Below are 72,089 nucleotides of genomic sequence, written 5' to 3' on the forward strand. Positions count from 1 at the left end.
GATTATCAGATGCTGTTTGTACCCTAGAATGCATATTTGATGCCGAGTTGATATTGACATTTAATTATATTTGTGTTTTTTATATAATTTTGCTGTTTTTTAAAACTTATTTCAGAAAACTTAGCTAATTAAACGGTTGTAAATCTATGGATCTCTATATCTCTCTATATGAAAGAAAGTGGTCGGATGACAGTTCGGGTCCTTACCCTCAATATATCTATCTGACTTTTTGTAAGCGCCTCGATAAATAGATGTGCCCGTATGGAAAATTTGTCGTTCAGACTTTGGGACCTCCCGGAGGGCAAAAACCTGACCGCGAGTACAATCAAAGAAGATATAAAACTATGTGTGTAGAAAATTTACTGTTATCGAATGTTAGGTTATAGAATGATGGAGCAATGAACTTGAGGGTTATAAATTATGGTCAATGATGCGATGTCTTTTTAAGTTACTTCGAATTTAACGTTGAAGTTTATAATTATTCTTGTACACGTATGATTTCCCTTATATGGTAATCAGACATATTTTATGTTTATTTTTTAAGAGTTTGTGGTTATATTTTGATTTTGTAGTGAGGGTTATGGTTTATGTTTTTGGGTTTTTGATTATTTTAGGCGTCGGAGTGCTAGGAGGGATGAGGGTGGTATATATATATATATATATATATATATATATATATATATATATATATATATATATATATATATATATATATATATATATATATATGTGTGTGTGTGTGTGTCTGCGAAAATAATAAGGGTGCCATTTTTTCAATACACGGGTAGGCGCCCAGAGTTCTTGAGCGGCTATCCTAGCACTAGGTATCCGTTATCCGTTAATCGGACGTCCTGAATAGAGGTATTTACTTTATTAATCGGTAAAACTGCAGCAGACGCAGCCGCCAGCTCCACGGCAAAATCCTGACCCGAAGCGTCATGGGCGCCCTTGTAAGCACAATGGCGTTTTCTTTGGTCTAAAAAAAAGCTATACACGACAGACACAAAGAGCAACAATAATCATTGACCATATCGTAAGCTGCGTAAAATTTGGTGCCCCGGGCTATCCTGTGAGCAATATGGCACCTACGTTAGTTTTAAAGAGCACCCTATAATATTGACACTATGTCACACGGCATTTGATTATTAAACCCAGCCAGGGACCATACACGGCGCCCAAGCGGTAGTGTAACTGGTGGTTCCAGAGAACGCCCTACTACGTCCCTGAAACTTGAGCGGTCGTTGAAGACCGTTTTACTCTGATGAAGAACGATTAACGTATCTTCTAGGCTTTCATACATCACACTTTAGCATTAGTATCGCATTGATGAAACCCTCTTTAATATTGTGTCAGGCTTTCTTTTTAAAAAATACGTGCGAAAATTGATTGACAACATAGAACATGAATTCAAGATTTTTTTATACGTATTTCTTAATGTGTTATTTAATTTAATAATTTTAAATATGTTAGATGAGATATAAAAATAATCTGTCCATAGGATAGATGAGGTATATGTTTCTTTAACTCTAGGCATATGGAGGTATATTAAGATACGTTCTACACCCTGTCTCCTTTGTTGTGAACACAAGGACACGCGTTTACAAGTAATTAAGTACAAAGCGTAATTTATAAGACGAACATCTACAATCGGGGTACAAAACACAAGACTAAATGAAACAAAGGCTTGTTAATAATAAAATATTTTATTACTATCTAAACAACACAGGTTATTTTAAATTTAAATACATAAGCTAGTACACAAACTACGATGCAATGGCTACAGAGTTTCTTCCAGGCATCTCTTTGCCCCCCCCCCCCCCAGAACGATATGAAACTTATATAACCAGCATTACACGGCTGTAACCCCAGCCTAACACGGCTGTAACCCCAGTCTTACACGGCTGTAACCCCAGCCTTACACGGCTGTAACCCCACACGGCTGTAACCCCAGCCTTACACGGCTGTAACCCCAGCCTTACACGGCTGTAACCCCAGCCTTACACTGCTGTAACCCCAGCCTTACACGGCTGTAACCCCAGCCTTACACGGCTGTAACCCCAGTCTTACACGGCTGTAACCCCAGCCTTACACGGCTGTAACCCCACACGGCTGTAACCCCAGCCTTACACGGCTGTAACCCCAGCCTTACACGGCTGTAACCCCAGCCTTACACGGCTGTAACCCCAGCCTTACACGGCTGTAACCCAGCCTTACACGGCTGTAACCCCAGTCTTACACAGCTGTAACCCCAGCCTTACACGGCTGTAACCCCAGCCTTACACAGCTGTAACCCCAGCCTTACACGGCTGTAACCCCAGCCTTACACGGCTGTAACCCCAGCCTTACACGGCTGTAACCCAGCCTTACACGGCTGTAACCCCAGCCTTACACGGCTGTAACCCCAGCCTTACACGGCTGTAACCCCACACGGCTGTAACCCCAGCCTTACACGGCTGTAACCCCACACGGCTGTAACCCCAGCCTTACACGGCTGTAACCCCACACAGCTGTAACCCCAGCCTTACACGGCTGTAACCCAGCCTTACACGGCTGTAACCCCAGTCTTACACGGCTGTAACCCCAGCCTTACACGGCTGTAACCCCACACGGCTGTAACCCCAGCCTTACACAGCTGTAACCCCAGCCTTACACGGTAACCCCAGCCTTACACGGCTGTAACCCCAGCCTTACACGGCTGTAACCCCAGCCTTACACGGCTGTAACCCCAGCCTTACACGGCTGTAACCCCAGCCTTACACGGCTGTAACCCCCTTACACGGCTGTAACCCCACACGGCTGTAACCCCAGCCTTACACGGCTGTAACCCCACACGGCTGTAACCCCAGCCTTACACGGCTGTAACCCCACACGGCTGTAACCCCAGCCTTACACGGCTGTAACCCCACACGGCTGTAACCCCAGCCTTACACGGCTGTAACCCCACACGGCTGTAACCCCAGCCTTACACGGCTGTAACCCAGCCTTACACGGCTGTAACCCCAGCCTTACACGGCTGTAACCCCACACGGCTGTAACCCCAGCCTTACACGGCTGTAACCCCAGCCTTACACGGCTGTAACCCCAGCCTTACACGGCTGTAACCCCACACGGCTGTAACCCCAGCCTTACACGGCTGTAACCCCACACGGCTGTAACCCCAGCCTTACACGGCTGTAACCCCACACGGCTGTAACCCCAGCCTTACACGGCTGTAACCCAGCCTTACACGGCTGTAACCCCAGTCTTACACGGCTGTAACCCCAGCCTTACACGGCTGTAACCCCAGCCTTACACGGCTGTAACCCCAGCCTTACACGGCTGTAACCCCAGCCTTACACGGCTGTAACCCCAGCCTTACACGGCTGTAACCCCACACGGCTGTAACCCCAGCCTTACACAGCTGTAACCCCAGCCTTACACGGCTGTAACCCCAGCCTTACACGGCTGTAACCCCAGCCTTACACGGCTGTAACCCCAGCCTTACACGGCTGTAACCCCAGCCTTACACGGCTGTAACTCTGATCTTACACGGCTGTAACCCCAGCCTTACACGGCTGTAACCCCAGCCTTACACAACTGTAACCCCAGCCTTACACGGCTATAACCCCAGCCTTACACGGCTGTAACCCCAGCCTTACACGGCTGTAACCCCAGCCTTACACGGCTGTAACCCCAGCCTTACACGGCTGTAACCCCACACGGCTGTAACCCCAGCCTTACACGGCTATAACCCCAGCCTTACACGGCTGTAACCCCACACGGCTGTAACCCCACACGGCTGTAACCCCAACACGGCTGTAACCCCAGCCTTACACGGCTGTAACCCCAGCCTTACACGGCTGTAACCCCACACGGCTGTAACCCCAACACGGCTGTAACCCCAGCCTTACACGGCTGTAACTCTGATCTTACACGGCTGTAACCCCAGCCGTACACGGCTGTAACCCACCACTTCACTGCTGTAGCTCACTACATTTCTCTTTACTTCTAGCTCTTGGTTTATTGTAATACTCTGTGATTTTTCGCAAAAAAAAAAAATGCTGCTGCATCAAGTCTATCAAAACATCGTTGTTTCAAAGGTCGCATCGTCCTGTGTGTATTAAATATTCATTGGGATGCAACACACCATAGCAGTATCCAAACAGCAATATTTTATTAAATAAATGCAAACTTTAATCACCAAAAGTTTTATACTTCAACACTCGTCACAACAACAACACAGCTACCATCTACAAACATCGTTTTATCAAATATGGCATTTAATTACTACAGGCTCACAAAATCGTGGTGTTGAATGTACATGAGAAAATAGTTACCAACAAGCGGTAAAACAAAAAATAATAAGAGAATAAGGCTACAGTGAGTAGCGTAACAATGCAGGAGCGGTAATTAGGACCGCGCCTAGTAACATCATCTATATATATATATATATATATATATATATATATATATATATATATATAGAGAGAGAGAGAGAGAGAGAGAGAGAGAGAGAGAGAGAGAGAGAGAGAGAGAGAGAAAGAGAGAGGTGTCACAGAAATAGATGAACTCTACTTTACCTGCTCCATGGACAGTCAGCTACCAACTAAAAATTCCGTTGTAAGAGGATAGTTTATGACAAATTAAGATACCTAAGTTCAATTAAAATAGAAGAGTTCATCTTTCTTCCAACAACAACGTGATAGAACTATATTATTTTGTCTTAGACTTATACAAAATTATGATTTACACGCATGCAATGCTGTGCACACACATACACTTTACACAGACTCATATACACACATAAAATAAGAATTAGCTTGAAAATAGTTTTACTGGAGCTAAATTAGCTCCAATACGGTTCAGTGTTAAAAATATAAAGCCTAGGCATGAGAAATAAAAAAAATTGTTTTACTCATTTTATTTAAGATTTTAATAAAATCAGCGATAGCACAATACAATGGAAAATGATGCAACAATAGTCAAGCATTATCATAGACACATTAGCGACCAATGATTTTATTAAAGTAAGCAAAATATTATTGTTATATTTTATTTTTTTTAATGCATGTAAATGCTTATGGTTATAAAGTTGTTTAACGTATTTTCTAAAATGAAGGCATGCGTGTTGTGAACGCACGGACACGCCTTGACGGGTGATCCTGTGTGTCGGGCATTATATAAGACTAAAAACCACAAACGGGTTACAAAACATCTACGCTGTCTGCACAAACACATGCTAGTCTAAATGCTAACAAACACGAATACACAAACTGCGATACAGTAGCTATTAAAAAGTACATGAAACTAATTTACATAACCTTGTAGAAGAACTGGACTGCACTGAGGCGACCATATACGTTCTCACACACCTTCTATCTACGTACGCAAACAAAAACAAACCGAAATATGATCATTTGCCTGACACAACTCAAGAAACGAGTTAATTAGTAGACAAGAAATAGTCAATCGGTGTAATGTAATCGCTGTCTGTATATCTCAAGTGTACCGGTTCTTGGATGATCTCTATGTAGTTACTATCATGGCTGGAGAGAGTGATGGGTTCCTCGTTCCTTTGTTCCAAAGTCTGGGCGGTTGGTTCCAGCGAAAACGTGTGGGCCATTGGTTCCAGTGAGAAGTGTTGAAGATGTAGCATCAGGTAATTGTGGCTGTCATTGGAGTTTACTGGCACCATTGAATAGTTGTCAGTTCGGCGAGCTAGTTCTAATATTTTTCCTCGTCTTCTGCGTACCACTGTTGGATTAGACAAAAAGTTAAAACTTCTATTCAATAAAAAGATATGCAAAGTAAAATATATTTAAAATATCAAACAACCCAGGCATATAAAACATTTTTTCGTAACGTTATAATTTACACATTTTTTTTTTACCTTCAGTAATTATCCCTGTGATACATAGAGCAATCAGACTTGCAGTTATAGATACTGTTATTGTCTGGACGAAAAGTTCTGAAAATAAGTTTCATACAAAGTTTAAATCATCTAATAAATAGATATACAAACTACATAAAACTTACGGTAGATATAACGCAAAGTATAGATATATTAAAATCTAGATTTATTGTAGCCGATATTGCATTGTTTAGTGTTGCTAAATTAAAGTTGGACAATATGTATTTGAGTTGTTCGTAAAATACGAAAAGTGCAAGACCAATTGTTCCTCTTTCTCAGTAACTCTTAACGTTAAATAACCTGACACATAAATGTGTACTTTAATTAGCTTTATGTATAAATTACTAAAACACGAAATTTAAAGAGGACCTATAAAGTCCTTAAGACCGGTAAACTTTGAACACATACTAGCAGTACATTGATTACCTGTGCAGATCACGCAATAAGCGGGCTCCAAGTGCTAAATAACCGATGCGGATATCTAGGCGAAAACTGCACACTACCACCAGTGCCGCACACTACCGCCAGTGCCGCACACTACCGCCAGTGCCGCACACTACCGCCAGTGCCGCACACTACCGCCAGTGCCGCACACTACCGCCAGTGCCGCACACTACCGCCAGTGCCGCACACTACCGCCAGTGCCGCACACTACCGCCAGTGCCGCACACTACCGCTAGTGCCGCACACTACCGCCAGTGCCGCAAACTTTGAACACATACTAGCAGTACATTGATTACCTGTGCAGATCACGCAATAAGCGGGCTCCAAGTGCTAAATAACCGATGCGGATATCTAGGCGAAAACTGCACACTACCACCAGTGCCGCACACTACCGCCAGTGCCGCACACTACCGCCAGTGCCGCACACTACCACCAGTGCCGCACACTACCGCCAGTGCCGCACACTACCGCTAGTGCCGCACACTACCGCCAGTGCCGCACACTACCGCCAGTGCCGCACACTACCGCCAGTGCCGCACACTACCGCCAGTGCCGCACACTACCGCCAGTGCCGCACACTACCGCCAGTGCCGCACACTACCGCCAGTGCCGCACACTACCGCCAGAGCCGCACATTACGGACTGTGTCGCCCCTCCGATATTTCATTTTTTTAATGGTGAAATCCTTGGAGTATTTTCAACAACTGAAAATTTAGTTTCATGCCGTTATAGATGAAACCCACAAACTTTCATTTGTATAAGGAGATTACTGTATTTAAATATTAAATGACTCGTACTATTATTATCCGGATATGTCACTCCTTGTTGAGTTAATGTTGTAACTTCAAATATTATTTTCTGAGTTGGACAAATATGAACTTCATAAACGGCTTTTATTCTACTTTTATTTGTTTCTATTTCCAAGATGATCCAGTGTTTCTGTCTGCCTTCCTTGAAAGGTCGCCATGTTTGATTGGAGTTATGCAGTTTTTTTCCATCCAAGTAGATAGGAAAAATTGGAAGAACATCTCCAATATAAACGACACAAAACTCTAACTGGATCTTGTCGTTCTCGTGTGCTTGTATCTCTACAGTTGAGTTTTGATAGGAGCACGGCTGTACGCCTGGAAAACAAAATAGTATGCATAATCTAGGTGTCTTTACCAGCGTTAAGCATATCACAGTCTTAAACCTAACATTATGCTGACCATAACACAACTTATAGAAAGGTGAAAGTGAATTGAAACTGATGAAATTAAAACATTATATGTAGCAAATATTCATTTAAAACTAAAACAAATACATTAACGTAGTCATATTTAAATGTGAATAATGAATTGACTTTGTTAAATATCCAAAATGTAGACTTACAATTTTTGACGATTATTTCCAAATTTTTAAAAAAGATAGCTTGGTTCAAATATTTTCCACTGCAGTGGTAGGTTCCCATGTCATAACAGCTGATGTTGTCCAAATGGTGAGTCAGCTCCCGTACATTGTGTGACGTGTGATTTATCGACCTCTTGTGACTGAGTGACAGAGTTGTTACGTCCTTTAAATCTTCATCAGTCAACAGGCATGATATTGTGACGTCTCTACCAGTCGACAGTAGAAGCTGCGAACCGTTTCCTGCAGGCGGTATGACGTCATTGATTTTTATCAGCACGCGCTCTTCAATATCTGGCGTGAAACATAGTGAGTTGTTACAATATTATAATACCCACAGTTTGGAAATTACCCAATATCATAAAGAACAAGTTTTACAATATATCAAATAAAATGTTAGCTTGTGTGTATGTATACTGGCATTGCAGGTTTTCGATTCACACATCAATTTCTATAGTTTAACAAAACAAGGTTAAGCTGATAAATACATTAGAATTGAATTACACATGTAATTCTATCTTTCACCAAACTTCAACAGGTTGCCACCAACTGTTACGTCCCTTACATGTCCCTTGATTGTGTGTATGTGTGTGTGTTGTGTGCTAAAATGAAAGGTACCTATTTTTGTGTATAGTTGAAGTCCTTGGTTGTGTGTGTTTACATGGAGCGAGAAGTGTTTACGTGAGGTGTGTCAGGTGACGTGTGAAAAAGCGTGTGCTAGTGTGTGAAGCATTTAGTTGTAGTGTGGCTGTGGACGTTAACTGTTGATAAGTATCGTGTATCGTTATTTTTGTAGTAAAGCTGTTTATAACTTACAAGCCGATCCGCGGTATACCATACGACGCTATTTAATTGTTTTATTTTCTACTTTCAGTAATTCATAATTTACGAATTCGACACTACCAATGCTGTGACTAAAATACTTAATTTAAAACTCATGTTCTTAATGTCCAAGATATTTACGTTTTTTTTTACCTAATTATGTTTTAATTATTAGTTCATAACGTTCAAGATATTTACCTTTGCACATCATTAAAGTAAATTTATAAATTAGACTCATGTTTTTGACGTTAAAGATTGTCACATTGTACGATCCAATGTCTAGACTTGTCACGTTCGTTAGCTCTATCTTCAACACTTGTTCATCATGGTCTCGTTTCTGAAACTTGATTAAAATTTTCTCAGAGCGTGTGGCACCTCCACTCATGTGGATCGTGTGGTTGTTGATGGTCACGTGACGGGCTAACGGTTGAGCTGAGTGAACACACAATTCAACCACAGCTGTGTAATACAACTCAACATAGTGTCGTCGTCTCGGTGGTCTCCCAGCACAGAACGCAGGCGGGTCTACAGCAGGCAGATAGGTCGTAAGCAGAAGTGAAAACAATTAGTAGCATAATATTCATGTGTAGCTCTATGAATGCATTTAGCTTATGTAGTATTGTACCCATTGATTTAAATGTAGTAACGATTCCTCGTCGTTTATATACAACAAAATTATAACCAACACAAAAAAAAGAACTTACATTTCTAATCTTATCGTGTTTTTTGTATATGATTTACACGGACAAAGTAAAGTAACTAACGTTTTTATACATTTTATCCTTTGATATATCTTCGTAATCTATGCTTAAAGAGACTGAAATCAGATACAATTTAAGCCTATGTTTCTACTGACCTAAGTTTTCTGTAAAAAAGATCGAGATGTTCTTGTCGTCTGCCAATAAAGTCAAATTACTGTCGAGGTAATCGCTTGTGAAATTACTTATTTCCACGGTGACGTTGTATTCAAAATCTAAGTATTTTGGTTGAATGTGGATCTTCACGTCAGAAAACTGCATGGAATGGTAGAGATTCGAACCCGAGACGATACAGACACTGAACCTCAGTGGGTTTCCTATAACAGCTTTTACTTTACCGGTAAAACTTTGATCACAGAATCTGATGGGACCTACAGAACCTATTTTGTATTAGCAATAAATACTCTAAGTAAACATAGTTTATATCTAAGTCATTTACAGCCTCACTAAATGCAGTGCCTTGTCATATTACGTTTAAATTGATGTCGTTAAAAACATAATTGGAAATATACATAATCAATCTATATGTGTATATATATATATATATATGTATATATATATATATATATATATATATATATATATATATATATATATATATATATATATATATATATATATATATATATAAATACATATATATATATATATAAAATTATAGATTTTATAAAAATGAGAGTCGGTACTTACACCATGTTAAGTTGAGGTCAATTGTTGCTACAAGCTCCTCCTCGAAGCCATAAGCTGCTCGACATTTGTACGTTCTCATGTGTCTCTCACACAACAGATCGACTTCTACGTGTTGCAATATGAGAATGTTCCTACCCTCTGAATTTAACTTGAAATAAGGTAGGTATTGTTTATTTCTTCCATACATAATTTTAAGATCTTTTGGGTAGCCTGTAGCATTGCAAGTTAAAACAAGTTCGCTGTTTTCGTTGCAGACTTGATAATTCAAATGTATGTTCTGTTCTGAGAAATTTTCACAAACGTTCTTACATTTTAGAACATAGATTACACTGTATAATAGTAATAAATACGGTGAACACAAGCGATAGCACGTTGCCTAAGACACTTAAGTACTTGTTTGTGAGGTAACACATTATCTTCCCCCCCCCCTCCCCCAAACTTCCGTCAATTTGGGTTAATGGTTAGGGTCAGCGTTCTTCAGCGTGAAAGGGAATGACTCTGAGGGATAATGTCGGGGAGGCGGAGGTAGCGAGGTTTGTGAGAGGTCATTAACGAGTGGGGGGGGGGGGTAATGACCTTGACACAGGTTGTGCATGGCAGATAACTAAAGAACCGAAGTAATATCTTAGAACTTATGAGATGAGTAGGAGAAAAGGTATCGGATCATATGTTAAAAACCACTGTGATCTGCAACAAATTCTGGCAGAGATTGCCAAAATTTGGATGATTAGCCAAGCAAGCACATATACCAACACAAAGTCAAAATAGTAAGACAACTGCAATTTTACTTCCATCGATAATCTGCTGAGGCTAAAAGACACACACACACATATATGCATATATATATATGCATATATATATATATATATATATATATATATATATATATATATATATATATATATATATATATATATATATATATATATATATATATATATATACATATATATATATATATATATATATTTATTTATTTATTTATTTATTTTATATATACATATGCTACTGAATGATGAATGTTTATTAATTTTGTGTTCATCGCTGTTTCTGCATGCGTGGATTAGGATGTACGTGTTTAGAAAAAAAGTGTGTTGGTGTGTGTGTTTGTAATTGTGTTCGTGTGGCTGTGTTTATTAGAATCTTTGTATCGAGGCCAGCGGATAGATGCATGTAAAATGAGTGTGTGTAATATTTTCTGAGTATTATTGTGTGTTTCTGTGTGTCTGATTATGTTTGTTATGTTGTCTTCGGAAAATGTCTTTCAAACATTATGTTAACATGATGTTAAAGATAAAATACACTGAGACACTTCAATATTCATTGGTACGTCATTAATTTATGAGTAAACGGTATGACTCAACAGAACCTTGGACTGTAACATGAAGAGACTCTTCAATGAGTTCTAATTATATACGAGAAGAGCTTGAAAAGTTATGTTGCAACTATCCCTCAGCTCTAACGTTATTTAAGTCAATCGGGTACCAATTAAAGCTAACTGAGGAATCATCAAGCATCGATTAACCAAAAAAAAAGAAAAGGAGTTGAAGCGCACAATAATATTTTTAGTTCGGTTACCTGTTCTGAAGTATGATTTGAATCAGCCAAGAGAAAAAAAGATTACGATTAGAACTTGAACTCGTCAATGAATTAGAGTTTTAAAAACAGGCGTTCATATAATTATATCTAGTAAACATCAAATGTGTTTGATCATGCACGCATTCTATATGAAGTCGTCAACTATGTATTAGCCATATCTCTCATTAAAGCTCAATGTTTATTCCAGACTTTTAACCCTGAGGGGCGGGGAGGGGGACACTTGACATTTGGGGGGGGGGATGTCTACATTTTCCGGGGGGGGGGGGGGATGGACACTAGTAAAAGTAAATGTACAATATATAAATACCATCTCGTTTGGGGGGGGGGGGCAGCAAGACTTCCTGGAAGAGACTCTGTTAAAGATGAAATGTATAAATATATAAAGGGTAAATTAAAAAAAAAAAACTTAATTAGTAAATTTTTCGGAAGAATTTATTTTTTCCTGGTGTCGTTTTCTTTTTAATAATAAAATAATACAGAAGAATAAAATTGTAAATTTTATGGTGTGCGATACAGTAGGCCAATAGTATAAACTATGCATATTCTTAACTGATAAATGGAGGATAAGTCTATGAATTAAATACTTACCGTGGTACTTTTTTTTTACTAAATGGACGTTTGAACGAATGTTTGCTCACAAATGACATATCTATAGCACCGCTATCCGCTCATGATAGTTGTGTTTTCATTTTTACATTAAATGACTTTGATAAACTGTGCCATATCGTGTAGTACAAATATAACATACATACTAACATGGTCCAACTATGATCATATGTGTCAAGACTTTACTCATCAGACAGACAGACAGACAGACTAACCTAGTTTAACTTTGATCCTGCGTGCTAAGACTTCCTTCTCTGTAACGGTCAGTACCAAGCTTAGGAACTGTAACTGTGAGACTTTTTTGATGTAAAGATGGACGTTATGGTACAACCCTCCAATGTGGGTCCAGTCGAAAATGTACTGGGGGTCATCTTTCCCTGGGGTCAGGGTTGTGTTTCCAATCCTTAGCTGGGGGTAGGGAGGGTGAGCCCTTTGTGTCACAACACAAAATGACACGTCTGCTGGTCTGGAAAAATCGGCGGTTAATGTCTGCTGATGGTCGTTTTGTCGACACAGCTGGGGAGGACCTGGAGTTAGAGATTTTATAAAATTATTAGCCTACCCGTAGCGTGTTGCTGCGATCTGGTAGACTACTGCTCACGAAATCAACGCATTTTGGGATGGTTTTGTCAACTAGCTACTAATCGGTATTATTTATAGGATTAATGTGGACTTTCTCGAGAACGGAATTATTTAGTGTTAACACTATGGTCACTATATTTCTTTAAACATATTTTATCGGATACGGGTTAGTCTACTCTACTGCTTGTATGCCACGGGGCATAATGTACACTCTAAGGAGTTACCAATTACACTACTACACTAACGTGTCGTTTTTTGTAGGATTCTCTTTAAAACAGATGTAGACACAATAGTGCTCCAATGGGAACCCGTGATGTTTCAGTACACCGACTGAAGCATCAGGTACACAACTACCAATCAATCAAGGGGTAACATTGACTATATTTGCAGGACGCCCAGTCAACAAAGTTTTTTTTTAGCTATCTGGTAAAAAATGTACAATTCACACACAAAAAACCAAAGAACAAATTTATATATAAATTTATATATAAATATACATATATATACATATATATATATATATATATATATATATATATATATATATATATATATATATATATATGTGTATATATATATATAATAGATATAATTTAATCAATTATTACCATTTAATTTTCCTTAACATAAATATAATTTTAATAAAAATAATGTATAAATTTAAACCAAACTCGCGTAGAAATATGTATTATTTTTAAAATTATTACAAGGTTAGTCAAAATAATATATATTTAGCCAGTTATGAGAGTAATGGAGTTTTACCTGAATAAAGAAACTGTCATACTCACAATGCCAGATCAATAGGTTCCTGTGAATATCATGTGACATTTGTCCTTTATGCCCTATTGTGCATGTGTATGTGCCCATATCACCACACGTGACGTTGTGTATGGTGTAAGTGGCAGTATGTGACTTTGTTACATTCAAGATGGCACCTGTGTAATTGTTTGCGTGTGTGACACTGAAGGTGTCACCAAGTCCAACTGAGATGGTGATCGTGTCACCATCTATATAGCGTGTATTTGTACAGGTGAAGGTAGCCGTGTCACCCTCTAGCATCAGATAGCTGTCACGTACACTATCAGCATAATCAATATTGTTTACTGTAAACATCGTTTCTTTTAACCTGTCTTCTAAATAAAATATGAAACTGTACTTTTTAAATTTCGTTTTACCACCCACAAAAAGCATAGTATGTTACAGTGAAGTAATTAAAGTAAATATGAGAAGATTTTAATAATATATTATATGAAATATATCATTAGAATAAGAAATGAAAATAAATGCACGAAAAACATACTATCTAGACATGTAAATGACAGGTTAAACTACTTACATATACACATTCGCGCCATTTTAGTATGCATCTATAATAATAGTTTCGCTGTCTGTCTATCTATCTATCTATCTATCTGTCTGACAAGAACGCTCTAGAGAAAACACAAGGAAAATAAAAACATGCATAGTAATTCGAAAAACGAAGTATGACGTCGACACATTTAGCGCACAGAGTAGAAAATAATCTCAAGCCGGATAGTGCACACATTGATATGACGTCATTGATTATCGAGTAAACATTCAATACAAAGGCAATTTGGTCTAATCTAAGTGGTTTAATGTGTCTAATCTAAAAAGTGGTTTTCTTGCAATTTCTTTAATGCAATTCTTCGCGTAGTGGCTATGCGCGACACCAGTGTTTCTTTCAGACTTTTTCCTCCACGGAGAGGGTACTTGAAATTTTCGGAGGCGGGGGTAGAATTTTCGGGGAGGGGGCGGACACTAGGAAAAAGTATATAATTATATTTCGTTGAATGGGACGGTAGACATGTTTTTTAGGGGGGTGGGGGGGGGGTGGGGGGTGTGTGGGGGGGTGGGGTGGTTTTAATTTAGACTTTTTCCTCCCCGGAGAGGGGTGGGGGTACTTGAAATTTTCGGTGGCGGGGGTAGAATTTTCGGGGAGGGGGCGGGGGAGGGGGCGGACACTGGAAAAATTATATAATTATATTTCGTTGAATGGGACGGTAGACATGTTTTTTTTTTTGGGGGGGGGGGGGTGGGGGGTGGTGTGTGTGGGGGGGGTGGTGTGTGTGGGGGGTGGGGTGGGGGTGGGGTGGTTTTAGTTTAGACTTTTTCCTCCCCGGAGAGGGGTGGGGGGTACTTGAAATTTTCGGGGGCGGGGGTAGAATTTTCGGGGAGGGGGCGGACACTGGAAAAAGTATATAATTATATTTCGTTGAATGGGACGGTATACATGTTTTTTGGGGTGTGGGGGGTGGGGTGTGTGGGGGGTGGGGGGTGTGGGGGTGGTGTGTGTGTGGGTGGGGGGTGGTGTGTGTGGGGTGGGTGGGGGGTGTGGGGGTGTGTGTGGGGGGGTGGTTTTAGTTTAGAGAAAAGAGACAGCACTATCAGCCTAGCGCCCGGTGTATCCTTCCTCAACGGGCCATTTTTCTCGTTATTAGATATTATCCATGTGTGAACTCTACTGCAGCACTAAACTTTACTGCTTGTTTTTTTTGTATCATTTGCTACATTTTTTTTTTCTTTATTTATTGGAATGGATTGTTAAATAAATTACTTCCCAGGCAACTATTAACCAACATAGTTTCTTCCCATGAAAAAAAAAATTAAAAATTCAGTACATACTTTTTCCGACGATGGCGACCAATTTACACACCCAAATCATCACGATGTACACAGATGTTAGATTTGATGTGTATCGTCGACGTGTTCTAACATCACCACCACACATAGTCATCTTCAGTGTAGAATGTTAGCTGTGTGAGGCAACAATGATAAAAAACAAACCTCTAGTCATCTTAATACTGGTTTCATTTACGCAAATTGCGAAATCAAGTTTAATAGTATTGTACCTCAATGAGCTCATTAATTGTATACTCCTTTTGATTTGGTTTTCCGGAAAAATATTGTAAGCGACCTTTGACAAAGTTTTTCGATTTCCGCTGTTAAAAGATGTGTCACAAAAACTACTAATGAAATCAGACGAAGGTTTAAGTGTTAAACCTTCGTCTGATTTCATTATTATAAGCTTTTATTTGCTTCACAAATACCGTTCCTTTTAATGTTTGTGGGTTGTGGATAATATTTTATCTTTATTTAGGCCCTGTTATATGCCGAGATTGTGTTAAAGATTTGTGCGTCTTCATTGACAAATAAAGAATACATATTGCTTAATCTTTCTTATACATAAGTTTTATTATTGAATTTAATATTTACTTAACTTAATTCAATAGTAAACAGTGATAAAAGGATTATGTACTAGCGATCATTCTAACGGCTAAGCAAAGAACTGATTTGTTTACGGCTGAGTGATTATTTGCCTTAGTGTCGACAGTGGACCCATTTTTTCATGACGGATTTATTTCCAAGCGGTTAAAAATTATTTTTACTAAATTTATATTCTCTTACAGAAACTGAATTGTAAGCCTGATGTAGTTTCTACTTTGGACTATGTAACTAATTTGATACAACAGCCACTATTGAAAAAAATAGTTCATAAAGATTAAATATATCGGCATGCATGGAGAACTAGTCTTAATTATACAATTCAGGAAAACTATCGATTTCGTTATTCAGGTAACATCTTTCCCCATTCGTGCCCAAGACACATTAGGCAGACGCTGGTTGTACTTAGAGATATTCAACTAATTTGAACCCGAATTCGAACTCGAGACTTTCGGGTTAGATGCCTAGCTCTCTATCGCTAGGCCACGCCATCGCATATTCAGTTGTAGAGTAGAGTAACATAGCTCAACCGTCCCTTATCATCGTATAACTCTTATGATTCTGAATATTCTGAAGCATTGGTGTCGTGGTTCTACTTCTCTACAGTAACACACTACACACTACATATCAAAGGACTTCCTGAATGTGTATAGCCTTAGTTGTCCGGGTTACGACCTTTTCTTCAACTCTTATTCAAGATCAGCTAATGAAGAAGCATATTTCTCATTTCACTTATGTTTTCTATACACACAAGGGAAAAAATCAACGTATATTTTATTTTCTTCCATGCTCAATGCGACTGCTGTGGGTACTCAGGGCTAAAATGTGGGTACTCAGGGCTAAATCTGTGGGTACTCAGTGTTGAAGCTGTGGAAACTCAGGCCTGAAGCTGTGGGTACTCAGTGTCATTGCTCGAGTTCGAATCCGGGTTCAAGTTAGTAGAATGTCCCTGAGTCAATCCAGCTCTGTTGGGTACATAACTCAAGTCAGTAAAAGCATAAGCGGCTGGGCAAAAAGCACTGACTACGCTATCGCTTCATATGACTCTGTCTCTCTGAAGTAGATGAAATCTACATGGGCAAAAACGGGAAACGATCATGATGATTTATTAACAAAGATTATGTTTTTAGTCTCAATTATTTGTATAGATAGCATGTACATTTTTATTTCGTTTTCATCTTCACGCTCTAAGAATGTTTTGGAAAATAACATAATAAAAATATGTTACTTCTGGGGGCGAAGAAGCAAGGATAAACTGAATGGAAAGCTCCTGTGTGTGACTTATGACGTTGTGGTAATTCTGACTAACTACCTATAACTAATTAAAACGACTAAAAAAATGTTAAAATTTACTTAATCGAACTGTGTACCAGAACTGTTCTTGGAGGGAGGATGACGAAGGGAAGGGAATATATACAGCAGTTGAAATTAGCATTTTCAACAATCTTTATTGTTAAGTTTTATTGACACAAGACTTGCTTTAATATAATTCATGACAATACCTACCACTGTAATTAACTATTCACTAGTGCATCACTAATTATTTTTACGCAGACCAATTTAAAAGATACGCCTAATATAAGCCCACACACATATGAGTAATTTTTTTTTAATAAAGATTGTCTGCATTTTGTTTTTTTTATGCTTTGAATATAGTTTTAATTTAACTTTCAATTATGTTTCTTGTATTTAAAAAAATCATTTTTCGAGTGTTTTTTTTTAAGTTGTTTCTCTTATTTAATAAAAAAAAATTACAGTCCCAATATTTTTGTAGTAACGGTTCTTCTTATTCATCATTGTTTAAACATGAATTACACATTTGTTTATTCTTTTTAAACCCCGTAGATCTAATATTATTAAGATATTTTGTTTCTTCTTTATGAAACTAAAAAAAAAACATGTTGGGGGAGTAAATACGGATGAGACTAGTGCCGAATACACTATCCATTTGTATAAAATAATTACAGAAGAAGGTGAAATTGACTTCATCAGCGCATGGATCGATATTACCATACGTGTAACTTAAATGTTAAATATACATTAATTGTGCCAGCTTAATACATTTTAATTGTCCGTTTTTTCTTTAAAAAAATATTTTGTAAAAATTGATAAAACAAAATTAATTTAATGAATCATTTCTATAATATTAATTCCATATTTTTAAAGTATATTTAAAAGGTAGGCCCTACATCACATTAAAGCAGTAAAGAAGATAATAATTATAGCATCAAATATAAAGCACAATAAAAATGACTAGTTAGCAGTGGAAAGGATATTTTTTTTAATACAACAAAAAGGAAGTACAAAACATTAATAATAATATATATTCATGATTAAAATGTGTTAACACTACAAATATTTCAGTTATATAATATTATCGTTACATTAATAGATGGGGTTGTCACACGAGTCCTGTAATTATATAATCAAATATAAAGAACAATAAAAATAACTAGTTAAGAGAGGAAAGTTTATTTTTTTTCAATACACATCAAAGGAAGTACAAAAGAATTAAAGTAAAAGTAAGACACTCAACATAATTATACTAATGTAAAATGTGAAACAATACGACAAATATTTTAGTTAAATAATATTATCGTTATATTAATAGATGGAGTTGTCACACAAACCAATGGTCAAACCAAAACAATCATACAGGGCTTCGTGCCAGGGGTGAAGTGAAGGACAGAGCAAGCACGCAATGGAGGGATGACATCAACGTTTGGACTAGTCCGTTAAAGAACTTCCCAGTGCACCAGAGTGTCAGGACAGATGGCAAAAACAACTAAAAGAAACCATCGACCCAAGGGGATAAGGGATGACTAATTTTTTTGATTCCTTTCTATTTGTGTGTGTGTAAAATTTAACAACAACAGCGATCGTCAAAATAAGACACAAAATAAATGGAATGAGTACATTGACAAGAACATTGAAAGAAAAGAAAATATAAGCATTACATTTTTGTTGAAAATAATAACAAGGTTCGACTAAGAAAGAAATCATAAATGTTACACCACTGACAGTGCATAGAAATATTATACTTCGTCGATACGTCATGATGATTAATTTTCTCAATGGGAACCAAACCGCTATGAATCGTACTAAACAAATCAATACCGTTATCCAGCATGAAAAAAATGAAAAAAAAACAAATGGCAAACATAAATAAACGCATCGAAAATCCAATTCAACTTTAGGTAATCGCTGAAAAAAAGGGCAATAACCGTAGTAGAAGTTTAAAGATCAGGGCCATCCCGTCAGAGCCAGCAAGAGCCAACACAAACAAGGTCCCTGGGTTTTTGGCTCTTAGAGTCCATAAAGTGACGATGATCAAAATGTTGCCAGGTACACCGATGGAAGTAAGGACGATGGCGGAGGTGTTTAACATTTCATCAAAGAACCTGTCAGTATTGTGATCTCTGTATAAAGGGAGATGTGATTTATGGTTTCATTGCTTAGAATTTGGCATCATAAATAGAGTTTTTCACAGCTAAATTATTTTAGAATGCAATATATGAAACAATCTTGATGTATGGTAGTATAATCTGAATGGAAGTAGATTCCATTAACTTAAAAAGACTGGTGAAAAGACTTAATAATAACTTAATGATTTAATTACAATTTAATATTTGTTCGTAAAATTTGGTATTATTTATGTATGCACAAGGTAGGTTATATTGATCAAAAATTGTAATTCCTTCTTTATAAAACATATTACAATTAAGGTTATTTATCAACCTGATAAATAAGAAATTAATATATATTATGTACTAATCACTGTATTGATTTTCTTTTATTCTAAGGTAGTATGATGCAAATTTGATTACTAAATTAATTATATAATATTAATTTATACAAAAATATGTAAACTACTCTCTGCAATATAAAATTGATATTTAAGATAGCTTTATATAGCTTATATTTTTTATATAACTGTTCATAAAACAATAACATAAAAAGTAATTGTGTAATCTCATTTGTTTACAATCACTATCTTGATTATTTTAAAGTAAATTAAAACAATTAAAAATATATTGTTAAATAAAAAAACGCAAATTTATTCTGATTACTGCATGAACGCAATGTTCTTTGCACATCTTCATGTTTTTACTTTACTTTATTTAAAGTTGCTGAAAATAATAGGTAAACAAACAAGAAATTAAAAAAAATAACTTCTGTTTAAAAAAATCTTCGAAGCAGCACATCTGATGTTGGTCTTTCTGAGGGATCTAAAAGAAATGTTTGTCCAAGTATTTCTCTTAATGCTTTTGACGTATTATTGGGCAGATCATACACTGGTCCTTTCTTTTCTGCATACCAAAAAACAACACGTGCCTCTGAAAATCCGGGAAATGGTGGTCTTCCTGTAGCCATTTCAACAACTGTACAGCCAACACTCCTTAAAGAAAAAAATATAGGAATAATGTTATTTGTATATACACATATATAATGGTTACTTCGTTGTAAAAAAAGTAAAACTCATCAATTATGTGTTAAGAATAAATTTAATATTTAAATGTTGATAACTATTCTTTAGTCAGTATTTTAATTTCATACATTATTTGAATGTGAATCAACATTTATTTGGGTAATGCAAGCTATAATACTATTTGAATGTTTTAAAGAAAACTTAATAAAAAAAAACTATATTCATAGAAGCACTCAAAATTACGTATTAGTTTACCTTTGTGAAATACATAAATTATGCTGTATATTAATAATCTAGATAAATTAACTGTCTTATACTCACTTAAACTATCATATAAAAATTCAAATAATTACCAAATGTCAGCTTTTATAGTGTAAGTTGCATTGTTTTCATCAATTAAAATAACCTCAGGCGCCATGAAGTTATGTGTGCCTAATTGTGTTCGTGGGGCAGTTGAATTTAGTATTTTTGAAATCCCAAAATCCGCCAGCTTCACTGTGTTTTCATCTTTAAGTAGTATGTTCTGTCCTGAATTGTATAAATTATATATATATATATATATATATATATATATATATATATATATATATATATATATATATATATATATATATATATATATATATATAGGCCTACATGGTGACAGGACAAATTATCTAAGGACAAATTATCTCCCGGACAAAAGATACCCGGACATAATATATCTTGACAAATAATATAATGGACAAACGATCTCAGACAAAATATCTCAGACACAAAATCTCACAAAAAAATTGTAATAGTGTGTAAGCTGATTTTAGTTGTTTTGAACTTTTTTTTTTTTGGATTGTCAAAATGGTTTGTCTACTTTTTGCGCATAATAATTGTGAATAAAATGAATTTGTTAAACTTAACAAAGAATCTAAAGATTTATTTAACTTAGTTTTTATAATAGCATTTGATTTGAAAAAGTAGAAATTAAAACAAACGTACTCCTGTAACCTGAAAGGTATAATATTTAAAAATTCAAACAAATAATTTGTGTGCATTGTCTTTACCTTTAATATCTCTATGGATAATCTGGGGATCAAAATTATGAAGATATGAAACTGCTTCAAGTATTTGCTTGGTATATGGAAAAATTTGGGTTTCATTAAGTTTGCCTTTTTCCTTTACATACCCCGACAAAGAGCCCTGAAATATAATTATTTACACAAAATAGACGTACGGCTAGCAATATATGTTCATCTTTTCTATTGTACTGTATATTAAATTCGGTTAAAAATAAACACATAGGAGCCTAAATATAAATATAAATACATAAGTCATATATATATATATATATATATATATATATATATATATATATATATACATATACATATATATATATGTGTGTGTGTGTGTGTGTGTGTGTTAGAAATAACAAATCTGAGCTGTTGTTGGTTGTATCGATTCCAAAATAAAATGATAAACTTCATTTAATTTAAACAGAAAAGCCCAGTAAGTGTATTGGTGTTTTATTACGAACATGTATAAAAACTTTGTACTCCCACAGTTATTTTTTTTTTTTAAATATTACTTACTAGCGGCATATATTCGAAAAATAAATTCAGTTTACTGTCTTTTATTTCATATCCAAAAAACTGTATAATGCTTTTGTGCTGCAACTTGAGTGTTACAATGACCTCTGTAAAATCTTTTGACTGTACAGATACATAAGTCATTTAGAAACATGCATACAATTGTTTAAAAATAGTGCAATTATTACAAACACAACAACCGATTATAATTAGGTGTGTAGTAATGGCGGTAAGGTAGGAATAGTTCAGGAAAAAAAGAGCAAGGAATAATTATGATTGATGATCATAAATTAGAAACGAAAGTGGGTTTGATCACCCACGATCTTTTTCGTTAATTATGCTTTAACATTAAGGTCTTGGCTGGCACTTCCAGGACAATCGGGCTATCGCTATCACCATCATCATCACCTTTACCATCACCATTACGATCACCATCACCGTCACCATCATCAACACCAACACCATCACCACCACCATCACCTTACCCATACCCATACCCATACCCATACCCATGACTAAAAACTCGTGAAGGCAAATAAATGCCTACACTATCCATTGTCTGTCCTTTGCTTTTATTTATCGTCATGGCAAAAGCAAGTCTCAATGGAAACTGTTTCCTTTTTAACGTGAAGGGAAGGTTGGAGTCACTGGGTGAAAGAATAACTCTTGGTATGAACACTCTCGAACCTTTAAGCGACCCGATCATTATTTCGCAGTCTATGACCTTTGACATTAGCTGCTTGACGACCATTCTTGTGCCATTGCAAAGGCCTCTGGAGGAATCAAGGTTTCTGAGCAACATAACAACCGACCCAACTTTCAAATTAAGTCTATAAGGTGGTATACCTCCAGGTGTTAGACTGTGCAAAACTCCAATGTATAGTTTGCTGCCTCCTCTGCATTTGCACTGTCTTGCTGAAGAGAATCGATACTCTGATAGCATTTTAATTCCGATTGAACTTTTATTAGAATCATTTCATTTAGTTCGATATATTCCTGGTTTTTTGGTGTTAGGATGACCCGGTTAGCAATGCTTTCATCACCTGGTACGATGACCCTAGGAAAGACGGCATCTACAATACACCTGTTTTCGATGCAGACTGGTGGAACTTCAATGATGTCTTCCTCTAATTGCGGCTTTTGTAGTTTTCCATCACCAAGTTTTAAAGCTATTTTGAAAAATTCCGGGTTTGTAACAGATCGTTCTGGTCATTAGCACGCATGTTTTGGTCTAATTTTAAGAACTGAATGTGATTCCAACATTTGCTGTTCTTCATGCATTAGGAAACTATTTCAGTTCTACTGCCATGAGAACAACAGGGAGAATTTGTCGAAAATCGCCTTTGAATAGAAAAACAACACCTCCAAACGGTTTCCTAGGAGGAACGTGTGTGTTTTCAGCTAAAAGCTCTTTAAAAAGTGCGTCAACTGCATCAACTCCATATGCTGGGACCATTGAAGCTTCTTCTCAGATCATCGCTTTGGCCTTTTTAAGCTCGTTCGCCGTATTTGTCCCGTGTCGCACATTACATGTGGATGTTTCATTTATTGTACCAGGCAGCTTAAAACGGCTGTGTGATGTTATGCCTCCCTCAAGTAAAGTTGCTGCTAAGCCCGTAAAGGCACATGGCATTTTTGCTGCATACGTAATGCATGATTGTGTTGTATAGAAACGTTTTACCACTTCCTCCTGGTCCATCAATAAAGAAGAAACGGTTGGGTAAGTCAGGGTTTTCAATGGCTGTCCTGATTATGTCGAAAGCCTTTCTTTGTCTAGAGTTAAGCTTGCAAATGTTTTCTTCAAACAATGTCCCTTTAGTCACTAGATCAAATTTTGTCCCAGGATGAACAGGCTCTGCATTTCTGTCGGCTGGGAGTTCTAGGCAAAAATCTGCCAATGACTTTCTATAAGTCAGAAAGACAGATTCAATACCTTTCAGTGTTAAAAATAAAGCTCGATCTCCAGCAGGAAATTGTCTTTAAAAATCTTCTATCAGTGATTTTGAATGTCTGTCAATAATGCTGCTGCATCTGAAGGCTCACACATGAGAAAAATAAAAGCAAACACTGGCATATGATGGATTGCAGCTTCTGTTAGGCATGCATCCCATTTGGAGTCAACATCGGTCAAACCCCTTGCAATGCATGCTTCCTGTAAGGTTGCAAATGGGGTAGGATTTCTTTCAACCTTTCTGAGGTCAGTGTAAGATGTGGCACCTTTAACATTGAGAAGAAGAATACGGAGAAACCATTTTTTTCTCTATCTGTGGCACTTACTAAATACACTCTTCCAGTTGTTTTTTCGTGTCCCCTAAGACGCGGTTTCCATTTGGATTTTTTGTAATCCCAGGTATAGTTGTATAGTGTTTGGGGATTTCAATATATAAATAATCTCGGGCATTTGGATCTTCCTAATTGAGCTTAAACCAAGCCAGAAGCTTGGACTTTGTGGCTTTCTGTTGCACAGCTTTAGCCTCCTAGCCTGGAATAAAACATATTGATTGTTTGTCCTCAAGGTGGACATTTAACCTTTCCACATGATGAGTTTGGTGGTGCATTTTGTATTCCCTGAGCCTCCAACATGCTTCAGCTGTATATCTCTACATTTAAGTGGGCTTTATATTTTAGAGTCAGTTATGGGTTGTATGGCACCACCCATCTGGTGTCCAATTTGTTTCCACCACTTTCAACAAAATGTTCATTGTCACGGCGTTGATATTGCGGATACCCACTGATATTGCTTTTGGTCTCTGCACAGAAAGCTTTTGGGTATTCTTTGCTGCATTTTCCATTTTCCATGCATGTTGATTTTGGATTTAGCGGACCACATGGGCCGATGTATCATACTGGTTTCCACTATTTCGTGTAGACGTGGGTGTGAAGCTTTATCTGGGATTCCTGCACTCTTTCTTTTTCCCAGGCTTTGTCTTCCGGCACCATAAACATCAGTATGTGCGCGTGTGGTAGACCCCGTTTCTAAAATTCGATAACGTAAAGCAGGGGTCTCCAAACTACGGCCCGCGAGTCGGATGCGGCCCGCAAGGTCCTCTCATCCAGCCCGCGGAGATCTTTTTGTCCACGGAAAAATGTCTGTTACAGGTGGCTGATGAGCTTTGCCCAGAAAAATCAAAACAATTTGAAAATGTAGCGTTGGGTCAAATACCTTTGCCCACCCTTTTGCAGACATTGGTGAAAACATCGTGATTATATATAATAGCGAAAAATGCAAGCAAGTTTCACAAATTTTAAATTGCAATAGATGAATCGCTGGACAGCTGTTTCACCTCTCAACTGCTTGTGTTCATAAGAGGTGTGGATGAAGACATGAACATAACACAAGAGCTGGCTTCCCTACATAACATATATGGCACTGTTACCGGAGAGGATATATTCATTGAATTAAAGAAAACATTTGCTGATTGTAACTTGGACTGGACTAACCTCAGTTACCTGACTGTTGATGGGGAAAAGTAAGTTAGTGGCACAAAGAAAGGATTGATTGGACAAGCGAATGAGAAAAATATTCGACAACCAATGTTCCTGTACTCTATTATTCATCAGCAAGCTTTGTGTGCTAAATATATGGACATTACCAGTGTGCTGAATCCTGAGGTGAAGATGGCGAATTTAATAAGGTCACATGGACTCAACATAGATATAGAAAATAGAATACGTGAAGAATAATTTGAGAGCAAACTTGGAACTCGAGTGTTTCTTTCAGATTTTTCGCTGGGGGGGGGGGGGGCACTTGAAATTTGTATATATTTCTATATAAATTAAATTTTGTTGGGGGGGGGGGGGGGCTTGAAGAAGATATGCCTTGAAGAAACTCTGGCCCCCAAACTGATATTTGATTGTCAATGCGGCCCTCGGGCTGAAAAGTTTGGAGACCCCTGACGTAAAGCATTGCTCTAACACGTCCAAATTTATGGAATTTAGTTAAATCATTCAGCAGCTATTTCAGTTTAATTACGAAAACTCTAGCTACCAAATCAGGCCTATCACATGGCTGCTTGCCTGCTAGTAAATTTTCCTTTATTTCTCTCCATTTGGGGTTGCAGGTTACTGTCACAAACAAATCAGGTTTATCAATTTTTCTTACAATGGCCATAGCATCCTGATAGTTCTGGGTCATAGTTTTGGGACTGCCTTGAAACGTTGAAGGCAGAATGATTTTTTTTTCCTGGAAATCTGGTAACATCATCCTGGTTCTGGTTGTTGACAAATCGGTGAAGCACATCGTATACGGCCCTGAGCATTTCATTTTTTTCAAAAGTCATCAAGTTATTACATTCCCGTGATAACGGGTTTATTTCACACAAAAAGGTTTTGGAGATTCACCATAACTTCAATCATACATCTATTGTTTGCAGGATTAGACATTCTCTCTTTTAAAGCTTGAGCCGATTCCAAAATATACTATTGGAAAAATTTTGGTGATTCGCCTTCACATGGGTATAGTGCAGATGTAGCGTGGTATTTTTGCCCATGGATTCTGTAGCAATACGGACCTGAACGTCTAGTCAATTCTTCATCCACTTGTGCTCCCATCGAGACAAAGGCTATTGCACTATTGTACGATCTGATGTTTTCCATACAATTTTTCCAATTGGGATCCGATCCACTCATACAATTTGAAATGTAAGGGTGCATTTTTATTTTTGGTAATAAATGGTCCCTTTATGGACCATTGCAAAAACACTTTTTCCGAACGACCCCCCCCCCCCTTGATGTTTTGTAAGGTGATAGGAGAACGCCGGAAGTGTCATAAAAAACTCGGCATATCTGGAAAAACTTCGTAAATTTGTAAAAACTGAGAAGACGTGTTTACATATATAATCTTTGTATTTTATGAGAAAAACATATGGTCATTTCAACACGGATTTTAGGGCACTTATATTCTTCACATCTGGCTAATTTTTTTGTATGCTCCGGTGACCTACTTATGTCTAATTTTTTATAGTTTAATTGTATTAATATTAAAATGGCCTTGAGCTATCTCTTGTTAGACTAAAAATTTTCCATCACACTCATGTAATAGTATTCACAACTGAGTTCGTTTTTCTCGTGTTTATCTCCACCCCCAATGGTCCTTCACATTGATGTCAACATCCCATAATTTTAGGTTGATATAAAAAGGATTAATTTTCCACACACGAGAGAGCGCACACGACATCCTGAGAGAAGCCTGGCCCATATTAGTTTCAATTTATATTTAACCCTAGACATTAGATTTCGAATCTACGAAGATATTTTTGTTTCTAGTAATCTTTTATAGTTTCGTATAATTAATCAGTCTAGAACCACCCTAAAAGAATCCGGGTGTTACGTGATATTTACAACTTGTAGAGTTACATAATACTCCTAGGTAAATGGCTAGGTCGAGCTGAACAACAGTCGATTTGACTCAAAGCCGTCGACGAGGGCTAAAAAATTACCGCGAGTGAAATTCTCTTTTTTATAAGATATATATATATATATATACATTGGTGAACAACCCCCCTAATACTTTGTGGGGTCGTAGACTGACACTAGAGGGTAACATAAAATTTCAATCTCGTCGGAAAAACAACCTTTTACTGTCGTTAGATGTGTCCAGCTACTGTATTATCTTATATAAACAATTGTTTGTGAAAAGGTAAACAAACTACGCCATTTGGTTTTTGTACATCGGAGGTAACTTATTACAGCAATATTTTAAAAGTAATTTTTATACTATTTTAAAGAAAAAACAAAAAATTACAAAAATTACAAAGTAAACCATTCAATAAAATAGATATGTCGTTATCATTTATAGCATATATTGTACTGAAATTGTAAAAGTAATCGCGATAATAAATGTATTATATTTTTTAAAATTTTATACATTTAAGGAAGCCTTAGCAGTTCTAATAACCTTGCGAGTAATACGTTTGTAATAACTCCATTTGCATGACATGTAATTACTCAATACTCTTTAAACTTAAGCCTCAACCACTCCACATAATACCTAATCACCAATTAATTAATCATTCAAATTCTCAATTTCTTTATTTTAAATCCTAAGCAAAGCTAGGCAGTATGAATAGTAAATTATAATTTAAAAAGTGCATATTTTTGTATTCCATCTAACGCCAGTGGAAATATATATTTTTTTTATTTACTTACTATATTTTTGTCAGTGAGAAAAACTTCTTTGACTACAAGCTTTGTATCAGATACGAGATCTTCACTGTCCACCATATGGACCATTCCAAACGCGCCTTGTCCAATACACGTGTGACTTTTCTTCCAGTTTTTTGGCACATACGGTGATAGATATTTATCTGTAAGTAGTAAAAAAAAAAGTATGTGTATGCTTATGACACATGATTAAATTTAACGAGTAAGCCCTATAAATGTATAATTTTTTTGGGTTGTCTTTTATTAGTGTGGTTTCTCATCATAATTTAATTGATATATTCAAATTCGATAAAATGATATTGCGTATACACGAATCTACAATGAAATTTTTTATTTCACTTACCTAAACTTGAAGTCAAACACAGAGAAGACTTATTTACGTGCCATAATATACAAGAAATAATAGTTTGAGATTTAAAAGCATATTGTGATTTTCGTGTTTCAAGTATTTCAATTAGTGATACATTTCTTTTTAATATAAGTGGATCGTCATCCGCTATTTTTTGTAGAAGACGAAGAGCGTTTTCTACATATATATGATTGTTATTGTTAATAATTTTGATACAGGCAAGCATCAATGCAGTACATCCTGTTTCTGTAATAGAATTCAGATTACACCCTCTTTCAATTAACAGTTGCACAGTTTTTACATTTTCATTTTTGGAGGCTAGCATCAATGCATTATGTCCTTTTCTTGTAACAATATTTACATCACATCCGCTTCGAATCAACGTCTCTATTGCCTCTTTAAAACCATGCTGTGAGGCTAGCATTAATGCAGTATATCCGTTTTCGTTAACATTGTTAACAGCACATCCGCTTCGAATTAACGTCGAAATTGATTTTTTATCACCTCTCACAGTGGCTAGCATCAATGCAGTAAATCCTGTGTTGTCAGCAGCATTTAGATTACATTTCCTTTCAATTAACAGCTCAATTGTTTTTTCATATCCAAGCTCAATGGCTACCATTAGTGTAGTCCGTCCGTCTTTGCCAACAATATTCACATCACATCCATTTCGAATTAACGTCTCCATCGCTTTTTCATGCTTATTTTCTGAGGCTTGCATCAATGCCGTAGATCCATCTGCTGTAACCTTATTAACATCACATCCACTTCTAATTAACATCTCAATCACCTTTGCATGCCCTTCCTTTGAGGCTCGCATCAGTGCATTATGTCCTTCTCTGTTAACAATATTCACATCACATCCGCTTCGAATTAACTTCTCAATTGTTTTTTCATCACCACTTTCAATTGCTAGCATCAATGCAGTATATCCTATGTTGCCACCAACATCTAGATTACACCCTCTATCAATTAACAGCCCAATTGCTATTTCATATCCACGCCAAGAGGCATACATTAGTGGAGACCATCCGTTTTTGTCAACAATATTCACATCACATCCGCTTCGAATTAACGTTTCCGTCGCTTTTTCGTGACGATTCTCTAAGGCTAGCATCAATGCAGTAGATCCATGTGCTGCAACCTGATTAACATCACTTCCGCTTCTAACTAACATCTCTATTGCCTTCTCATGCCCATTCTCTGAGGCTAGCATCAATGCAGTATATCCATTTGATGTAACCTTATTAACATCACATCCACTTCTAATTAACATCTCAATCACTTTTGTATGCCCCTTCTCTGAGGCTAGCATCAATGCAGTAGATCCATCTGCTTTTACTTTATTAACATCACATCCGCTTCTAATTAACCTCTCAATCACCTTTTCATATCCATTCTCTGAGGCTAGCATCAATGCAGTATGTCCTGTGTAGTCACCAGCATCTAGATTACACCCTCTTTGAATCAAGAGCTCAAATGCTATTTCATAGTTACACATAATGGCTACCATTAGTGGAGTACCACTGTTTTTGGCAACGATGTTCACATCACATCCGCTTCGAATTAACTTTTCCATCGCTTCTGGATTATTCTGCGAGGCTAGCGTTAATGCAGTAGATCCATCTGCTGCAACCTTATTAACATCACTTCCACTCCTAATTAACATCTCAATCACCTTTCCATGCCCTTTGTTTGAGGCTAGCATCAATGCATTATGACCTTTTCTGTTAACCATATTCACATCACATCCGCTTCGAATTAACATCTCAATCACCTTTTCATGCCCTTTTTTTGAGGCTAGCATCAATGCAGTATATCCTTTGTTGTCACCAGCATTAAGATTACATCCTCTTTCAATTAACAGCTTAATTGTTATTTCATATCCATGTCTAGAGGCAAACAATAGTGGATTGCATCCGTCTTCGCTAACAATATTCACATTACATCCGCTTCGAATTAACGTCTCTATCGCTTTTTCGTGACAATTCTTTGAGGCTAGCATCAATGCAGTATATCCATATGATGTAATCTTATTAACATCACATCCGCTTCTAATTAACACCTCAATCACCTTATCATGACCTTTCTTTGAGGCTAGCATCAATGCAGTATATCCATCTGCTGCAACCTTATTAACATCACATCCGCTTCTAATTAACACCTCAATCACCTTATCATGACCTTTCTTTGAGGCTAGCATCAATGCAGAGTATCCATCTGCTGCAACCTTATTAACATCACATCCGCTTCTAATTAACATCTCAATCACCTTTTCATGTCCATACTCTGATGCTAGCATCAATGCAGTATTTCCACAATAGTCCCTAGCATTTAGATTACGCCCCCTTTCAATTAACAGCTCAATTGCTCTTTCATATCCATGCAGAGAGGCAGATATTAGTGAATTCGATAAGAATGTGTCAAAAATATCCACATCACATCCACTTTTAATTAACATCTCCATCGCTTTTTCTTGCTTATACTCTAAGGCTATCGAGAATGCAGTATATCTATTTTTTGCAACCTTATTAACATCACATCCGCTTCTAATTAACACCTCAATCACCTTATCATGCTTCTCTTTTGTGGCTAGCATCAATGCAGTATAACCTGTGTTGTCACAAGCATTTAGATTACATCCTCTTTCAATTAACAGCTTAATTGCTAATTCAAATTCATACGAAGAGGCATACATTAGTGGAGTCCGTCCGTCTTTGTCAACAACATTCACATCACTTCCGCTTTGAATTAACGTCTCCATCACTTTTTCATGACCATGCCTAGAGGCTATCATCAATGCAGTAGATCCAAGTGCTGTAACCTTATTAACAACACATCCGCTTCTAATTAACATCTCAATCACCTTTTCATGCCCCTTCTCTGAGGCTAGCATCAATGCAGTATATCCTGTGTTGTCACAAGCATTTAGATTACATCCTCTTTCAATTAACAGCTTAATTGCTATTTCATCTCCATGTCTAGAGGCATACAATAGTGTCGACCATCCGTCTTTGTCAACAATATTCACATCACAGCCGCTTCGAATTAACGTTTCCGTCGCTTTTTCGTGACCATTCTCTGAGGCTAGCATCAATGCAGTAGATCCATCTGCTTTTACCTTATTTGCATCACACCCGCCTTGAATTAGCAGTTTTATAATTTGATCATGTCCATTGCTAGCGGCAAGCATTAATGCAGTCCACCCGTCTTTATGAACACTATTAACCTTACAGCCGCTTTGAACTAACATTTGTACAGCTGCATCATGTCCATTACTCGCAGCAAGCATTAATGCCGTCAATGTATTCATGTTAACAGCATTAAGATCACAACCACTCTGAATTAACAGTTCTAGTGCATTGACATGTCCCGTTTTAGCGGCAAGCATTAATGCCGTCCATCCAGCTTTTCCAATAATACTAACATCACATCCGCTTTCAGTTAACATTTCTATTGCTTTACTATATTCCATTCTAAAGGGCAATTATTAATTCTGATACATTAGCTTCAACATCTTTTAGAAGAGCAATGTTGTTTATTACGTAGAGTATAACTGCACGAAGAAGCTAGTCCAAATAAGAGAGCACAAACTGCAAACTGATCATCTTTGCTTGCCGTTGTTCGGAATCATTTATTTTGTTTTTTTTAAATTAAAATGCAGCCGTTGTCGCAGATGGTACTCTCTGTTTCTCTCTCTCTCTCTCTCTCTCTCTCTCTCTCTCTCTCTCTCACTCTATCTCATACTGTGATTCCATGCTCAAGCTTTAGCCCTTAAGTGAAGTGAGGCAGATTAATACATGGATAATTAAGAATCGAGCATTTTTAGTGCATCTTAGCAGTCACTACTCTCGCAGTTTTAGTCAGACTTTTGCTTTGGTTTGTGGGAGATCACTATGTGGACATTATGGTCTCGAGCCAGCACTTCTTTTATTCTAGGTAAAACATTTTAAAAGGATATATAATAAATGTATACGAGTAAAAAATGTTAAGCGCTAGATTACATTATTATTAAGAAATTGATGTAGTAAAAATGGAACTCCAACAATTGGTGAAATGAAAAAAAATCACAATGATTTACGTATGGGAATCATAGTCTATCACATAATATAGGAAGGACATCCTATCTCACTAAGTAAAATGTCATATTAAACATGTAGCCTATGCATACGTTTAGTTATAACAATCTCAAACGTAAAAAAACCCATTAATTTTAAATAGTTCTATCACTATTTAGTGTAACTTTATTAAAAGTAGTTTTAATCATAACAGATACTAGAAATTAAAAAAAAACAACAATACATACAATTAAGTGACATCGAGATTACACTCTAGAAATATATTTTATCTAACACTAAATATGTGAACTAGATGTTTTATAAATTTGTATGTAACAATCAAATACATTTTTTGTTGTTTTCGTATTGTCAATATCGATATTTCAAAGCTGATTATTGCAAAGCTTGATATCTAATACCAAAGTCACTATTGCGACACGGTGGCTCGGCTCATGTATAAACTTGAACACACTTGAAGGGGTGCCACCGCTAAAAACGCTTGCGAACTTGGTCCATATCTCCTGATTATACGTTACTCTCCAGACGAAACCAACCATGCATGACTTTTATATTGATTTTAGACTAGCTTGTTATTGATACTAGTTTGACTTTGATGTGTAACAGAAATCATTAGGTCTAATAAAAAGATTATAAAAATGTATTAACCCATATTATCCCAAGGTCTCAAATTTTAATAATTTTTTGATGTGGTTTAGCTTTTGGGCACTGAATGAAGGAATGACTATGGATTTTTTTAAAAATCAATACTTTACTTTTTAAAATATCGATTTTTTAAAAAACGTCCCATAAATGGGACGCTAGCAACGAACGGCCCCATGTACATTTATTGAAAAAAAAATCATTTATCACGAAATATGGCTAATCACGCGAAAATTAAGCTGTATACTGATTTTGTATTGTTAGACCAATGATTACATTGTTTAGGACAGCTAAAAATAATGATAATGAGCAATTGGGTTAGCCATACCATGGTCTAAAATGCAAAAATTTAGTTCAAAAGTCTAGTTTTCTTTCAATCTAGCATCCATCAAAGTGAACAACACTTGGAAATAAGTAAAGCTGTGACTAGAACATCTAATTATACACACATGATCATAAATATTGTTATTATTCATCGAAACTGTAATATAATTAAATATAAATAATTGATTTTTTGGGGGGCGTACTTGAAATTTTCAGGGGGGGGGGGGGACTTAAATTTCAGGGGAAGGGTGGACATTGGTAAAAGCATGTTTTGTATATAAATTCCATTTTGTTCTGGGGGCAGAACCCCCCCCCCCTCTCCGAAATGATGCCTGAAAGAAACTCTACCCTCAGTGAATTTGCAAAAGACCATCCGGTCCAGTCCCAGATGTCATCTAGCCATCTTCTCTTTTGTTACCCTCGCTATTCCCCCCCCCCCCCGCCCCCTCACAGGCGTACATTAGGACATCAGACATTATGTCTAGGGCACTGATCTGTTTCTGGGGGCTTGTGTTGAGTGTTCATAGTTCATGGCTCTCATCCATGTATGCACCTCACTATGCGAACAGCTCCCAATCTAACACCAGGAATCTCCTTAAAAAATTAACAAAGTAAAACTGGTATCGGGAACCTTTGGATGGGAATATTATTGGGGCATGACACTAGTACACAGCTAATTCACATTTCTGCTATATGTTGCTTGAGCTCTTATATGAAGAGAGTTAACCAACCCCCTTGACTGAATCATTTCACCTCAATAGTGGCCATTGTTATTATTCTGGTTTGTTATGATTTTAATATCACGCGCTAGTAAATTTACAGCAATACTAAATTAGTTTGTATTCAATGGTATTAAATACTTCAGTAAGCGTAATTCTGAAAACTTAAAAATAAAATGTAAGTTTTTCAATATTTGCAATTTTTTAATACAATAATATATAAGAAAATATAGCTCAAGGTCATAATTAAATCTATAAATACTACTTAACACCCTAAAGTCAACCGTAAAACAAAGTCAACAATTGTTTCACCATAATTAACCATTTAACATAAATATTTGCATCTATGTTTCTCGCTAGTGTCCAATAAATGTGACGTTTGTGTAACAATCTGCATAAATATAGGTCAAGGTCATAATTAAATATCTATAAATATTACTTAACACCCCAAAGTCAGCAGTTAACATAGTCAACAATTGTTTCACCATAAATAACCATTTAACATAAACATTTGCATATGTGTTTCTCGCTAGTGTCAAATAAATGTGACGTTTGTGTAACAATCTACATGGGGCCATTCGTTGCTAGCGTCCCACTTATGGGACGCTTGTTGTACACTTGATATAACGAAGTAGTAAAAAAAAAATGTTATTCTTAAATTTTTATCAGATAGAAATATGGTACTGCTACAAGTTTCAAATTTGCACTTAAAATGTTAATATTTTAGAAGATATGCATTTTCCTGTGCGCATGTTTTCTTTTTTCCGCCATTTTGACAAGTCCTGCAAATCCGGCATTATAACATTTTTCTAAAGTAATTTTTTTCACAAAACACACACAAATTCAATAGTCTAACCATTTTCAAATACAATGAAACATAATTTGTGTTTTAACTAGTTTTTAACAAATTTTAGCAATTTTTTTACAAGCATCCCATAAGTGGGACGCTAGCAGAATATGGGTTAAAAATTTTGTATGGGTATGATTTTGTGAATAAATCGTGGTGCTATTATACAAAGATTACATGGAATTATGACCTGCTATGAAAGAAAGCGATGTTTAATGTAGATTCATGCTGCTGTGAAGACACAGTAAGTGTAGTATAAGTCTCGGTCGTTAAAGTTTTATGGAGACTGTTCTAAGGGTACTGAACATTTTCTTTTACGTGACTGAAGAAAGACTAGGTATAAAATGCTGGTAGATGATTATTATAATGTCTGACCTAAGACTTTGAAGAAGAAAACACTGATAAAGAAAATTAAAAGGAAAAAGCACTCTTTATGTGACTCAATATTTAAAAATAATTGTATCAAATATATACTCATGAATAAAGCTTGGGACTGAATACAGTCTTAAAAGGGAGAATTGCTTATAATGAAGAATGTATTTGAAAAATTAAAGTGAATACGTATAATGGTCGTTAATTTCATATGCTGAAAATGGTAGAAATGTATTCTTTTGTTATACATTTATTTTCAAATAAACATACTAGTAAACTGCCGTGTTATTGCGCATATATCGTTTATTTTAATTATACAAATCTACACACACAATTAATTATTTCAAAAGAAATGATTATCGTGTGATTATTCATCAGAAAGAACAATATAAACACTTCTTGATTTTTCAAAACATGCTCAAACTTAATACTAATGTTACATTTTACTAAATAACTTAGTTTTTAATAAATATCTAATTAATGAAGCATATTATTTTCGAGATAAAAACAAATCCAACACACGCCATGAACTGCATAGAATTTCACAATCTCTCGATATGAAAACACATGTAGGTAAACATTTTATACATATTTCCAATAATAAAAACTTTCGGAAAGTTCTTCACATTAGTGTTTGCAATATGTTTCGCATAACTTGTGTGTCTTCATTCAATTGTGCGATTGTGTGCTACTTACAACGCTACTTCGTGTAACCTAAGTAGGCCAACATCTAGCGTTGAGTGTTTCAACCGTATCTATTTATTTCGCGTGGCCCAGGCCGTTTGTCACCGTTCAACGCACAAACTGTCTATCATTCTATAAGGTAGCATATAGTTAGGGGTCATCCATTTATGACGTCCACACGCGGGGGGGGGTCTGAAAAAACTGACTTTTGTGAACGCATATGGAGTTGTATAAGGAAACAAAAAGTGGATTTTTGTGGAGGGGGGGGGGGGGGTCCAAAATCCAAAAAAAGGACGTCATAAATGGATGACCCTTTATATTTAATGCGCTTGATGGTCAAGCGGAAAAGATAAAGATACTGTTATAAATGGTCAAACTGAGTAATACATTTAATAATGTTTTAGATCCAATAGTGCATGAGGCACATACATGTTTAAATAATTTTTTTACTATGTATAGTTATGCTTGTCTATATGTATATGTGTCTCTCTGTCAGTTTGTCCTCCTGTCCGTCTTCTCTTGTGTATCAGTTTTAACAAATATAATTTCCCCCCTCGACCATAGTGTAAATGCACTTTTCCCCCACTTTTTTTACTTTTTACGGTACGGTACGGTACAGTACAGTACGGTACGGTACAGTACGGTACAGTACAGTACAGTACAGTACAGTACAGTACAGTACAGTACAGTACAGTACAGTACAGTACAGTACAGTACAGTACAGTACAGTACAGTACAGTACAGTACAGTACAGTACAGTACAGTACAGTACAGTACAGTACAGTACAGTACAGTACAGTACAGTACAGTACAGTACAGTACAGTACAGTACAGTACAGTACAGTACAGTACAGTACAGTACAGTACAGTACAGTACAGTACAGTACAGTACAGTACAGTACAGTACAGTACAGTACAGTACAGTACAGTACAGTACAGTACAGTACAGTACAGTACAGTACAGTACAGTACAGTACAGTACAGTACAGTACAGTACAGTACAGTACAGTACAGTACAGTACAGTACAGTACAGTACAGTACAGTACAGTACAGTACAGTACAGTACAGTACAGTACAGTACAGTACAGTACAGTACAGTACAGTACAGTACAGTACAGTACAGTACAGTACAGTACAGTACAGTACAGTACAGTACAGTACAGTACAGTACAGTACAGTACAGTACAGTACAAGAAAAGAAAAGAAAAGAAAAGAAAAGAAAAGAAAAGAAAAGAAAAGAAAAGAAAGGAAAGGAAAGGAAAAGAAAGGATAGGAACAGAAAGGATAGGAAAAGAAAGGATAGGAAAAGAAAATATAGGAAAAGAAAGGATAGGATAAACGCTATACTAACATTATTTAATGCAATTTTTTTCCCCGAATCACTATTTTCATGGATAGTTTTAAACACATGCATTCAGACTTACCCTTAAGTTCTCCAAATAATCTGAAATATAATTTAAGAAGACTATTGATGTTTAAACTAGTCTTACACAAAAGAGCACCATATTGGTATAAACCAGGGGTCTCCAAACTACGGCCCGCGGGCCGGATGCGGCCCGCGAAGTCCTCTCATCCGGCCCGCGTAAATCTTTTTCTCCAAGGAAAAATCGTTTGAGGTGATGGCTGAAAAGTTTGCCCAGAAAAATCGTAGGCATACCTGGAAGAAACTGGCCCCCGAACTGAAATTTGATAGTTAATGCGGCCCTCGGATTGAAAAGTTTGGAGACCCCTGGTATAAACAGTACAAAAGGCGTTTGAATGCTTTTTGTTTGATATATTCTATTGAGCTATTGATTATTTTAAACAATAAAATTAATGTTGTGATACATTATCCCGAGTCTTTTAGCCACTGAACACCAAATCACCATATTAGATTTGCGCCTAAAATTAGAGCTATTTTAGGCGCAATTCTAATTGTTTAGCCGTGCTTTCAAACACTATATTGCTTTCTATAAACAATCAGTGTTTCTTTTAAGCAGTTTACCTGGGAAACAGCCACTGTGTCATTGTGTTACGTAATAATATTAGACAGAAAGACAGACGGACAGACAGACAGACAGGAACAGTGTACGGGGTTGGGAGATTGCTATTGGAATAGCTAGTGGTAGGTTTTAGTCTAATGCGTATTCTGTAGTGGGGTTATTACGCAGGGCGTAAATCAAGAAGAATCAGTAATTAATGATACGTTTACACTATTTAAAATAAATCACACAGTTTAGAACTGATTCCGCTGGATAACTATGATCAATTCGCTCAACTGCCTAAATAAATAGTTCGTTATAATTTAAGTTATGCATTGTACTGAAATTGTAAAAATTAATTTTGAAAATGAATTTAATATAATATTTGATTTATACTTTTAAGAAAGCCTTTGAAGCTCTAATAACCTAGCGAGTAATAAGTTTGCGAATACTCCAACTATGGTTGCATGACTTAAAATTACTCAGACTGTTTAAGCTTAGGCTCTCAATCACCAATTAATCAATCATTCAATTTCCCAAAAGGTTTTTTGAAAACTCAAGCAAAGGTAGGCTTAGTATATATATATATATATATATATATATATATATATATATATATATATATATATATATATATATATATATATATATATATATATATATATATATATATAATGTATATATTTAGATATAATATATATTTTTTTAATGGGGGGGGGGTGACTCCATTAAGTGTTAAGTGCCGCGCCGTGTGACACCCAATCTCGCTACCCCACAGTGAAGAGGGACCATTACAGCATTTTTTAAACGTTGTGTCAATGTGTCTAGACTTAATTATTTATTTATTTTTATTCGGAACGTTTCCCATACTACAATTTTAATAGGCGTTTCGAATTTGAAAACAAATTTGACGTATTGTTCAAAATGTTAATGGCTCATTATATTATTATAACCGTGCTAATATTAATATCAATCTGCCTTTAGTAATGGTTTTCCTAGTCCATGGGGCGCCTCATTCGAGTCGGCTCAAGTGGCGACTGCCACACCCGCCGTCCTCTATTGACGCCCATGAGTCCACCCAACTCTGATGGGTACTTAACTCAGGTTAGGGAAAGTAAAGGCGGCGGGACATAGTGCTGACCAGAGGAGTGAGAGCGTTTCAACTACCATTATTTTCCTCTCTAACCATTCAGTAAAAAAGTTCATATACTTACTACATCTTAACAGTAAAACGATATGTTCCCTAACACTTTCCTACACAAGGACGATCATTCCCTTTCACTATATCTCCTATAAAAACTATACCTATCCTCACAATTTCCCACCCAAATCCGTTCATTTTCTAACACTGTCCGTCCTATATCTCACACAAAAGAATTTCATATATTTTCTATCTGTACACAAACACACCCCACAAAAATACGTTCCTAACCATACACCACTACAAATCATAAAGACGTACAGTCTACTGTACTGCCCCACCCCTAAATAAGACAGACGTTACTGTTACAATGTTAGAATGTTATAATTATTTTTAAGGAAATACAAACTTAAGCCAGTGACATACGAATGACATTGGGTGCCCTTAACTTCACTCAACCATAGCCGAGAAGTTTATTTTTACGTTCTTAATAGCAGTATTGATTTTATTGATATTTCTAACAGACCATGATTCAAATAACAATCGCATATTGTCTACGTGTTTAGCAGTCAGTTGTATGTTTCTTTGTGATTTATTGTACATTAGCGTAATTAATTAGTGTAATGTTTTGACTATATCATGTGAGCTCAAGTCGGCTTATTTTAAGGTAAACATACTTTATAAAAGACCGACTGACAGACAGATATACAGATATACAGACATACAGACATACAGACAAACAGACATACAGACATACAGACATACAGACATACAGACATACAGACATACAGACATACAGACATACAGATATACAGATATACAGACATACAGACATACAGACATACAGACATACAGACATACAGACATACAGACATACCGACATACAGACAAACAGACATACAGACATACAGACATACAGACATACAGACATACAGACATACAGACATAAAGACATACAGACAAACAGACATACAGACATACAGACATACAGACATAGAGACATACAGACATACAGACATACAGACATACATACATACAGACATACAGTCATACAGTCATACAGACATAAAGACATACAGACATACAGACATACAGACATACATACAGACAGACAGACAGACAGACAGACAGACAGACAGACAGACAGACAGACAGACAGACAGACAGACAGACAGACAGACAGGCAGGCAGGCAGGCAGGCAGGCAGGCAGACAGACAGACAGACAGACCGACAGACAGACAGACAGACAGACAGACAGGCAGGCAGGCAGGCAGGCAGGCAGGCAGGCTGGCTGGCTGGCTGGCTGGCTGGCGCATTGCAGAGTAATTAATTGTAGGAGTTGATATGTGTAAATAAAGAAAATAATTGTTATGTGAATTTTTATTTGCGTTAGTTATTGTTGATTTCGCTAGAACTTCTGTCAGGCTTATCAGAAGGGTCGATCCATTAAAACACAACATGAAGCACATTACAACGTAGAGTATACAATACCCCCCCCCCCCCCCACACACACACACATACACCCTGTGATGTAGCTAGGATTTTCGGGCCGTTATGCGAAAATCAGTGGGCCCATTCGATAACAACTTATTTGAACACAATTTTAATTAATTTATTTTTAAAAAATTAGGCTTCCAATTAAGTCAAATTTTATGTGAGATTTTTGTTTTTGTTTTCATGTCTTGACATACATGCCAACTTTGAAACGTATATGTGCTCGAAATTTAACTCGGGCGTTTCGTTCTAGACCGACAGGAAGCAAATTGATTAAAGGCTTGTAAAAAAATCATAAAAACGTTTTAGTAACAAGCGTGTATGTAATAATGCACTAAAAAGTAGAAAATAAATTATACACTACTATTTAAATGACTATAAAGTTATAAACTATATAGTTATTAAAATAGCATCGTATTTATTTTGGTCCTAGGTGCTTTGACAACAGGTGCTTTGACCATAGTGGGTTTGACCATAGGGGGTTGGACCACAGCGGAGCTTTGACCATAGGTGGTTTGACCATAGGGGCTTTGTCCACAGAGGGGTTTTGACCACAGATTGGCTTTGACCATATGGGGGTTGACCACACCGGAGCTTTATAAATATAGTTTAAAATAGAAATTATAAACTGTTATTTGATTTAAACTTATGATACTATTAATACGATTTCATACACGTTTCACGAGAGTTAATTATTAGAAATTTACTAAAAACACGTAAAGAACGATATTTTAGTCTCCACATAAAGGCTGGTGCTAGGCCTCATAGATTTATTATAAATATAAATGAAACACAAATAATGCGACATATATTCACAACAAAATAATGTAGGTGTAGGCCTACTTAAAATTACACAGCATATATAAAGGATAAAAAAAACATGCCAACAATATAGTCAAATAAAAAATTCGTGTATGGTTTACTACATGACAGATGAATTAACATATTATTACATCATGTCGCAATTTAAAATATAATTACACAACTTTAAAAATTAATCCTTACCATGGACGAAGTGCTTGTTATCAAACGCCAGCATCGGACAAACCACCTCTAGTCAAAGAACCTATGTGGACAAAACACATTTAGGAAAAGCCGGACAAAACTCTAGTGATCAAACACCCGTTGACAAACTACCTGTGATCAAAGACCCTCTGCTGAGAAAACACCTGTGGTCAAACCCCCTATGGTCAAAGGCCTTATGGTCAAAGCCCCGCTGTGGCCAAAACCCCTATGGTCAAACCCCCTATGGTCAAACATTAAGTATCACATAAGCTATATGTTTCTTTCAAAAACCCATACACATTTTACATCAACCGTAATTCGTTAAGAGATACACATTTTAAACGGTATGGAAAACAAAATTATTGATTGTTAATTTAACGATTTTATTAAAGAGTAAAAACGAATAAAAATATATACATAATATTACACCCAACACAAATCCTATCTAATAAATGCACGATACATTGATAAATATCTAGTGATGTATAAACATTGATATATATTTGTGTATGTATATATATATATATATATATATATATATATATATATATATATATATATATATATATATATATATATATATATATATATAAAGAGAGAGAGAGGGGGAGAATGTAGCATTTATCAATACCATACATTAGATTTTTTTAAAGTTAAAAAGAGCCCCACATCCGTGAAAAAAGTACGATAGTGTTGCATTCAATAATATTTTGTGAAAATAAGTATTTGGTGTTGTGTGGATGTATACTTTAATCCAAAAAAAATTACCACTAGTGTAAGTAAATATATTAAAATTTAAAATATTTAAATTTTATTTTTACAAAAATGGATAGATGGCAGATAATTTAATAATAATAAACATATTAATTAATATAATTTTTAAAATTGTTACATTTTACAATGTAGTACACTTTGAAGTTTAATAGATAGAACATATTTAGAATAAAGTTGTTTATTTTGTTTGTCAGTTCTTTTTATCCACTGCCCGTCACCCCTGCTGGGGAATGGGTCGCCAACTAAAGATCACCAAAGTTCTCTGTCCTGCTGGGGTATGGGCCGCCAAACAAAGATCACCAAAGTCCTCTGTCACAAAAAGCTAAAAAATCATTAAAAAAAATCATCTTACCTCAGCCAACATGCTTTTGTCTTTTAAAAACACTAAAATAGTTTAGTAAAGAAACTATTATTTATTGTGTTTTTGTACTTGTTTTTAATTTTAAGTAATTAATTTTGGTTTGGCCTACTTTCCTTTGACAGCATAATTCAGTAAATCTAGATAAATTTATTGTACACTAAAATTAGTAGAACTGTCAAGCGTATCCTATTGAAAATCGATAATCTTATTGTTAAAGCTATAGCCGACAGAAAATTTAGATTTATAATGCGTTAAACTTGAATGGACAACATGGTCTTCCAGATTTGTTGTGAGAATAAGTAAATAAAGTATTTGTTCTGAACTTTTATAGATAAAGGGATGTTTCTACAAATGAATATATCAATAAATTAATTATTGTTTACATAAATATGTGAACTTTACAGTTCTACACATAGTACAGATTTTCTGATCAAGCTGTACAGACAAACAAAAAATATAAAATATATAAACATCTGACTTTTTAACTAATTGGAAATATTTTTTGTTTAGAGGATGGAATATCAATTGTTGATTCTAGAGTTGAAACTGAGGCAGTGAAAGATCTTAAGAATCAATTAGCTTAGCAGAATATTCTTATTAAAAGTAAGTAAATTGATTAGGCCTATGTACAACTATATAATTGGTTTAGCATGAAGTAATATTTGGTTATTTAAAAATACTGTGGAAATGAAAGAGACAAGTGTGTATAATTTTATGGCTAACCTTTAGACCTAAGACAACAAGTTGAGGCTGCTAAAAAACATGCCAATCAATACAAGACTATTGCTGACAGTGTGGAGCAGAATCTGAAGGATCAGGCCAAGGTAATGGATTCATTAGTTAGATTTTTACAGTTTAACTTTGATGGCAAAATATCAGAGCAAAATCTTGTTCAACCTGATAATTTAACATTTTGGTTGGCGGCCCATACCCCAACAGGACAGATGACTTTGGTGATCCTTAGTTGGCGACCCATACCCCAGAAGGACAGAGGCCACCAACCAAAGATCACCAAAGTCCTCTGTCCTGCTTTGATATGGGTCGCCAACCAAAGATCTCTAGATTACTCTGTCCTGCTGCGGTATGGGTCGCCAACCAAAGATCATTAAAGTCCTCTGTCCTGACACCAGGTCAAGTCTATTTTTAGCTTTAAGGTCTCCATGAATTTATTTTTATGGTCGACCTATTTTGCGCTTTCATTGAGGATTCTACCTTAATGCCTGCTTATTGATATTCATTATTTGCAAAATGTGTGCAATATACAACCCCATCATCTTTGCCTAATTCCTTCTTCAGTGACAAGTTGTTCTGTCGTTTCCCATAAGTAAACCTTGGTAATGATATTGGGTTTTATACATGGTAAGTCGTAAAATTAATGATAGATCTTGTGATAAATTATAAATTACAGATAATTTGTATAGAATTTCAATACAAAAATACGACTAGTGCTAAAACATGCATGATGAAACTCTCAATTTATCCAATGTTATCAGTTAAGCTGAGAGCGATAAGCTTGTATATATCTATTGGCTTATCGCATTATCAGTACCAGTGTAATTTTTATTTTTACATGTTATCTTTTTCATGAAAAGAACCCTGAATTGTTTTATCAATATAAAGTATATAATGAAATTAAAGACATGATTGAGGTCCATCAAAATAATTGCAGCATCGAAAAACAATTCTGAATCGATACCGTCGACAAAAATCCCAAAAAAAGAGTAAAATACGTAAGGAAAGTATAGTATCATAGACACAACGACAACAACTATCATTAGGTAATTTAACATCATTTCTGTCTGTTTGCGTCTGCTATAAACGGTGTCTTTGAACACACATCCCTTTCTCTTTTTGTAGAAGACAAGTTTAACGACCACGGCTGTGGTTGAAAAAAGAGATAAACTAAAAGGAATTATAATGTAAAAAAGCACATATATCCAATTTGCTAAAGTAATAGGAAGTACATTAAATTGCACACATAATAGAATTACGGTTGAAATTACAAAAACTGCACCACAGACAAGGCATACATTTATGCAACTACGACGATATGACAAGATGATTGCTTTTTTAAATGGAAACCAAACTGCTAAGAATCTATCGAAACAAATTAACACAGTCAGCCAGAAAGAAAAAGTTGAAAAGAACCTAATCATGATAAGTATTACATTTAAAACATCGACATCGACTGAAGTGTCAAAGAACATTGTAAAAATCCAAGACAGTAGTTTAAATATCAGAGCCATCCCGTCAGAGCCAGCAAGAGCCAACACAAACAAGGTCCCTGGGTTTTTGGCTCTTAGAGTCCATAAAGTGACGATGATCAAAATGTTGGCAGGTACACCGATGGCAGCAAGGATGAAGGTAGATATTCCAAGCCGGTCTCTATACAGAACATTTGGTTCCCTGTACCATGAAAAGAAAACAATAATATAAAATGCGAGGTGAATCGATTAAGGAGTAAAGTATTATTAGGGCATGGGAACTAAAAATTGCTATTTTATTTTGGTTTAAATTTACAATAAAGGTTTAAGTGCCTTCTGAAATATTAACTACACTTTAGTATTTGACTATATTTTAGTGTTATGCGTAATAAACTAATACGGCTCGACATTTTTTTTTTGTTGAATAAAATTTTTAATCTTATAAATGAGACTACTCATGCCATAGGCCTACTCATGAAAAGGTAATAACCAGATGAATCACACAAAACAGCAATTACATTAAGTGTGACAATTCAATGTTTAAGCTTGAGTCTTAACAAAAACAACAACAGTTGGTGTAACAAACTCGGGCAGATGAGGCTCGTTAGCTGGGGACAGCCACTCTTCTAGGAGAGACAACTCCAAAAATTAAAACAGCTGCTGCCTTGTAGTTTGTTCTTGGTTGGACAAAGGCTATGGAAGCAAATCCAAAAAGAAAAGCAGGCTGAAATCGGAGTGAATGGCCTCAATGGCGCATAAACAGTTGACACGTAACGCTTAATTGAGTTGGAGGCGTGGTCGAGTCGGCAAAAAGCTCATGGTTGATAAATTCGAACAAAGTCACGAGTTCAAACCCACTGGCAGATAAATCTGATCCCCTTCAACACTAATAATTAAGAACGAAGAAGAAGAAAAAAAGGTGTAACAAAGCCATCATTAGAACTACAGTAACAAAAACAACACTGTAACAACACAACAATGTTTACAATGTGTCATTGCGTGTAGAGATGTCTCCAATCTGAAGTACCATCTCGGCAGTGTCTTTGTAAATTGTTCTATTAAAAAAATCTCCAATCAATTCTTCGGAGTTCTGTTACTGTAATCTCTCTTTGTACTAAAATGTAGGAAATCAATATTGCATTTTAAGCGTTTGCAGTAACAGTCGTTTGAGTAAAATAAGGTAATCATTAACAAAATTAACAAAATATTAACAAAATTAAAACAATGACTCCATCTATTACATTACATTGTTTTATTTTTTAATGTTCTTTTCGTTTTTTAACACTGTTTCTCTAGTATCTATATTTAAATTTTTATGACATTGCCTTTACAAAACTATATATAATTTAAGAAAATTCTTATGTAGGCATTACGTGTGTGTGTGTATGTATGTGTGTGTGTATGTGTGTGTGTGTGTGTAAATTGTGTTTTTAACAAAATAGTTATAAATTAACGCGATAAATTCCTCTTAGTGCACTTATTAAGCAACTAAACCATGGGCACCATAAAAACAAATTCGGTAGAACTAGTGTTATAGGACTATGTGATAAAACAAATCAGGTTAGTTATGGATAGTTCAAACAGAAAGAAGAAAAATTACAAGAATCTGAGGTCAAAGAGAAAGGAGAAAATGAACATGGGAAGGATGTGAAAGACGTGAGTAAGGTAGATTTGTTGGAAAAGTTAGGAACCAATGAAATGCGAGATGATGACTGGTCACGTGAGATGGTCAGCTGACCATCGACGCGTCAGTAATTAGCAGTTGGTCATTAGAGCTTTTAGAGAACAGTCGTGTGTTAGAAAGCAGTTGAACATAAATATTGTTAGGAAATAGTTGAGTTGGACTTGGGGATTAGTTAGGGTATGGTTGAGTTGGACTTGAGGATTAGTTAGGGTATGGTTGAGTTGGGCTATGGGATTAGTTAGGGTATGGTTGAGTTGGACTTGTAGATTAGTTAGGGTATGGTTGAGTTGGACTTGAGGATTAGTTAGGGTATGGTTGAGTTGGACTTGAGGATTAGTTAGGGTATGGTTGAGTTGGACTTGAGGATTAGTTAGGGTATGGTTGAGTTGGACTATGGAATTAGTTAGGGTATGGTTGGGTTGGACTTGTGGATTAGTTAGGGTATGGTTGAGTTGGACTTGTAGATTAGTTAGGGTATGGTTGAGTTGGACTTGAGGATTAGTTAGGGTATGGTTGAGTTGGACTTGTGGATTAGTTAGGGTATGGTTAAGTTGGACTTGAGGATTAGTTAGGGTATGGTTGAGTTGGACTTGAGGATTAGTTAGGGTATGGTTAAGTTGGACTTGTGGATTAGTTAGGGTATGGTTGAGTTGGACTATGGGATTCGTTAGGGTATGGTTGAGTTGGACTTGGGGATTAGTTAGGGTATGGTTGAGTTGGACATGGGGATTAGTTAGGGTAAGGTTGAGTTGAACTTGGGGATTAGTTAGGGTATGGTTGAGATAGTAGAAGTAGTGTGTAGTACAGTAAAGTTAGGGGCTAGGACTTGATCTGTGTAACGAAACGAACTCTAATATTAAATCTGTGCATTGGACTTGTGTTAGTTATTAAGTTATTATTAATTCCACAAAAAACTTTTGTCAGGCTTAGCAGAAGGGTAGATAAATTTACCACATTTTTAGTATAGATTACGGCGTACGGTATATTATACCCCCCCCCCCCCCCCCCGCACCGCCCCCTCAGACTACAACACGTGACATTAACAAGGCGAATGTTGTCTGTAACACTGGACATTAAATATAAAACGTGCTCGATATGGTTGACTGATTTAAGGATTCAGTATGTTAGGGCGCACTGACCTAATGGGTCATTGTGGTATTGCCAACACAAACAATGCAATTTTTTGTTTTAATATTTTTAAAAAAATAGCACACGTTTTCTAATTAGTGAAGTGTATTACACGCTTCGTACACTGACGAAATGTGTTACATCAAGAAAGAAAAAAAACTGAAACAGATTCTATCACTAACACGTTTGTCTAAAAGTTAATAATGTATAGTACATACAAATATTAAAAAACTATGGGCTTATCCTAGTTCAAAAAAAAATATCAACTACATATAAAAATATGTATTTAAATTTTATAAAGAAGTCTTAGTCTAAATATAATCACCACATTATGGCTTATAAGAAGCTGATAAAAGGATTTTTTAAAGTAATATAAAGTAATATATGAGATAATCACTAACGCTTATACTACCTTTTTTTATAGGTCACAGTGTCCGGATATTTCACGGCTGGTAGAGAGGTTTGTGGTCAAACGTTGCAACTCATCATTTCCACAAATCTAATGCAACAATGTACTTCTAATTGCCTAAAAACCTTCTTTAGAAATGACAAATTAGAAACAAATAATACAACTAACATTAAAGGTAACCGTTAACGCCATTTAAATAATTAAATTTAATATATAAAAATAGCAATCCATTGGGCAGATGAAGTAGAGTTCATATGTTTATTGACCTCGGTATATACCTCGCCTTTACTTTCCCTAACATGAGTGAGGTACCCATCAGAGCTGGTAGATTCAAATACGTTATCCTGACATGAAAACGGATTAGAACGCGAGACTTTAGGCGCTCTACCGTTTAGGCCACGCTGTCCCACTTATATAGGGTACTAAAAAGAATAATTGTAAAGCATAACTATTTGTTTGGCTATCTTTCTCTCTAACTCTCCCGATCTCTCTATCCTTCTATATTACTCATTTGCCTCTCTTTTTTTATCTCTGTTAAATATTCTACGTCTCACTCTCCCTCTCTTTCTCTTTCTCTCTATATTCATGTCTATGTTGTCCGTTTCTTTTTCTCTATATGTATTATTATGTTTCTCTCTCTCTGAGGATACAAATTCCTAATCCTATAAACAAGAATATCAGTATACAATCAAGGCAGTACCACAAATACCAGTATACAATCCAAGCAGATTCACAAACATTAGTATGCAATCCAACCTTAAATTTAAAAAGTACACAATCCAGATAATACCACAACAGTAAACAATCCGAACAGCACTGAAACACTAGTACACGCTCCCAAACAGTTTATAGGAACAGACGAATCGTGCACAATGACGTTAATCCTAGTGTCACCCCAACCCCTTACGTCATGTACTCACCAAACCCACGAGACCACTGACTTAAATGTCAATGTCATCTAGTTGACAATGCGTTGAATATGACGCACGTGCTGTCTGGGTGACCACTCACAGCTCTACCACTGGTGTTTACACATAACCACAAACTAATTAGTTAAATCGTTTGTGGTCTCACGTTGATTATACAATAATAAATAGAATATCTCCATTCTTTCCATATTTATATACTCTGTTAACACGTATACAAACTTGATATTATGAACAACTATTATGGTTTTCTATTTAATAAAACAAATTGTATAAAACTTGTAGATTCCATATCGATGTTGAAATAAGTCTTCGTGTTAACATGTGCACTAGAAACTGTGTCAGTTTTAAGTGAAGTTCCCTTTTCTAACCTGAAGGTACCTGGTCCATGAGGTAAGTGAAGCAACCTCGGCGTATGGAGGGATAGTGATGTCTACTTTTAGCCAAGCCGCCTTTTTTTTCCCAAACATGGGTAATGTACCCATCATAACTTTTTGGTTAGCAGTCTAGCGCTCTACCGCTAGGCCACGCCGCCCCATACCATGACACTTACACCAGTATTTTTTTGTAATTAAAGAAGCGTTACGGTCTATGGCGCAGGTGGCTGCTAGCTGCCTCTAGTTGCCCTAACAAAAAGTGAGGTACGCATCATAAATAGTTGATTGGACGTCGTACCAAATACGGCATCACTCGACACGACCGTTAATGGATTTAAAATAATCTAGTGAGATAAATATAAAAAAAAAAAGAAATAATGACCACTGGAGAAAGTTAAATGTGTCTAAAGGAAGTGTGTAAGGAGTGGCGGGGGGGGGGGGGGTATACCATGCGTATAATGTATTTGTCTATCGTCACCTCTGTCTTGTCCTGTCGTAACGTGTCACTTTACTTGTTATTCTAATACATCACCCAAGTTGTAAATGTAAGGGAACAGATCAATGTTATTCATCGAAACGTAGTTGGTGAATGGTTATCTCCGCTGCCTCAAGCTCTAAGACATTACAGAAGCTGTTAGGGACATATAACCTAAAACATTTTTATATCAGATAATAGGCCTACATATTTTAAGCTTGGGTTAGTGATGTGAACTTTAACATATTTTTTTAATCTGATTGTAGTCAAGTGAAATGTGAGAAGGTGTGTATGTTGAGACAGGAAATGTGTGTACTGTAGCGTGACCGAATGTCGTCCTTGTATGTCAAGGTCGTGTGAAGTGAACGAATGTAACAAGGGAAGCAACAGGTCCTATGACAGTGGAAGGGATGTGGAGCATTATACTATATAAATAAATAAATAAACATATATGTATGTATGTATGTATATATATACATATATATATATATATATATATATATATATATATATATATTGAGTGTGTGTGTGTTAGAGAGAGAGAGAGACAGAGAAAGATAGCGACTTTATTATTAATATATTGCCGTTGATTCTTGTAGATGAAGTGACTTAACTAGTTGTTGAAATTACTTTTCATTTATCATTTATTTATTTCATTATAATAATGTTGATTATCTTTAGAATGAGTAGATAATAGCCTAGGGTCTAGGCCAAGGTTATTATTTGTAATTATATAACTAAAGGCTTATGCCCAGGTTACTATTTGTGAATAAGTTAACTAGGGTACTAGACCCATTTTACTGTTTGTTTATAAGGAAACTAGGGTACTAGACCCACATAACCATATAGAAGTTAATTATTTAAACGACTACTATTCCCCCCCCCATACGCATTTATCAATACTTAGCCTAAATTAGTGTAGCAGAGTTATTTTTAAACATCTATTGATGTGTTACATTTTAGTTTTTTTTTTTTGTTTCATTTAAATTTAATATTACTACTTCTTCTTCGTTCTTAAATGGGATGGTATTGGACATGTACTGTGGTCTATTGAAACGATATGTCCTTGCGGAACATAGGGCCTCTGCCAAAGATTTTCCACTACCTACGGTCTTCTAGAACTCTCTTCAGCATTTTCAAATTTCTTCCCATCTCTCAGCCTCCTTGTACTTGGCTATTTCCCAAGTCTTCCTTTGTCGACCCATGGAATAGGATATGTATAGCGGTCCAAGGAAATGTGCTGATGTTGGGCACGTAAGTCCAAAACCAACTGGTAGCCATCTTATGTTTTAAAACCAGTTCAAATATTTGAATAAATCAGACGAAAGTAAGAAAGTTATTTTTTTTTATTAAAACATAAACAATTTCGCAAAAATGTTTATTACATATTTACAACACAAAATATGTCATTTAATGAAATAATAACCATTCAGACTAAGGAGATCTGGTCAAGAAAATATATAACAAAACATGGGACATACAGACACATCAAAACATGCACACAAAACATTATTCGTAACGTATACACACTACATAACATGTTGGACCACACACACACACACACACACACACACAACAAAACATGACACATACAACTATAACACGGCATTTTTTTAAAAAATATTTTAAACTTTATTTTTTCCTCTGATAAAAATTTCAATATTCTAAAGATTTTCTTTTATACAAATTTCAATATTCTAGAGATTTCCTCTGACACAACAATTTTTCTAGAGATTTCATCTGACACAAATTTCATTATTCTAGAGATTTCCTCTGATACAGATTTCAAAATTTCCTCTGATATTCAATGACGATGGCTGGCATAACTTGACTGGAATCGAAGACAATAAATTCTCTAAAAAGACCTTTACCTTTGGGTGGGTCATACAACAACGAATCGTACTTGTTTTTGTCGATCTCTAGAAAATAACCAAAAGATTGGATTGTCTGGGGCTACATAATACAAAATATTATTTAGGCCTAGGGTCACATACTAACTATATTAGTTAAGACAAGGTTTTTAATAAACTAGAGGACCAGTGTTAAGAGCATAGTTAATTGTATAGGTTAGGGTTATGTTTACATAGTAATCTCCAATGTTTAGAGTTACATAATAAACTCTACCTGAGCTGTGTATCCTTTCATTTGTGACGTAGACACGGCCTAATGTCACTCGACAGATCAACATGTACAGACACGTTCCTAGAGGACTCCGAGTGTCTTTGTTATCTGCTCAAGAATGTTAGTCCATCATGCAAAGTATTTTTTTTTCGAAATATTAAATATACCATTTTTGGTTAATAGATTATTTCAAAAATAGGAATGTTAGGTTTTTAGTGTTATTGTAATTTCGGCTAGTTTTATTGTTAGAAATTAGGGTTAGGCGTATGGTTGGACAAAAGTTGATGTTAGGGCTAGAGATAGGGTTAGCGTTGACATTAGCAAGCCATATGTATATTTTAGATAACCTAACACCCTATGTAAGAAGATTCTATGGTCAGACACAGGTATTCCCCCCACAGTTTTTTTCAAATAAACAATCTGTTCGCATATACATCACAAACATTCTAAAAGTGCTGAGATGTATCGAATAAAACAATGTTGTCTAGACATCAATATCATTGATGGCTTTTTCAATCATCTTTAATAAAAAAGAAATAGTGTTCATTTTTGTTTGTTTTATGAAATATCGGTATATGTACTTAAGTAAAAAACAGTTCTTTTCCCACCTAGTTGTGCTAAGGTTACTAAAAATAAACAACTATGAGATACCTGTGTATTGGTCAGCTTTGGTCGAAGATTCAGCAAAGTAAAGACCATATCCAAATAAGCCATTTCTAGATTTGGACACTTGCAGTCCCTCGGACAGGATGTTAGAGATATTTCCGCTTTTGGTGCCATGTAGTAGTAAAAACTCATTCACCTCAGTACAAGTGTGTAGAGTACTAAGACCATCACGTGACTCAACTTCACGAGAACAGTTAGGTAATTGACTTACAGGTACACAGTTACCCAGTTGACGTATTGTTTCTCTTTTAGTGTTGTAAGTTTCCAGTAGCCTAGCATTGACCACATGTTTGGCTGAAACTATGTGAATATTTACTTGACTCAAAAGGTTTTTAGCATCTCGTCCTATCCCAACAAGTCGCTTATCCCAAGTGGTTGTAATATATCGATCGATTGATTCTAACATCGTTGTATCGACGGGAATCGCATACACTGATGATACGGGACTGCTAGTTTTATTTATAGGAACGCTTTTATTCATGAAAGCAATGGTATATACTAAGACTAAAGCACATACTAAAATCGCTGGCCAATAGGGGATGACAAAACAATCAACGACATATTGAAAGTATTCGATAAATCCAGGGTAAATCCATTGGGATAGATCAATTAGAATTACCCAACAAGTAGAAATCCAATTATCGATACCAACCAACAGAATTGTAAAAAACACAAGTGTAGATTGTATAATAGATAATAACATATAAACTACACAATCATACACCAACCGAAGTATAACTGGAACACTTTCTAGACAATACACCACACAATCATACACCAACCGAAGCATAACTGGAACACTTTGTAGACAATACACCCCACAATTATACAGCGTTAGAGCTATTACATATAATAGTTTTAAGACATAAACCCCACAATCATACAATAACAGAAGTATAACTGGCACACATTGTAGACAATTCATCGCACAATCATGTAACATAAGAGATATTAAACATAATAGTTTTATGACATAAACCCCACAATCATACAATAGCAGAAGAATAAATGGCACACTTTGTAGATAATACATCCCACAATCATATAACATTAGAGCTATTAAACATACTAACTTTAAGACATAAACCCCACAATCATACAATAACAGAAGTATAACTGGCACACATTGTAGACAATACACCCCACAATCATATAGAATTAGAGCAATAACACATAACAACTGTGAGACATACACCCCACAATCATACACTAATAGAAATATAACTGGCACATATTGTAGGCAATACACCACACAATCATACAACAAGTATGTTACAGCACACAAAAATCGTACGACATATGCCCCATAATAATGCACTAACAGAAGTGTACATGTCATCAGTTGTAGACAATTCACTACACAATCATACACTAACAGAAGTATAAATGCCATCATTGGAGACAATACACTACTATCAATTAAAACAAAAGCTAATGCAGGCTAAATTGTTAAACACAACGGCATTACGTCAGATTTTAAAATGAACCTCCATCTTTAGTTTAAGCTATAGTGAAGTATAGGCTACTCATCATTCTTTATTCGATAATATATTGACTTTCCGATATGGCAGAAACTAGGGAAAATCATATAAACTTGATGCAGAAGTCATTTGATAAACGAAATATTTTGCACTATAGCACAATTAATATTTCTCTAAAAGCTTTTGAATTTTTCGGATGAATTTATTATAGAAACAGAATAATTCTTCATAGAAAGATAAATTAAATTGTTTTCCTTGTTGTATTGCTTGCTTTTGTCAAAGTTCTGTTTAACTGTTGATTTCCAATTAGCTAGAACCCTGTAAACAAATTAAGTGTTATTAAAATATTCAAAATTAAATGCTACCGGTAAATCTTATTAAAACCATATTTTAAATTTATGTAAAATAAATAGTAAAGTTTTGAGTAAAGTTCCTTTTCAAGCCTGACAGCACATGGGGCAAATAGAGTTCACCTGTTTCTGTGACTTCAGCATGTGAAGGGACAGCCCTTCAGAGCTTGATGGAATCGGGGATGTTTTTTATTTCTTCATCCCGGATTAGAACTCGAGACTTTCGGGTTAGCAGTATAGCGCGCTACCCCTAAACCACTCCGTCTACAAATAAACATTACTGTAACATGCGTCAACTACTTTAAATTGAAATAAAACTGTAGCAGTGTATAAGTCTCGTTAAAGCTAAGCCTTGAACTAGAGCTTCAAATATATCGATCGATAAACTATTTACTTCTGTTCCGCCAACGAAAGCTAGAGCTAGAGCTTAAGCGATGACAAGAACAGTAACTCGAACAAAAGTTATGAATATAAATATATAAATGGCTATTAGTTTTAAATTGGATTCAAATTATGTATTTCAAAACGGATTATTTTTCTATTTTCAATTTTTTTTTACAACGAGCAATACAGTAATATCTTACCTTGTAGGTTAAACACACGAAGAACACGTAACAGTTATCATGTGCAATCCCTAGCACACACATATTGTTATCAAAAAACGAAACTGAAATTCCCGAAGCTCTCTAAACTGAAATTTAGTTTCTCCACATTGTCTATTTTTAGAACAACCAGCCTTAGATAAAAATGTACACAGTCGTGACCTAGTTTTATTCCCCTAGGAGGAGTTGATTTTTTTTTCTGTTCGTAATGCATTGTACAATATAATAGTTCGGTGTTTGGTTTCTTATCAGTATGCTTACATTGTCAGTTTGTATAGTTTGTTGTTTCAAATAAGATTTAGTTTCTTTGTTGTTGTCAGTTTGTACAGTTTGTTGGTTTTTGTCAGTTTGTACAGTTTGTTCTTGTTAGTTTGTATAATTTGTTGTTTCATATCAGTTTTTCGTTTTTAGCTCTTATGTTTGTATAGATGTGTTTTTGTAAATCTGTTACAAATACATACACACATACTTATAAAAAAAAGCATAAGTATGCTATTACGTACGATAACACTAACAATCACATCAAGACTTGTAAAAGACCACAATAAATGCAGATATATACATAGGTGTACGCATATAGGTATATGTTATTGTGTAATCGACATTAGGTTTGTATGTATAAATGTTTCATGTTGAGTACATTTATTTTGAGTTTTTCATCTAATGTAGAAAACGTAAAAACACTCCATGATCCACATAACATTATTCTGATTTCAAAACCTTATTTTACTCTTTAACAAAGGCGTTTGACTTTAAAGTACATTTATTTTGAAGTTAAATTCATCGTCAGCGACTTGTCATGAATCTGGTATAATCATTTAGATCTACCATCTGTTACTATGAAATCATCTGAGCCGCTGATCTTCACAGGACACTAGAAATCAGAACCAAAAGTCAATAAAATTCACAGCAGGAAAAGTTCCGAGTGAGTGAAGTCTCCTCAAAGTGTTAAATTTATGAAGCAACATGCATCGTGTTGCTTCATGTCGAGGTACCGCTGAGATTTGTAATTGGCCAACTAACACAACCAGTGGATACCCAGGCTATCGACTATAAAATCCAGGGATTTTTAACACAAAATTATGTTTCGCTGACCAGAAGCTTCAACTGTTCAAGCCAATGTTTTAAAGTCATGTTGGCTTACCACAAGGCTCCAACTTTTGGTTGGCTCAAGTCTAGGGGACACTTTGGCTCAAGAGATGGCTCATTGATCTTGGTGGCTCTGCTGTTTATCTTGCCCTGTGTTGCGGCAAGCCCACTTGTAAGTATAGGTTGTCTAACAGGCCCACTTGTAAGTGTAATTTTTCTAGTTAGCAGGCTCACGTGCAAGTGTAACTTGTGTAACAGGCCTACTTGTAAGTGTAACTTGTCTAACAGGCCCACTTGTAAGTGTAATTTGTCTAGTTAACAGGCTCACGTGCAAGTGTAACTTTCTAGTAAACAGGCCCACTTGTAAGTTTAACTTGTCTAACAGGCCCACTTGTAAGTGTAAGTTGTCTAACAGCCCCACGTGTAAGTGTAACTTATCTAACGGGTCCACTTGTTAGTGTAACTTGTCTAACAGGCCCACTTGTAAGTGTAATTTGTCTAGTTAACAGGCCCACGTGTAAGTGTAACTTGTCTAACCGGCCCACTTGTAAGTGTAAGTTGTCAAACAGGCTCACGTGATAGTGTAACTTTCTAGTAAACAGACCCACTTGTAAGTGTAACTTGTCTAACAGGCCCACTTGTAAGTGTAAGTTGTCTAACGGGTCCACTTGTTAGTGTAACTTGTCTAACAGGCACACTAAATGAAAGTTATCTAGTTAAGAGGCCCACTTGTAAGTGTAAGTTGTCTGGTTAAGAGGCCCACTTATAAATGTAATTTGTCAAACAGCCCCACGTGTAAGTGTAATTTGTCTAACGGCCCCACGTGTAAGTGTAACTTATCTAACGGGCCCACTTGTAAGTGTATATTGTCCAGTTAAGAGGCCCACGCGTAAATGTAAGTTGTTTAACAGGCCCTCGTGTAAATGTAACTTGTCTAACAGGCTCATTTGTAAGTGTACCCTCCCTGCCCTACCCCACCCCATTCCATTCCACCACACCTTATCTCACACTACCAACCAACCCAACCCTGCCATACCCTACCCAACCCAACACAACCCTACCTAACCTAACCCAACCCTACCCTACCCTACCCTACCCTACCCTACCTTACCCTACCCTACCCTACCCTACCCTACCCTACCCTACCCTACCCTACCCTACCCTACTCTACCCTACCCTACCCTACCCTACCCTACCCTACCCTACCCTACCCTACCCTATCCTATCCTATCCTATCCTATCCTATCCTATCGTATCCTATCCTATCCTATCCTACCCTACACTACCCTATTCTACCCCAACCTACCCTACACTACCCTATTCTACCCCAACCTACCCTACACTACCCTACCCTACCCTACCCTACCCTACCCTACCCTATCTTACCCTACCCTACCCTACCCTACCCTACCCTACTCTACGCTACCCTACCCTACCCTACCCTACCCTACCCTACCCTACCCTACCCTACCCTAACCTATCCTACCCTAGCCTACCCTACCCTAACCTACCCTACCTTACCCTATCTAACCCTACCCCCCTACCCTAACACAGCCGCATCCCTTAAAGGATGCAAACATCTGGCTGGTACCCATTGATGTAGGGGGTTGTGTAGATGACGGATGATGTAATGTACTGAGGGATGTAGTTGGAGTTTGATTGTGGTTGTGTTATGACCACTTCTCTTTTTTTTTGCTTCGCTTAAGTTTCTTTACAATTGAAATTAAGTGACGTTATTTTGTGACGGTGTGTGACGAGGGGTTCAGATGGTGCGACGTCACACTTTTGCAAAAAAAAAAATGTATTTTCCAAGATTTACAAAAGCGGTTGTTTTATGTATTGTGTGTTGTGTTTTGTTTTGATATTTTCTTACCTCCAAAATGTATATTTCTTATAATAAATATCACCGCCCATGCATAATCAAATGAATTTCGATTTAGTTGTTTTGTACATATATACACATAGTCAAATTTTGAAAATAAAAAAACAGTTTATTGTTTAGCACATTTTAGTATAGCATATTGAATTTCACATCTCGCTGATAAAATTTCCCCAAACAAAATAATTAGAGAAGCAATGTCTACAACCTCTTATATTTTTAGTTCAACTCATTCCGTCATCGTGAGGTGAGACATGCCAGTATTACAAGACATTCCAGACAGGCAGCAGACATCAATTCCGTTATACAGACCATACAAAGCGTTCTAGATAAGGACAACAGTAGTAAGAAAAAACATGTTTAATGATTGTCCTGCAAGTATGATCATGTGTATGTATATTTTATGTCCAGAACGTAGGTATATATGGTGTAAGTCAATGGTACATGTCAAGTTTGTATCCATGTTGTATGTCTAAGGATATAAGCATAACGCCTATTGTGCAGATGTTTGTTTTTAATTAACGGGCTAAAGATATACTACATTGTGCTTCCTAAACACATCAGGTTTTACACAGATGGGTCTAATTAAGAACACATTTATTAACTGGCTTAAGCAATGAAGATAAAGAACACACTTATTCACTAACGTGTTATGATATTAAAGAACATATATTAAATAATGCATTTTATGAAAATAAAGAAAACATTATTATTAAATGACGTATGTCGTGAAGATAACGAAAATACGTATTAAGTGACGTATTTCGTAAAAATAAAGAATGTCTTATTTTAACAGCTGGAATAGCGGCCAGTGAACTCAAAGATCTGGCAGCGAGTGTTGGTGATACTGGAAGGGCGATACTTGGATCAGATGCTTCAGGTAAGTCTATAATCTAGTAGTTAATCCATGAGACTTGATCAAGAAGATAATCCATGATACTTTATAAAGCAGTTAATCCGTGATCGTTTATCAAGCAGTTAATTCAGTAGAATTTATCAAATAGTTAATCCATGATCTTTTATCAAGCAGATAATTCATGATACTTGATCAAGCAGTTAATCCATTAGAATTAAATATCCAATTAATCTATGATCCTTTATCAAACAGTTAATCCATGATACTTGATCAAGAAGATAATCAATGTGACCCATCTCAGCACTTACCAAACGATTATCATCATCACAGATACATTAATTTATCCAGATGGCTGAATTATAACACACTACCGAAAGATTTGAAAACTACATCTACTTATTCAGATATCTCAGAGACAATCAGATGCAATAATGAATGCTATCGAAATAATACAATGTTTTTTAATAATTAATTAATAAGTAATTGTTAATTATTAAAATGAGTTCAATCTCTTCATTAAGTGACCGATGCTGACGTCAGCAGTGTGATCTCAACGCTAATCGGCTCATATAACATTAGCTATGACGACAGCAAATCTAGTAAGTAAATAATTCAATAGGACAAATGACGATAGCAAATATAGTAAGTAAATAATTCAATAGGACAAATGACGATAGCAAATATAGTAAGTAAATAGTTCAATAGGACATACGACGACAGCAAATCTAGTAAGTAGATAGTTCAATAGGACATATGACGACAGCAAATCTAGTAAGTAGATAGTTCAATAGGACATATGACGACAGCAAATCTAGTAAGTAGATAGTTCAATAGGACATATGACGATAGCAAATATAGTATGTAAATATTTAAGTAGGATCTTTGACGATAAAATTTAGAGTAAGTAAATAGTTCAATACGACTTATGAAGATAGCAAAGCTAGTCACTAACTATTTCAATAGAACTTTTGAAAAAAGAAAGCTAGTAAGTAAATATTTTAATAGAACTTTTGAAAAAAAGAAAGCTAGTAAGTAAATATGTCAATAGAACTTTTGAAAAAAGAAAGCTAGTAAGTAAATATTTCAATAGAACTTTTGAAAAAACAAAGCTAGTAAAGTAAATATTTTAATAGAATCTATGACAGGAGCGGAACGCGTGTCCTGACCCGAACGTCTCGAGTTCGAATCCAGGTCCAATTCATGTTTGGTAAAGTAAAGGCTGACCGCACCTTCACTTTTATTTTAGCCGGACCCAAAAAAACATAAGAGCTCTACTTTATATGCCCAATGGATCGCTAGTTCTAAAGAGAACTGTTCATTAAACTTTATGCCAATAACAAGAAAGTAATAAGTAAATATTTCCGTCTCGAGACTATCCAACTTTGTCAACTCACGTATTTAACACAACTTTGATTCTTGTGTTCGTCACTTTGCCTGCTGTTTACAACTGTGCGAACATTGAATTAAATACATTGATTATATACATAAAACTGTTAACTGATACTCACCATGATCTGACTGACAGGTGCGGTAAAGAAATACGGCCATAAACTCCAGCAGTACCTCTACATTTGGAGAAGTTTGAGTGACAGGATTACTTTGTTACAAGGTGCATTTTATAGAGTAAACTACAGCTAATATTATCTATTATTTAACTCTCAGATTATGTAACCCACTGCCATAAATAGTATATGTTAATGTAACTTTCTTAATATTTACTTATCAGAGACGTAGCGAACCCCCCCTCAGGGACAAACTTTAAGTTTGTCGTTCCCTAGGGTCGGCGCCCAGCGACATATGTCGCCCCCCCCCCCCCTCTCGCTAAGCCTCTGTTACTTATCTACCATGTAACATATTTTAGTGCTATCCCTTTAACTTTATGGTTATTTCGCAAAAATAATAGCATTACCAACGAAAAGGAAAATAAAAACAACGTAACAACTATCACAAGAAACATTTCGCAAATAGCAGCTGATTTCGGATTATTGTAATAACTTTAAAAAAACATGTGTATAACTACCGTTGACATATTTGTTGTAGTATCTCACCTATTTAAGTTGCATGAATAATGATTTCAAACATTCAATGCACAGAAGTAAAACCGTCTTCACAAATTTGATCCTTTCTCGTTTGAGTACTTTCAAAATGTAAATACACTCAAGGCCCTCTTCTCATACATTATTTTCTCATTCAAGTCATTTCAAATTCACAAACTTAGAAAGCCGACATATAAAATCCTTTGTAGATCACCACTTTTTTCGAAAGTACCAAGAGCCTTTGAGCTTATTACTGGTCATCACAGTAACACTGGTGGTATTAAGACATCTAAATGAATGTTACGTTTCTAGCTTAAGATTCCTTCAATGGCGCCATTGAACTCAACATATTTTAACTCCTCAACGTACTAGCAGCGTCCTACACTTCACAACGCCCAGGCTTAGACCAGTGTTTCTTCCAGACTTTTTTCTCCGGGGGGGGCACTTGAAATTTTCGGGGGGGGGGGGGGGGTGGGGTGGTAAACTTTCTTCGGGGGGGGGGGGCACTGTTAAAAGTATATATTTTCTATATAAATTATATAAATTTCATTTCGTTCGGGGGGGGGGGGGCGGTAAAAAATTTTCGGGGGGGCTTAGCCCCCCCGAAGAGATGCCTGGAAGAAACTCTGGCTTAGACCCTGTAGCCGCCACCCCCTCGTACCTGCACTCGCTAGACGTCAAAGTTACCAATGCTCATGCTTGGACCTTACTTATCCTATCCTATGTACTCTGCAAGCATTACATAATTACACACTTAGTTACTAAATGTTTATCACCCACGTCATCCTCTCCAGACTCATTTATCAATTTCTTTTTTGCATAATTTATTTAAAACTTACTATTCTAATTTAAAGTTTGACCAATTCTTGTCCGCTGTACAGATATTATGTATTAATTTGGCTCTCTCTTAACTATTACTTTTAAACTCTTTCCTTAAGAACGAAGCACCCACTAGTTTTTTCAAAAGACAAATTTCGTGCCAGAGACCTTTCAAATAGCTACATATCTTGATTATCTTTAACTGACTCGAATATTCCGGATTTCGTGACAGAGACCGTTTATCTAGTTACAGACGTGTGTATCTTTAACTGAATCGAATATTCTGGATTTCGTGACAGAGACCTTTTATCTAGTTACAGACGTGTGTATCTTTTATTGAGTCGAATATTCCACATTTTTTACAGGTTCTGGTCAGAACTATAACCTTGAACTTGCTGCTGTTGTGAAAACGTCCAATGATATTCAAGCAGCTCTGGTGCAATCAGGTTCGAACAATTACAGCAACGATGGTAGTCAGGGTAAAGGTCAGGGTTAAGTCACAAAATTACAGCAACATTGGTAGTCAGGGTAAAGGTCAGGGTTAAGTCACAAAATTACAGCAACATTGGTAGTCAGGGTAAAGGTCAGGGTTAAGTCACAAAATTACAGCAACATTGGTAGTCAGGGTAAAGGTCAGGGTTAGGTCACAAAATTATAGAAGCATTAATTATCAGGCTAGAGGTCAGGGTTAGATCAAAAAGTATAGCAACATTAGTAGACAGGCTAAAAATCTGGATTGGGTCTCTCAGTTATTTGTATGACAAAATTGTTTCCAGAAAAATGGCAGCGAGAAAAATTATCGGTCGGAAAATTACATATCTAACCAAATATTTACTAAAACAAATATTAACATATAGGTGTTTTATCAATTTGACCATTAATCTAAAGAGCGTATTATAAGATAAATGTTTTTATAAAATGGGATAGTGTGGTCGGATGGTAGAGGATACGTATTCCAACCCAAAAGGCTAAAGTTTGAAACCCGGGTAAAAGTCAACGTTCCAGAGTGGACACGTTTGGGAAAGTAAAGTGGGCTGGGCATAGTGCTGGCCTAACTATCCCTTCGTATGCCTAGGTCACTTGAACAAACGAACTCTACTTTATTTACCCTATAGGCCGACAAGATCTAAAAGGAACTTTACTTACTTACTATTCTAATAAACTGTACTTTAATAATGCACTTTAATAAACACTTTAAAGAACTATATTGATACATTTTATTTTTATTGTTTTCATATAATAAACATTACTTATAATTTTAATGTTATTTTAATATATTTTTGTTTTCATTTTTTAGTGAATTCTGTGTCGGTGCTGTCTTCAAAGTTTAATAAAACAAGACGGGTAATTGTTTTAATTAATCAGTCTGTATTGATGGCTCTATAAGTAAGAGCTGATTAAATTAACGCTATGGTGTCAATCTCAAAACTATTGCTGACATTATTAGTTCATGTTAAAGGCAAAATCATCAAATCCAGAGGCGTAGCGAGGGCAGGGCGGGGGGGGGGGGGGAGGGTTGGGGTGGGGACCGCACCGGGTGACACTATTTAGGGGGAGGTGACACCAAGGCAAAAAATGCAAAATTTACAGAAATTTTTTTTTGCCAATTCCATTTATGATTAATTAAAGTTGAATGTTAGTTGAATAGTCCATAGTTTATATAGTCTGTTGAATGCATGGCTATTTAAAACCATACGACTACTTATAGGCTAATGTTCAACATACATGTAGAACATTTTACCGATTATTTTGTAAAATTTATGAGTAGGCACTTAACTTTTTATTGAGTGTTGCTGTGTTTTTTTTTAAATTTAATGAGTAAAAGTTATTATTTTTCTTTCAGGCTATTCGACGAAAGCTTTATTCACGACAAGGTTGGTACTAGATTTTCTAAATTATTTTGTTAGTGCTAGAATTTCTAAACGCTAGTCTATGTTATTGATTTGTTAGTGCTAGGCTTTATTAAAGTTAGGTTTTGTTGATTTTAAGCCTCGCTTACGAAACGTCTTTGCTTTTTTACATGATAATATTATTAGGCAATTTCCGATTAATTATATATTTCATTAACTGCTTAAAGCAGGATACTTTTTCGAACTATATTTCACAGATTACGGTTTTAGTGGCTTTGATTTTGGAGGTGGAGGAGATTATGGAGGTGGATTTGATTTTGGAGGTGGAGGAGATTATGGAGGTGGATTTGATTTTGGAGGTGGAGGAGATTATGGAGGTGGATTTGATTTTGGAGGTGGAGGAGATTATGGAGGTGGTGTATCTTATGACGGAGGTTATGATGACAGTACAGGCGACGATTTTGGAGACACAGACAGCAGTTATATTCCTGATTACACGGCAAATGACGGCGGCGACGTAATATACGATGGCCAAAACTTTGACGATGGTGTCGATCAAACTGATGACATTTCTGATCAAACCGATGTCATTGACGATCAAACTGATGACATTTCCGATCAAACCGATGACATTTCCGATCAAACCGATGTCACTGATGATCAAACCGATGATATTTCCGATCAAACCGACATTGACGATCAAACTGATGAAAATGGCGATGAAACCGATGACAACAGCGATCAAACCGATGACATCGGCGATGACACCGACGAAAATGGCGATGAAACGGATGAAAATGGCGATGAAACCGATGACAACGCCGATGACACCGATGAAAATGGTGACACCACAGACGGATATAGTGACTCCACTGGATATGGTGAATCAACTGGGTTTAGTGACACAATTGGGAGCTTCGGAACAACGTTCTCAGGTCCATCTGAAACCTGGTCGGATGTCCCGTCTACACCATCCGGCCCCACCTCGACACCTGGCGCAGGGGACAATAAGTCCAACAGTGGCAAGACGGGTGGAAATGGGGGCGGCAAAAGTGGGGGCGGTAAAATGGGGGGCGGCAAACCAGGCAGTGGAGGAAGGAAACCTAACACGTCGGGCAAAAAGCCACCAGCCAGGTGGAGCGCAGTCAAATCATACAACTACAGTTCTCCTAACGGGGCTTCCATTGCCGTCAGTATGTTTTACCAACAAGGCACCTGGCGGCTAGATGGAGACTACGCCTTTCTACAGTCGAAAGTTCGATAAAACCCTAACGTTTTGACTTCCTGATCTGTTAATAAAATAATTTATTTGCAATTAGAACTTCGTGTTTAAAATTTTATTTTCAAGTTTTTTGTTTAGTCGTAATATGTGTTGGTGGATGGATTTCTTTGCAGCTTTGTGGTCAAATATTTGTTGTAAGAACTTGTTCTGAAAGCGTATGGTTTAACCTCAATCGTATTTGTAGTTGTTCAACATTTCTTGCCATAAGCCTACATGAGAATATTCTGCATTTTACTTTTAAGTACCTTCTCATGGGGTAATACAAATCCAAAGGTAGGGGTCGGCGTCGGTAAAGCTCAAGGTTTCTAAACCGAAAATTCTCGAGTTGAAACCCTCGGTCACATGAGACTCGACAGCTGGGGATAGCAACTCTTTTAGGAGGGACAATCAAATAATGGTTGGACAAGAGCTATGGAAGCGAATCTAAAAAGAAAAGTAGGCTGAAAATGGAGTCAATGGCTTATACGGCGCAAAACCAGTTGACAATTAATACTTAATTGTGTTGTGCAAATTGTTTTTGATTAGTTCTATAAGAGAAATAAACACGTGCACTAATTAAACTACTTGTTAACACGCACAATACAATTCATGTATCAATTAGCCATCTTTCTTTCTTCAAAGAATCTTGCCTTAAGTTTACCGACTCTAATTTTAAAGTCTCCCTTCATGGTGGTTGATCTAATACCTAAAAAAATGACTCAAGGAAATACGAAGAAGGACAGGATTAAACGACATTGTTTCAGACGGACGAATGAGGAGATGGCAATGGCTGGGTCATGTCCTACACATGAACAAAAGAAGACTCCCGAACATAGGACTACAACGGACTTCATCTGGAAAACGAACGAGATGAAGACCAATGGGAACATGGAGGAGAGAGATAGAAGAAGAAGTGCAGTCTACTGGCAAGACCTGGCATGAATTAAAGTGGCTCGCCCAAGACAGAGTGGAATGGCGGATACTTGTTGCTGCCCGGGAGTGACGAGGTGTAAGACGTGTATGAATCGGCATGTTGGAAAACAGCATATGAGATAGAGATTAAATTATAAGTTTTCCAGTGCAAGAATTTAAGACAAACACAGAGAATCGTCTAGTAAACCGCTATAAGTTGCACGGAATAGACAAATCCAGGGCAAAAAAAATTGTCTGTATAAATATATATATATATATATATATATATATATATATATATATATATATATATATATATATATATATATATATATATATATATATATATATATATATATATATATATATATATATATATATATATATATATATATATATATATATATATATATATATATATATATATATAAATATATATATATATATATATATATATGATTGTTAAGTATATCGATTACAATATAAACATTTGAAATGTGGTTCACACCATTTACAGCTAAAAATAATTCACGAAAATAATTAATTTGCCGCTAACCGAACTGTAAGGAAGTCAATCTAAAACTTTGACATTTCAAAATGTTTTTGTATTTCTACTTAAAAAATTTAAATAATTTTTCTAACTCTATGTCATTTTTTCGTATTCATCATTTCAATTAAATAGTAATTAAAAGAACCATTTTTTATATTCTAATAGTAACTAAGAATGTTATCAGCAAGCTATATAAAAAAATTAAATTTTATAGTGAATTTTCAAAAAACTTTCGAACGTTATATATATTTTTTTCATTCTTAGGTATATTGTTTAACAGCTTAGTTTAGTGGTATGCAACCATAGAGACCAAGATAGAGCATCCTGTTTAGCATAGACGCTTTTCGTAAACACAAAACTATCCCTCTCAGACAATTTAAATGAGTTTAGTGGATTACCTATTTGACAGTTAATTGCCCCCCCCCCCCCCCCACGGCCCTCTCATCTTTAACATGTCAACAATTCCCCCCCCCCCAATCCGAACAATATTGAAAAACACAATTTATATAGAAATTACTTTAACCATTTTCCGCTTTCCCGGAAAATTAAGACAGTCTGGAATAAACACAGATTGCTATGCTTGTGACAGCTGTAGTATTTGCTTTTCTTAATTAAACCACTATCATTAATGTACTGACGGATTTTTGGTCTCCTAAATGCGCCTCTCCTCTCTCCCTTACCCAAAGCTTCCGTACCACATTGCTACAAACTATAAACTAGTTTTAGATGTCATCCGTAAATAACGTTACGCTTTTTTGACGATTTTTACGTCACCTTTTCCCATCCGTCACACGTCGTCGCAAAAAGCCACCTCCGCCTCCCTAAAATGACTTCACACCTTAGCGTGCACACCCCCCCCCCCCCCTTCAAAATTGCAATTTAATTTATCTTAAAATATCGATAATGTTCCAAAATCTTGTCAGAATTCTGTCAACATAGAGTATTTTGATCAATTCCTATTACAATTTATTAAAACCTTTTTCTAAAACGCGAAATAAAACTCGTTTTTTTAACATTGGTTTTTATAATGCGAATGTGGGAAGTCACACCATCTAACCCCCCCCCCCCCCCCCCCCACCCTCTCCATTCATCACGCACCGTAATAAAATTACGGATCCCCCTCACCTACGAGTGCGACGTAATTTATGGACGACCCCTAAAAGGGCATGGGCGGGTAATGAATACTACATTAGCCAAAATGCTTATTTCTACACCTAATGCTTTCCTATTTAGCATTTAACTACAACTCAAAGAGACTAGACTAAAGATTTTAAAATAGCCGAAAATTTCATTTCGTTCTCATGTTGATTGCGGCCATAATGGCGGAACTAGAAACAAGGTTCCCTAAAACACACACGCATATATATATATATATATATATATATATATATATATATATATATATATATATATATATATATATATATATATATATATATATATAAAACTTGCTCCACGAAGTTTAAAATAAATCTATTTCCTAAATTGCTAATTTAACCCATTTTATTGCAATGTATATCGATCTCCTTCATGAGAAAACAAACCAGACAAAATTATGTCCCAACTAATTTCGGACCTGAACTATTCGTGTTTAAAAGTGTTATAAAACATCTTTACTTTCTCGTATATACGAAGTATAGAGAAAGTCTTGTAATCGTGCACAAAAATCACATTAAATTTGGACAGTTTTCACCGTTTTACTCCTCAGTCCTTCATCATATCCGGGATGTGGAGGACTTATTTTAATCGGGAAAAATTATAAATTTAGATATATCAAAATTTTTGGCGTTTTACTTGTAATGGAGTCGGAAAAACTGGACTATCTAATTCTGTCCGTATGTCTGTGTGTGTGTGTGTAAACACGATAACTTGAGTACCGTTACAGCTTGGTTGATGAATCTACATATATAAGTATTATACCAAAGTCGTAGATCAGCATTAACTTTTGAGCGATTTCCGATAACCGGAAGTGGAAGTTTTTCTACTTTGAATTTTTCAAAAGCCTATAACTTGAGTACTATTTCAGATAGATAAATGAAATTTGATACGTAAGTAAAAGATCTGATTTTCTGCCTGCTTTAAAATTTTGAGTAATTTCCGTCGAATGGAAGTAGTAATTCACGCTATTTTCTATATTTCTCAAAAAAAAAACGCATGTGAATTTATAAAGTACTAATAATATTCCGCACTATTTTGCACATTTTATACGACGTTCACTTGGCGTGCATTTCTTTTTTCTACGAGATTTTATTCTATTTTAAAAAGTTTAAGTGTTTAAAATGGATTAAAAGTCAAGTCTATATCCCGAGTTGCCATTCCCTGTAGTTTCATATAAGAATATTCGAGAAAGTTTAGGGGAGATCACTTCCGGTTTATTTTTGGATAGCCGGTCAAAGAATTTAGAAACTCAGCTTGCTGTGTGTAATAGTTTCTTGCCTTTATTTTTTATGATTTTTTGTCTTTCTATTATTAATTTTGAATGCATTCCTTGTCATATATATGTCACTAGGCATACTGCCTAGCTTCGCTTAGGTTTTTAAATAACATTTGAGAATTTGAATACTTAATTATTTAGCGATGGATTTGGTGTTGAGTGCTTTAATTTAAACAGTAATGCTAACTTTAGAAAAAAAATGTTTTAGTTTGTCATTTAAATACCGTTCTCAGAGAAACATCGGAAAGTACGCAATTTATAAGTAAAATGGAATTAGAACTACACAGCTTCCATGAACAGTACATCTCATAGTTTTTATTACACTGCCTTTTGAAATTTATTTATTTATTTAATTGGGATACGTAACTAAATTAACAACTTAATTTTGTACTAAAACAAATGCTATACTTCGTCATTTTCTGTTTCTGTTTAAAATAGTATACAATTATTTGAAAAATAATAATTTAAAAAACGTTACCTCCCTTCAAAACTGAACGTATGACGTATGTCTTTTTTTTTTTTTTTTTACAAACAGTTGCTATGCTTATATAAGAAATTACGGTATATGAACATATTTAACAACTAAAATGGCTGTTTCCGACGGGATTAAAGTTTTTTTGTTAGCCTCCAGGGTCGGTCTACGACGTCACATAATATTAAGGGGATCGTTCGTCAATTTATTTATATATATATATCTCATATAAGGAGAATTTCACTCAAGATCATCTTTTAGCCCTCGTTGAGGGCTTTGAGTCTGACCAACAGTTTTTCCATACGGCCTAGTCATCTATAGTAGTGTATGCAAAAAATTAGCCAGATATACTGAGCTTAAGTACCCTAAACTCTGCGTTGAAATGACCCTCTGTTTTTCCCATAAAATACAAAGATTATTTAGTGAAATACAACTGGTCAGTTTTGACAGCTTTACAAAGTTTTCCCAGATATGCCGAGCTTTTTGTGACACCCCTAGGTGTTCTTCTACCACCTCACAAAATATCAAGGGGGGTCGTCGGAGGAAAATTTTTTTCGTAATAGAGCTCATATAAAGAGAATTTCACTCGCGGTCACTTTTTAGCCCTCGTCGAGGGCTTTGAGTGTAACCGACAGTTTTCCCTAAAGGTCAAGCCATTGACCTAGGAGCATGCAAAAAATTAGCCAGATATACTGAGCTTAAGTACCCTAAAGTCTGCGTTGAAATGACCCTCTGTTTTTCCCATAAAATACAAAGATTATATAGGGAAATACAACTGGTCAGTTTTGACCGCTTTACGAAGTTTTCCCAGATATGCCGAGTTTTTTGTGACACCCCTAGGTGTTCTTCTACCACCTCACAAAATATCAAGGGGGGTCGTCGGAGGAAATTTTTTTTCGTAATAGAGCTCATATAAAGAGAATTTCACTCGCGGTCACTTTTTAGCCCTCGTCGAGGGCTTTGAGTGTAACCGACAGTTTTCCCTAAAGGTCAATCCATTGACCTAGGAGCATGCAAAAAAATTAGTCTGATATACTGAGATTAAGTACCCTAAAGTCTGCGTTGAAAAGACCCTCTGTTTTTCCCATAAAATACAAAGATTATATAGGGAAATACAACTGGTCAGTTTTGACCCCCTTACGAAGTTTTCCCAGATATGCCGAGTTTTTTGTGACACCCCAAGGTGTTCTCCTACCACCTTACAAAATTTCAAGGGGGGTCGTCGGAGGAATTGTTTTTTCGTAATAGAGCTCATATAAAGAGAATTTCACTCGCGGTCACGTTTTAGCCCTCGTCGAGGGCTTTGAGTGTAACCGACAGTTTTCCCTAAAGGTCAAGCCATTTACCTGTAAGCATGCCAAAACTGAGCCAGATGTAAAGAGGGTAAGTGCCATAAAATCCGTTTTGAAATGACCCTCTGTTTTCCCCATAAAATACAAAGATTATATAGGGAAATACGACTGGTCAGTTTTGACCCATTTCCCGATTTTTCCCGGACATGGCGAGTTTTTTGTGACACCCCAAGGCGTTCTCCTACCACCTCACAAAATATCAAGGGGGGTCGTCGGAGGAATTTTTTTTTCGTAATAGAGCTCATATAAAGAGAATTTCACTCGCGGTCACTTTTTAGCCCTCGTCGAGGGCTTTGAGTGTAACCGACAGTTTTCCCTAAAGGTCAATCCATTGACCTAGGAGCATGCAAAAAATTAGCCAGATATACTGAGTTTAAGTAGCCTAAAGTCTGCGTTGAAATGACCCTCTGTTTTTCCCATAAAATACAAAGATTATATAGGGAAATACAACTGGTCAGTTTTGACCCCTTTACGAAGTTTTCCTAGATATGCCGAGTTTTTTGTGACACCCCAAGGTGTTCTCCTACCACCTCACAAAATTTCAAGGGGGGTCGTCGGAGGAAATATTTTTTCGTAATAGAGCTCATATAAAGAGAATTTCACTCGCGGTCACTTTTTAGCCCTAGTCGAGGGCTTTGAGTGTAACCGACAGTTTTCCCTAAAGGTCAAGCCATTGACCTAGGAGCATGCAAAAAATTAGCCAGATATACTGAGCTTAAGTACCCTAAAGTCTGCGTTGAAATGACCCTCTGTTTTTCCCATAAAATACAAAGATTATATAGGGAAATACAACTGGTCAGTTTTGACCGCTTTACGAAGTTTTCCCAGATATGCCGAGTTTTTTGTGACACCCCAAGGTGTTCTCCTACCACCTCACAAAATTTCAAGGGGGGTCGTCGGAGGAATTTTTTTTTCGTAATATAGCCCATATAAGGCGCCGGTCAGTCGAGGTCAGTTTTGACCCCCTCTCCGTAGACTTTTTGCCGAACCGTCACCGGCCCTCGTGTTCTATCGCCATAAGGCACCTTCGTGCCAAATTTGACGCGCCTGCGGCGCCGGGAAGTGCCCTATCGGGCACCCGACCACTTTGCTTTATATATATAGATTCTTTAATAAGTTTCATTTGAATAGTTATTAAGGGAAACACTTTTTTTTTTAATTTACTTAGATCTAGTACAAAAATGTTTAAATGAGATTTACGGGCATCCATATTAGGCTATTTAAAGAAGGGC

General features: G+C 36.1%; 5 protein-coding genes across 7 annotated transcripts; 2 read left to right on the top strand and 3 right to left on the bottom strand.

Moving 5' to 3' along the window:
* Positions 1-5,051: 5,051 nt before the first annotated feature.
* LOC131937884 (uncharacterized) lies at positions 5,052-7,886 on the bottom strand. The gene is made up of 4 exons (XM_059295582.1): positions 7,706-7,886; positions 7,132-7,458; positions 5,870-5,947; positions 5,052-5,733 (listed from the first exon to the last, which is right to left on the bottom strand). Exons 1-4 carry the CDS (start codon positions 7,782-7,784, stop codon positions 5,423-5,425), a joined length of 795 nt encoding a protein of 264 aa, XP_059151565.1. The 5' UTR covers positions 7,785-7,886; the 3' UTR covers positions 5,052-5,422.
* An 11,362-nt stretch (positions 7,887-19,248) lies between these two features.
* LOC131937872 (serine/threonine-protein phosphatase 6 regulatory ankyrin repeat subunit A-like) lies at positions 19,249-32,851 on the bottom strand. 3 transcript variants are annotated; one of them, XM_059295564.1, is made up of 6 exons: positions 28,517-32,851; positions 28,159-28,316; positions 22,015-22,134; positions 21,487-21,622; positions 20,803-20,977; positions 19,249-20,419 (listed from the first exon to the last, which is right to left on the bottom strand). In XM_059295564.1, exons 1-6 carry the CDS (start codon positions 31,995-31,997, stop codon positions 20,200-20,202), a joined length of 4,290 nt encoding a protein of 1,429 aa, XP_059151547.1. In that variant the 5' UTR covers positions 31,998-32,851; the 3' UTR covers positions 19,249-20,199. The 3 variants fall into 3 exon arrangements, with proteins under 3 accessions (XP_059151547.1, XP_059151548.1, XP_059151550.1); XM_059295565.1 differs by lacking the exon at positions 22,015-22,134; XM_059295567.1 differs by lacking the exon at positions 20,803-20,977.
* Positions 32,852-51,862: 19,011 nt separating this feature from the next.
* Positions 51,863-53,865, bottom strand: LOC131937873 (uncharacterized). Its single transcript, XM_059295568.1, has 3 exons — positions 52,900-53,865; positions 52,252-52,356; positions 51,863-52,046 (listed from the first exon to the last, which is right to left on the bottom strand). The coding sequence occupies exons 1-3, from the start codon at positions 53,855-53,857 to the stop codon at positions 51,913-51,915; spliced, it is 1,197 nt and encodes a 398-aa protein (XP_059151551.1). The 5' UTR covers positions 53,858-53,865; the 3' UTR covers positions 51,863-51,912.
* A 2,550-nt stretch (positions 53,866-56,415) lies between these two features.
* LOC131937885 (uncharacterized) lies at positions 56,416-63,964 on the top strand. Its single transcript, XM_059295583.1, has 8 exons — positions 56,416-56,608; positions 58,539-58,659; positions 59,112-59,195; positions 59,693-59,770; positions 60,697-60,780; positions 62,392-62,472; positions 63,324-63,370; positions 63,870-63,964. Exons 1-8 carry the CDS (start codon positions 56,480-56,482, stop codon positions 63,909-63,911), a joined length of 666 nt encoding a protein of 221 aa, XP_059151566.1. The 5' UTR covers positions 56,416-56,479; the 3' UTR covers positions 63,912-63,964.
* Positions 63,959-65,140, top strand: LOC131937868 (germ cell nuclear acidic protein-like). The gene is made up of 2 exons (XM_059295561.1): positions 63,959-63,971; positions 64,134-65,140. Exons 1-2 carry the CDS (start codon positions 63,959-63,961, stop codon positions 65,138-65,140), a joined length of 1,020 nt encoding a protein of 339 aa, XP_059151544.1.
* The last annotated feature ends 6,949 nt before the right edge of the window (positions 65,141-72,089 follow it).

The sequence above is a fragment of the Physella acuta genome, unplaced genomic scaffold, assembly GCF_028476545.2.
Source record: "Physella acuta isolate Inbredline_101_S28 unplaced genomic scaffold, ASM2847654v3 ptg000224l, whole genome shotgun sequence".
NCBI lineage: Eukaryota > Metazoa > Mollusca > Gastropoda > Physidae > Physella > Physella acuta.

Bases quoted from the DNA above. Each gene is read 5' to 3' on its own strand.
- LOC131937872 (XM_059295564.1), bottom strand. From the start codon at position 31,997: ATGGAATATAGTAAAGCAATAGAAATGTTAACTGAAAGCGGATGTGAT. The intron at 21,623-22,014 runs GTAAGTAATATT...ATTATATTTCAG, and splicing joins TTTTCGAATATATGCCGCTA to GGCTCTTTGTCGGGGTATGT. The intron at 20,420-20,802 runs GTAATTATTTGA...TTTTTCTTTAAG, and splicing joins ACTATAAAAGCTGACATTTG to GAGTGTTGGCTGTACAGTTG.
- LOC131937885 (XM_059295583.1), top strand. From the start codon at position 56,480: ATGTTGGCTTACCACAAGGCTCCAACTTTTGGTTGGCTCAAGTCTAGG. The intron at 56,609-58,538 runs GTAAGTATAGGT...TTATATTTTTAG, and splicing joins GTGTTGCGGCAAGCCCACTT to TTCAACTCATTCCGTCATCG. The intron at 63,371-63,869 runs GTAATTGTTTTA...TTTTTCTTTCAG, and splicing joins AGTTTAATAAAACAAGACGG to GCTATTCGACGAAAGCTTTA.
- LOC131937873 (XM_059295568.1), bottom strand. From the start codon at position 53,857: ATGTTACATGATTGTGCGATGAATTGTCTACAATGTGTGCCAGTTATA. The intron at 52,357-52,899 runs GTATCTCATAGT...ATTCTTGAGCAG, and splicing joins CAAAGCTGACCAATACACAG to ATAACAAAGACACTCGGAGT. The intron at 52,047-52,251 runs GTAGAGTTTATT...GTTATTTTCTAG, and splicing joins TGAAAGGATACACAGCTCAG to AGATCGACAAAAACAAGTAC.
- LOC131937884 (XM_059295582.1), bottom strand. From the start codon at position 7,784: ATGGGAACCTACCACTGCAGTGGAAAATATTTGAACCAAGCTATCTTT. The intron at 5,948-7,131 runs GTACGAGTCATT...ACTTATTTTCAG, and splicing joins GACATATCCGGATAATAATA to AACTTTTCGTCCAGACAATA. The intron at 5,734-5,869 runs GTAAAAAAAAAA...CTAATCCAACAG, and splicing joins CACAGGGATAATTACTGAAG to TGGTACGCAGAAGACGAGGA.